The following is a 72,089-nucleotide window of genomic DNA, read 5'->3' as shown; positions in this document are numbered from 1 at the left end:
CGGACAGAAAGATACATTTTTTTATAGAGAAGCTTCGCTGCCAATAAATACACATGAATGATATTAAACTAGCACAAAATAAATAAAGTAAAGAAAAAAAAAGTTTTGAGATTAAATGCAAAACAAATCTTTGAAAAAAAACTAAGTTTTGCAATTTCACAGCATTTGCACCCCTTACTTCTTTATCATATACTTTTATCTTAGTTTGTAGTAGCGTAGCTACTTTTAAATTTGTGTATTTTTCTCTGTCTGTACGTCCAAGTACGTTAGCTAAAACGATTTATTAGATAAAGGAAAATTAAATATAGAATGAATATAATTAAATTTAACATTGAATGAACTAACAGGTAAAGAGAGTAATTTATCCTTATATAAAAGTAACAAATAGTAGTTTCTCTATCTGTATCAAAGGATCTCACTAACTGCTGAATCAATATGGTTCTCCTTTAGAGTGAAGCTTGGTATATGTCCTGGGAAGGTTTATAACTGTTTTGGGGGGAAGGTACAACCATCCACCCAACAACATCACCCATAGAAAGAATTGAACCCCACCCCATAAGTTTTTTTTTAACTTTTTCTTTTTAGAAATAAGATGAAAAGTGTTGGTTCGACTACCTCTCCACTCCCGCTAAAGGTCTCTACGGACGTAGCCGCCGGTTGACTATATTCAACATTTTGACCGTTTCGAATGCAGAGCTCTAGAAACTAAGGGACAAAGCAGCAAATCTATAGGCATTCCATTTGAGCTGTAATGTTTTAGATGTTGTTATTCTTGTTTATATTATAATAAATGCAACTGTAATTTTGTATCTTGTTTAGAGTGGAAAAGATATTCTATAAATAATATCCTTCAGTTGGTTAATAATAGGCTTTAACATGTAAAAAAGTAAGGCTTTTGTCTGATGCTTAAAATTTCAATAACTACTGAGCTTATTGAGCTCTCCTTTTTTAAGGTAAGCTTCATATGGTTCTCGGGATTGTTTTCAGTCACTGTCTTACCCCAATAAATACACCCTTAGGTGTTAGTGTTGCATCCGCTATTCAGAAACTAAGTATGAACATGAAAGAAAAGTCAGATAATAAAAATCAATTTTCATTTTGAGTGGATATAAAAATATTTATTTACGCACAATTCTTAGAATATGTAACATTATTGCTGCGCTGCTATGCACATTATTGTCATTTATCGTGCGCTATTGTTGCACATAGTAAAATTTACTAATACCTAATGCAAATTAAAGTACAGGTAATAATTTGCACTAGCAATAAAATATTTATTTCTTATCATAATTTTGTACTTTCATTCTTACCAATAAAGAAACAAGAACAGTAAACTGTTACACATAAATAAAATTACAAAAATAATTATACTTTATATGTATAAAGGACAATGTATGACTGTGATTAGAGAGCGATGTACTTTGTTACCTTCAGTATGTACAGCACTAACATAGTTCCAACCATTTTTTAATATCAGGTCCACTATAACACGGGCCTACAAAAAATAATAAATCTGACAAAAAAGCTAGGGAAAAAAAACACTAGCAGGTAAATAAATCCACATAGGTAAAGGGGTGTTTACCCTACTCCAAAACAAATGTATGAGTGCCGCAATAACCCCACTAATTATTAGAAACATATTAGATTTTATACGTCTTTCCTACCATAAAAGTATTACCCCAATTTTATTTTTGTTTTCTTTGACAAAATTATCTTTTAACAAAAATTAAAATCAAGATTTGTATACAGTTTGACTTAAACATGGCATTTGAAATTTCTATACTTTAAAGGTCAACATGTTTTTAAAATTTAATCACCCAAGAAAACGATTTTTTACTCGTTTACTTTAAAACTAAAATAAAAAAATGGGGCTGGGGTCGAATTCAACCTCCCCCCCCCCCCCTCCCAACTTCAAGTACCCCTAAAGGCCTACGGTTGTTGGCTTGTGACGTCTACGTAAATATTATTTTCTCATTCTTGTTTAGTGATGATTTTAAACTAAAATTTACCTGAAAATTATCACTTGGAACAACTCGAAAAAAATATCCATACCGTGACTTATCACTGAAAAAAAGAATTTGGGTTATATTAGGTTAGGAACCCCACAGGGAAAGATCTCCTTGGATAGATTATCAAAATTTATATATATAAAAAAGGTTGCTAATTAATTTCTGATGGATTAGAACCGGCTTTCAGTCATACTGAATAATCATAGCATCAAATTACAGACAATTTCTCCACGAATATTTGAATAAAAATCATGAAATTAATACCAGTTTTATTAAACCGGGACTTCAGCCCCTTAGGGTTTCGAACTTTTCATTTTAAATTCGCGGAAAGCTGTCTATAATACGATGCAATAAATAATTATTCTTAAACCAGTTATGTAATAAAATAGGTCTTAATAAAAAAAGAGTAGTACAATTTTAGAGTTGCTATACATCTGAAAGCTCCAAATTTCCAGCCAAATGGTAACGTGATATTTGACGACATTAGTTTTATAATTGTGTATGCATTTTATAATTTAATTAAGTCTAGGCCACCTTATAATTATACGTGGAATTGAAATTGTTAATAATTTTATTGAAAGTTATAATTACTTCTCATATGTACATCTGGGCACTAGAACTTTGGAGTTCTTCCAACCCTTATCTAAGTATTTGATAAATGAAAATAATATTTTCTTACCCAGGTAAGGATGGGGCCATGAGCTGTTAATTATATTGCCCAAAGTTTATTTTTAAACTAATTTCACAAGTAAAAGCTTCAATGGCCGATATATTGATGTGCATCCTCAATGATGGTACACAAAATTACCCATTCTGTAGATTACAATTAGATTACTTTCTACTTATTGAACCAACCAATCAAAGTCCCCAAAGTTGTTAAGCCAACGCAAAAGAAACCGTCATTATAAAACTTTGGGGACTAGTGAATGAACAGGTCAATGTCCCCACCCTCCCCGAGTCCTACCTAAGATCTTTTGAAGTGGCACTGTAACCAATTTGTGGGATATCAAACAGTTGTAACAAATTCTGAACCTACAAACAAATTAGAAAATAAATTATATTTCAACTTAATTTTAGTATCATTCTGTGTATATCGATATAAAATATTCTATAATAAAGACGATATCAATAAAGAAATCTAGTCTAATATAACAATTTACAGATAGATAGAAATATTTTAGGCTATTCTATTTTTAGATTTAAGTCTTAGGATGGTTTTAGGCTATTTTTTTCCTTTCCTACCAATTAGAATACAGAGCCCAAGGAGAGCAGCCTCTCATATAGAAACTGGTGTTTAAAAAGCCAAAATTCAATAAAAACAATTTTAACATGCATAAATCAACGATACGTTCGGACGTATGGACGGACAACCCTAGATATAGATAAGCTTAGCTTTTAACAAGGATATAAATATACACAGTACCTGAATAGTTACATCACTGGAGCCTGGTCCCACAACTCCAATTGTGGTTCCAATTTTAGATGTGTTTGTATCTCGACTTAACCCCTTCAAACAAACATAAATTTATTAAAATTTTTGTGTTTTCTTAAAGGTAATAACAGTTTTTAAATGTTTATTATAAATGTAAAATGTCTTGTTTTTTTATAAAGTTCTTATTTTCCATAAATTACAAAATCATTTATTTTCTGTGCTATTTGAGATTTTACCCTCATTTTGTTTTTTATTTCTTAATTTAGGGGTAAGAGACGTCCAATCTTTTTAATTTTGGGGTAGTATAATGAGGGGTTTTAAATGTTTGTGAGATTATCTAATAATGTACTTACAAAAACTTTTGGCGTTGCACCCATAAATTGTAATTTGAAAGGGGGTTATCAATTTCCTTCCTTGAGTAAAAATGTAGGTAGCATTTAGGGATTTTCTCTGTTGCTATCAAATATAGATAACTTACCGGTAGAAATTGTAAAGTTTCTCTGAGTGCTACTGGCGCATGCCAACATGAATCCCTGAAAAATATAAAATTAGTAATGTAATTGTTGATCATCCATATGCATATAAAAGTAACACGATGTCTGTCTGTCTGTCTGTACCGAAGGATCTTGCTAAACGCTGAACTGATTTGGTTCATTCTTCTTTAAAGATTAGCTTCTTATATATCTTATAAATAACCCCTAAAATAATTTACTTTATCTTTTTAAAACTATAATTAAAAATGGGGGGTCGACTGTTTAAACCTGTTTTTAAGTATTGTTATTATACATATAACTGAAGCTTAATGACAATTTAATCAATAAATGTTAATCTGAATGAGGCAAATTTTTGTGTTTTAATTGCGACATTTAAAAGACTGAAAATCCAACTAAATGCATCTAAATACTGATATACTTTTCTAAATACTGGATATTATTTGACTAATATAAAAATTGTCTCTTGCACATATTTGTTAAAAGTAAACAGACATTTAATATTCTATATAGGCGACACAAAACAAAGATTTATTTCCTCCATATACACTGGAGGCGTGCAGAAGGGGGAGTTTTCTATACGTCTGGCAAAATTAAGGAGGGTGGATACACCTTCCTAAAAGTCCACACCTTTATACCCTCCTTAACACGGGTATACACACCCCTGAAACAGACAAGGGGGATGTAAGGGTAAAAAGTTTTAACTGTAAATTTAAGGAGGGAGTGAGAACAAAAAACGTGCGCTTCTTGCACCAGTTTTCCAGTCAAAGGACGCTTTTAAGACTTTTGATAATGTTGATTAAATGCTTGCAACCCCCACCACACTACACCCCCTTGAATTTTTGTTTAAAGGGGTGTCAAAATTCTAGGGAGCGCTTCGCGCACCTTCTTGGCACAACCCTGTGCACGCCACTGAAATTGTATATACTATAATATAGGAATTTAGAAAACCAATATATTTTACACATTCATGATATCTACACTTTTTAGTAGTGCTGCCACTCTATAGTTCGTCCATTTCACGTTCTTTAGAAATATTTTTTGTTAGTCAAATTATAAGTTGAAGTAAATTGTAAAAAAAAATTGTTTTACATAATACAAAGATATAGTAAACTTTTCAATCTACATTATAAATGAAATTTCTCATTTTTATCCTGAATAAATTTTTTTCTTGTTATTAATTTCAATTAAATTAATAAATAGGATAACACTGCGCTATTTATTGACATAGAACTCCTTGTTTCCCTTTAAAAGATATATATTTTGTCAACACAAATTTAAAAATAGTCATATTTTATTATGTTGGGTTTTCCTTCAAAAAAAGTAAAAGGTTGGGGTTCAAGGGACACCTCTTAAACCCAATCTGGTTTTAAACCCTTTTTTTCAAATCAGATGATAGAAAATATTAACCCATGAAAGGGTAAACTTCAGAGGGTACTGAATTTCTCGCCCCTTCCCTCTCACCTTTTCAGATTTTAACTACCATCTATCTACCCCCCCCCCCGCCCCCAACAAAAAAAGATTGAACGTTATTTAGACCATAGAAAAAGATGAATCAAAGAGATTTCTTGGATTTTTATAAAGCCAAGAAGACACGTACAGCACTGTAGATAATTCATGGATCTAAAGGGATAAGACATAAGGTCAATAAATTGATGTATTTAGCCGATGCTAGTCTCAAAAGTTGTTAACCCAACGAATTAGAAAACGTCATAATAAAACTTTGGGGACTTGTGTAATAAATAGCCCAATGTCCCCCTCGCTCCCTGAGATAATTAGTCTTGTATACTTCTAATAAGGTGTGCATTCACTTACGCATTTCATCAAATATTAACATACTTTTTATATAGCACAAAATGTTACTTGGCCGATTAGTTGATTTTCAAAGACCCAATTGAAAGTCGGCACAAGTTCCTCGGGGTGAAGACATACACTTATTTAACTCCTCCCCCTCCACCCATCCTATTGTTTTACTCTAATTTTATGCTGGCCGGATGTTTTCTATGCGGAAATGAATGAACACCTGGTAATAAGACTAATAAATAAGGTTATTTCTGTATGAAGAAAATAATTCTATTATAATTAATACAAACATATTTGTGTTATCAAAAGCGTCTAGGGGGAAAAATACATTATGACATTTTTTTCCAGTATGGCACCGAAACCGAATATAAATTGCTGGATTAGAACCAGTTCACAGCCAAACGGAAAAATCATGTATCGTAGTATAGACAATTTTCTACAAAAATTAAAATAAAAATCTTCAGATTATTACCTTCGGACTCTGGGGGCTAATAAAACAGGTTTTAATCTTTCATTTTTTTTAATATTCGCGGAAAGCTGTCTATAATACGATGCGATGAATAACTATTCTTTTAATAATGGATAAAAAAATTTTGAACTAAATCAAGTTTGTTTTTACAAAAAGTCTTTTAGATTTTCTCTGATAGACATTTAAGATTTACATTCATATAAATAATTAATTTTGATTGTTCTTCTTATTTCCTACTTTTACCTAAATTGTTTTTACAAAAATCTTCTATAATCACGTTTAGTTAAATATGACAATGAACGATAAGTTAAATGTTATCTAAATTTTTAAAGGCTAACTTTTATCTGGAGTGGATTGAAAATATGAAGTGACAGGATAAATTGTAGATTCATTTATTAAATGATTAAATATTTATTAATAATTAAAAATATGTCTTGAACGATTCCTAAACAAAGGAAATATGTCATAAATTTTTGGCGCTTCACGCCTTATTTCAAAGATTTTAACTTATAATAAAAAAAACTGTGGGTATCTTTCTTATGGTGGTAGGGAAAATTACACCCCCTATGCAAATCTTACCCTTAAGATTAAAACTTTTAAGGGGATAAAAAATAATTTCAGTGCGCTTTGCGCGCAATTTTACACATTGAATTACACCCTGTAACCCCTATTGATAGTTTACCCCACATAATTCAATTATGTAATGTTAAGACGAACAGTTGATAGTCAAGGAGAAGTTACGCTACAATAAATAACATTTATACCTGATATAAATACCAAGTTTAATGTTTGGTAACAGGTTTTTATTTGCATTTATGGCGTTAATGGTTTGTATAGCTGCTTCAACTCGCTGAATACCATATTGTTCCCTAAATAAAACAGAATAAAATATAAAAATAAAGACAAGTATAAATATGAGACTGATATTTATCGAATATCTTAGGATAAATGATAAACAAATTAATTTTTGTAGATTAGATTTATAGTTTAAAGGTTGGACCCTACTAGTTTTCAACTAACCACTAAAGTTTCAATATAAGTACTTAGAGAGTTTATGAGCCAACGAATAAGATAACGTGGTCATAAATTATTGGGTATCATTATATTTTACAGTCTAATGTCCCTTCCCTCCGATCATTACCTGATATCACCACACTGCTCTTGATTACTACCCTCCATCTGAGAATTTACTGGCTGGAAAATAAAACTATTGTCAGTAAATCATAAAGGAAATTTGTCAAATCTTATTCTCTTTACTTTGTACTAGCGGCTACGCCCCTAGAGGCCTCTAGTGGCACTTGAGGAGAGGAGAGTCGAATTTGATAACCCAATTTCTTATTTTAGATTTTAAAAGAAAAAGTAAAAAAATTTTTTTTTTTTTGGGGGGGGAAGGATTTTTTATTTTTGGGGGGGGTTAGGGGTGTCCCACCCCCCCAAGAAAATAGTTATAAACCTTCCCGTGACCTATGAGAAGCTACCCTGTCAAGGAGAACCCGATCGGTTCAGCGGTTAGCGAGATCCTTCGGTACAAAAAAAACACACAGACACACAAACATCCTGTTACTTTAGTATAAGGATGTGTAATACTATGTTAATAAAGGGGTACTAGGACAAACAAAATAAGTGACAAACGTCGGAGTGGACCTAACCTAACCTATTTTAAACCATCGTATAGTTTTTTGAATAGCTAACCTCTGCGGGGGGGCTTATTTGTATATTCATATCTTAACCTAACCTAACCTTCTTATAAATACGTAATTAACTTAATATTTTAGACTTTAGAGACTTCTGCTTTTGTCCACTTTTGTCATTCATACGATAGTCCTGGAACCAATGAAGGGACAGTGTATTAATATTGAAAAGTTAACCAATAGACAAAAAACATACGGACTAACAATTATAGAGTAGATTTGCTACTTAAATACATTATTTGTACTTTTAAAACACTGTTACATAAAGTACATACAAACTTTCAGTGGTTTTAAACTATCTACAGAAAATTCTAGTCAGCCTTTTTAACTAAAACTGCTTAATTTTTTCAAATCTAAAAACAGTTTTTGAAAAGTATATACGAAAGCGAATGTTTTCTTTGAATCGTATCAAGGTTTTTTTGTTTCTTAGAGAAAGTACCAAATTTATAAATTATTCAAATATATTTACATTTTCTAAAAGGTGTACTAAAGGGATTTTGGATCCAGATATGTGAAAGGGGGTGTATCAACCCCTCTGGGAAAACTAAGGGAGTAAATGACTTTTGAGAATGTTGAATATGTAGAGGGAGGATACCTAGATGGATCTATCCACCCTCCTCACTCTAAATACCCTTACCCCCCCCCCCCCTCCCTCACTTGTTAAAATCCTGTGCTCGCCACTGCTTGGATCTGTGTTTCTCAAATATATACCTGGTCATGTATAGAAAACAGAGCTCCAATATAAAGATCTCCAGGCATCCAACCATATTTTCTAAATTAACAAGAATAATAATGATCATGTAAAGAAAACAGAGCTCCAATATAAAGATCTCCAGGCATCCAACCATATTTTCTAAATTAACAAGAACAATTATGTTCATTATAAGTGCAACAATAACAAGAAATAGTTTAAATTATAAAGATAAAATAGAGAAAATATTTAAAATCTAACTGGATATAGATAAACAGATAAAAAAAAAGAAAGGTGTTAAGTAAAACCCACTAAACGGCTAAATTTATTTATCTAAAAAAGATACTTATTTCAGTTTGAAGAAATATCAATTTAATTTACCATAAGTGGTGAACTCCCCTACCCCTACACACACACCCTCCACCCCTTTTTCGTTTCTTGGTACTTTTCCTCACCCTTATTGGATAATAAGGGTGAGGAAAACCATTGTAGGTTATTTTCGCAGCGGTTCTAGAAATTAACATAGTTTTAAATAGGATGAGGTATTTAGTATGGAAGCATTTACTATTATGATTAATAAGTTAGTGTAAAGGTTATTAAAGTTATTGGCGATGCTTCTTATAAGTCCTATAATAGAAAGTAGTAAGCTTTTTTTAGTCTGAAGCGAAGGATCCCGCTGCTGAACTGATATGGTTCTTCTTTACATTGATGCTTCTTGTAGTTACTGAGATGGTTTTAAGCTATTTCATTTTATAAATAAGTTTGTTATGATTTTATTCTTTTTTTCTGCCCTTCTATATTCCTCAATGCTAAGAGCGCATCCGCCAGTAAAAATTGAAGTAAAAAGTTATTAGATGTATAAAAGCAACTAAATGATTAATGTTGACAAATGTGGTCTTAGCTTTATATGAATAATGGATATATTATTACTTGGATCTTAAACCAGATTTTCATGTTCTCTTATAGAGTGAAACTTGTAGCCTACTAATATAAAGATCCCCCCTTTCGACCAAGCTTACCCAATCCCCTCCACTCATACTGGATGAACAAACTGACCAATGAATGAGTTCTATGTTATCAAGCTAAATTGGCGACTATTTCCCATGTCATGATATCCACGTATATTCTATCCATTATGTGAATAAATATTACAAAAAAGTGTTGTGACAAAACAAAAAACCTTCAGGTATCAGACAATGGGCGATAAACTAGTGTAAATCTCCATCAAAACACTGCGTATAAAGCATAAAACTAATTGGAGCAAAGTTTGGACAATCTTATTTTTACATTCTAATCAAGCCATTTTAAGCCTGCAAATGGTAGAACCGTTTCTGAAACTCGACCTTTGTTAGTTTGTAACTGTTTTGGGGGGACGAAAGAGACGGATTAATCTAACTATCACTATCCTCTTCCTTGCTTCATTATTGCTATAAAAAAATCTGCTAAAACACATAAACACAATCTCCCTATTCAAAGCAATGTGATGTAAATGGAAGATGCTTAATTTAATTATAACATATATAAAGGGCGGATGGGGATATTGGACTGTAAATTATACTGGTACCCAAAGTTTTTAACCATATTAACTTCTTCCTCGACCTAAAAACTTTTGATACTTTTTGAATGGTTCGATACAGAAACGTAGTGTCAAAACTTAATTTACAAAAGTGTTATTTTTGTGTATCATAATTTTGGTTGATTATCAATTTATTGTCCATTGTCTTATCCCTTAAGATCCCTGAATACACAGGATAATTATGCATTTGTCTGTCTCAATTATTGCGTAACATTGCATAGAAGCAATATATAAAACAAGGATGACGCCATTCTTTTGTAGCAAAGCACAAAGAATTTTTATTAGGATGGTGGACCTACTTTCCCCAAAACAGTTAAAAACCTACCCTGAACTTATAAGAAGCTTCGCCATAAAGGAGATCCATAACGGTTCAGCGGTTATCTTGTTTAAAATATATAATGCCCAAAAATATATGTTTTATGTTTAGATCCTTCGCTACAAACAAAAAAGCTTACTACTTTATATAATAGGATAAAATATTGTTAACTTATTATTACTGAGGTACTTAAGTAATTACATATATTACATACATGATATTTAAATGCAAGTTATTTTAATATTTTTCTTTCTTGAACGCAAATTTTGATATTCTTTTTAAAATATTTTTAAAAGCGAAGCTTTTCGGTCCATACGCCCTTTCGTCCGTACGTCCTAGACGATTAAGAAAGCGTAGCAACTCTATAATCATTACCAAAATGTTCGTACGTCCATTTTAAACATGTTGATTTTTCTACTTTTTTACCATAAAATTTTTATGTGAACTAATTATCCGATTGATCTGATTTTTGGTATATTGATTCCTGGGACAACAAAATATAATATTTTAAGCTAAGCAACTCTATAATCAATTCCTAAAAATGTAAGTATGTCCATAAACATTATCCTGTATCAAGCAGGTTTTCAACAAATTTACTTACAATTTTGCTTTGACTCTTATTCATTTATATTCTGATTATTCGCTTCGCTTTTATAGATTTTGTTATTCTTGTTTTGTCATGAAATGCTTTGAATAATTTATGTATTTAAAAATGTATTATTTGATGTCCAAAACCACGCAAATGAAATTACATAATTATATTTAAACAAAAAAGCTATATTTTAAACACTAAAAAAGACAAAAAAAATCTTTTGTTATGAATTGAGGACAGACAAAAAGCCTATCCCATTTTGATTACAAACAATTCAAATTTATAAGCGTTTTCTTTAAAACTGCCTGTTGAGCACTTACCCACACCCCCCCCCCCCCCCCCGTCAAAATTTGTAAAATATATTGAAATTAGGTAAGGAGGTAATTTTTATTCATTGCCTACCCAACGATGGGGGTCCTAACCCTGCAGTACCAGTACCGTAACCTTGCACAATATACCTCAACATAGGAAAATCAAACAAACAAAAAACTAGCCCACCTTATTTTCAAATAATTTTAAAAGATGGGGGTTGGTTATGTGCTCAATAAGGCACTTTAAGGGAAATTACCTATTCATCTGTTGTGATAGATATGTATTTTCTATTCAATACATGAAACAATTGTTTCAATTAATCTACAATGAACATGTTTATGAATTAATATTCTATTCCAAATATATTTCGGAGTGCTGTCTAAACTTGAACTTAGCAAATCAATTTTAGATATTTAAACATTTCAAGAAATCTATTTTAAATCCTTTTGAACCTTCCATTCGATGTTAAGGTTGGATTAATTTAGATAGATAGATAGATAGATAGATAGATAGATAGATAGATAGATAGATAGATAGATAGATAGATAGATAGATAGATAGATAGATAGATAGATAGATAGATAGATAGATAGATAGATAGATAGATAGATAGATAGATAGATAGATAGATAGATAGATAGATAGATAGATAGATAGATAGATAGATAGATAGATAGATAGATAGATAGATAGATAGATAGATAGATAGATAGATAGATAGATACCTGTCTTGTTGTGCCCCAGACACGAATATATTTGTTTGGTAAGAACTGTGAATAGTTTTATTGTTGATATTATGATGCATTCTTTTTATTTTTAGATTTCATTTTCTACTCTTACAACATTTATTCATTTAAAGTAGCGAAAAAAACGTAATCTAGTACGCATTTCCTTATATCAAATTTTATAGGGCTAATTGAGGAAAAATTCATATTCATGGATTTAAAAAAAAACATTCTCAAAAATTTGTTTAAGATTTTGTATGAACGTTCTTTTGTCTTTATTTTATTAATAACAGCTACGCCCCTAGAGGCATTTTTTTATTTTAGATTTTTCAAAAAAAGTAAAACATGGAGGGGGGGGTGGGGGATTTTTTAGGACTATGATAAGCTACCCTTTAAAGGAAAACCATATCCGTTCAGAGGTTAGTGAGATCCTTCGTTACAAACAGGCAGAGACAAAAAGAATGTTACGCTTTTATAAGGATTACTCTCGGCTTCGCCCTAAGCCTCGAAGTGAACACACATTGATCGATTCGTTTCAGAGACTCTTTGCTTCAGGCATATATGTAGATTTTATCCTTATATGAAAGTAAAAGGATATCTGTCTATACCGAAGAATTTCTTTTTTCCAATTAATCGAAAGGATTCTCCATTACAATACAGCTTTTCATAATTCCTGAGAAGGTCTATAACTTTTTGGGGAGGAGGAACCAACTCCCTCCTGAGAGAAATCGCCCCAAGAATAAAATTACCCAACCTAGCCTCCGAAATAAAAATTTATTGTTCGCCTATCTTATTAGAATTATATGAATTTGTGGGCTTATAAATTTCTTGTTTAGTTATCATAATATTATTCCTGAAATAAATTATGTATAGTTTGATTATTGATAGTTCTGCACTTAAAAAACATTTTGTCTCAAACATTTTATTTAATAATTTAGAATCTGAAATGTTAGAAATGTGTTATTTACAGTTTTCCGCGGATAGTAAAATGGATAATTAATTTTATGATTTTTTTATTGTTCCCAGAGATTCTCTATAATAACCTACAATACGTGATTTTTTAGTATGACTAAGAACCAGTTTTAATTCAGCGGAAATGAATTAGATGCAAAACCAAACAAGTTTTAAACAATTCAGCAAAAAGAATTCAAGGTTTTATGTAAAAAGGTTTTTTTTGTCGGGATAAAATCCATTTCAGAACTGATAGCATTTTTTTTATAAAATCTTCTCTCGTGATCTCTCATTCGATAGTCAAATACTTTTTTATCTCCAGAATTTTTATTTTTTTTATCCTGATTAGGAATATGAACCTTTTTATCGCCCATTTTCCTGTTCTTGAAGATCCCTGAGGTTATATCGACCATATGGCTTAGATATAAAGTGGATAAGACTAACATATTTTCCTAGAAACAATATCTGATGACAATTCTATATGGAAATGTAAAATTTATCAGAAATGTATTATTTGTTTAAAGGTGTTTTTTTATCGTTTTAATCTTAAGACAAGTTTAAGACACGCAGAATGTTCTTTCAACTTTAGGTTTCCAAAATTTTCCCGTATGACTTATTATAACCGATTAATATCCGCTGGATTAGAATCGGTTCTAATCCATACTGAAAAATCATGTATAGCTTCGTATTATTGACAATATTCCACGAATAATAAAATTAATAATAATACGAACAAAAAAAAGTTTTTAATCTTTTAATTTCTCATTTTAAAGCTGTCTATAATACGATGCGATAGATATTCTGGTTTTATGTGACTCATCTTGGGGAGGATATAGGTTCGTTTGCTGTTATATCAGATGCGAAATTATTAATAATTAGAGTATGGGGAATACCTTGGCCCAACACAGACGTAATTTCTCTTGGCAGGCCAGGGTGGTGGTACCCTCTCTCAAAAAACTTTCCTAGGACCTGTGAGAATCTTCACTGTTAAGGAGAACCATATCGGTTCAGCGGTAATCAAGATCTTTAGGTACACACAGACTGGATATGGATATGGAGTTTTTAAAAATATTTCAATACGTGTCATGTAAATTATGTTCAGGGACATTGGACTGTAAATCATAATGGTACCCAAAGTTTTTACAAGTTTTTAAAAACTTTTCTTATTAGTTGACCTATAAATTTGGGTACTATAATATCTTGGTTGGTATTTATAATTCATTGTCTTATCCCTTAAAATCCCTGATTATATCCGTCTATGGTTGCTTCTTTAAATCTGATAATGTAAAGAAGTAAAATCTGAAATGCCTGGGGCACAATATCTCGGAAATGGCTGGTCCGATAAAATTATGTTTCTTCATGTAGGTCATATAAAATGGCATTTCTTTGAACTTAAAAAAATAAGCTAAAGGGGCCGAGAAAATCATGTTTCCCTGAAAACGTTTCAGTCAGACAGACAGACGGGACATTTCGAATTATAGAGTAAATAAACTAAAAATAAAATTCAAATATAGCAAAAATTAAAAAAAAAATTTAGAATAAAAGCGTTTGTAACTTTTTTCAATTATAATAATAATTTCAAATAAATAGCTGTTTTTTAAGTTTTCGTGTTTCGTAAAAACGTAAAAGCGGATTTTTCCGGCCCGGCGTAACACCTTATCTGATTTCAAGAGCAGCTTGAGTTAAATACAATATCCAATTATTTTTTAATGGGACAACAAAACACCCACCCATTTCAAAAGCGAAGCTTTTCTATAATTAGGGTCGTTCGGTCCGTCAGTAAGTCCGTAACGGATAGCTCTTTTCATCAATCCTAACAGAAACACATAGGTTATTATATTATATGGATTTAAGCAATTTTAAAGAAAAAAAATATGTACACAAAATAGGTTTATACTTACAAATTAATATTCGGCTTACTAAGTTCTGACACTCTACAAGAGTTCTTTTTTCCCTTTAGAGCTTGCTTTAATAAATGTTGTCATCCTTGTTCATATGCATTTGTTATTTTGTAGATGTTGCAAACCCTGTTCATTTTTAAATGAACCAATACAAATTATGTAGGGATTTAAAAATACCCTTTTAAACAAAATTTGATACTTCGAATACAGAAAACTTTCACAAACGACTAATTGGCATTTTAAGGCCTATTCTTAATTAAAGAAGGGTGTAGGTTTTTATTAGAAGCACAGCTATTATATACTCAGGGTCCTTCGGTACATCAGAGCGAGTATGTTATAAAAGTTGCTTTTTACAGCAGCTAACATAAATAAGAAGTATAATTATAAAAAAGATTGACACCTTGACTGCTTACTGCTTAGCCGCTTCTATATCCTAATAGCAGCTGACCCCCTTTCATCTAGAGAAGACAGTAAAATAGTCTAAAACCACTAGTACCCATTAGCAGTTACCCAAAAATTAAATACTAAATCGGTTAAGGGGTTAGCGAGATCTTAACAAACAAACAAATACAATAGTTCTTTATTGGATCTATTTTTTTACATAGATTACAGAGTTCTCATAGTTGCTCAAAAAGATTTTATTTTTGAGCAACTAAGTACTGCCCTACTCATGGACAGAATAGTCTTTGTTTATATGATTGAAGTTTAATAATCAAAATCAGATATAAAATTCAAGTTTTTAGTACTATTGGACGGCTGTACGTCTGTTTATTCGGCTTGGCAGGTAATCGTTTCCGTATGCGTAAATGGATAGGACAATTAATGATAAATTGTAACTATCGTTTACCAATTTAAAATTGTATTAAAGGTAATTTATAATCTGTTTGGATTTTAAATTCATAGTGCAAAGAAACTTTATAAACACGATGTGCGACATAAATCTAAAGACCGTCTTTATCATAATTAATTATAAAAAGCGAAGCTTTTCTATAATTACGGTCGGTCCGTACGTCCGTCCGTTACAGTTAGCTCTTTTCGTTAATTTAAACGGGTTATAATTGTCATATCGATTTTAAACTTTGCATGATGATTCCTATAACAGTAAGGTACGACTTAGAAAGCACAGCAAATCTATAATCGTCACCAGAAAGTCCGTACGTCCATTTAAAACAAGCTGATTTTTTACTTTTTTGACAACAAATTTTTGAATGTTTAAATTATCCTGTTGATCTGATTTTTTAATACTGATTCCAATTACAACAAGGTATAGTGTTATAAGCGAAGCATCTCTATCATCAAGTCCTAAATGCGTCAGTATGTCCTTTATTAGTAACATGTATTTAATCAGTTTTGCATCAAATTACCTGATAATTTTGTATAGACATATGCATTAATATTCAGTTTACTCAACAAGTGTTAATGTTCGTTTGTCCTTCCATTTCAGAGCTTTTCTTTTATGGATGCTGTCATCCTTGTTGTTAGTAGCAAAGTTACCCTTTATTTAAGTGCTTATATATTTTTTTATGTCCTTCTGTCTGTCTGTCTGTCTGTCTGTCTGTCAGTAATGTTAGATAATCCGTCGGTTTAGCCGTTTACAAGATCTTAGCCAAGATCATTGCCAAGAGTACCAAACGAACATTAATAAATATAAGTAACAATGCATTAATGGATATAGAATACGCGAATGTTAGAAATTTTTGTTGTCAATTTAGGTTGCTAATAGAGTTCTCAGATATTGGTCAATGCGTTTCTCCAATGTCAGGGGAGGGGAAGAGGTTAAGTCATAAGTGGGGGGATGTAGTTTTTACAGAGTTGCTACGCTTTTTTAACTAACTGGTACAGGAATCGTCATTTGAGATCAATGGGATAATAATTCTCATAATCTAAGGGCTATCCGTTTTGAGGGGACAGATCGACCCAAATTAAAGAAAAGATTCGCCTTTAAATGTTGTATTTTTCCATGCCCAAAACACTGTACAACTTTGTCATGGAGGAAGAAAATAATTATATGTGAGAAAACGTGTTTCTAAATTATATAATACAAACAATACTGTACTTAAAAAATTCAAATTGTCAAAAAAACTGGTCTTTTTACTCTATAGTACTTTTATGTAATGACAATTTAGTGACTTCGCCCTTAGACACATGGGTCATTGAACTTTCGATTACAAACAAAAATAAGATTTTTAACCCCCTCCTTATACTTTCAATTTAACTTAAAACACTATTTAGAGCCGTTTAAGAGATTCGTAAAAACAAATACTTTTGTCTACTTCGGTAAAAAAAAATAACTTTAACTTCATAAGATGGCATATTCCTAAAATAGTTTTATTTTACTTTTATTTCACATTTTCAATATTACTTAGAGCCGTGTTAGAGCTTCTAAGTAACATACACATAACTTTAGTAATTTATCACTTAAAAACTTCAAAAATAATAACATTTTATTCACTAAAAATCACTTATTTGAATTAGGATTTTGACCACAAACTTTTTCCATGCAACTCACGCACTTTTTGTATTTCTTAACACAATGAACTAAAGAAACTAAGCTAAAAGTAAGCCTTACTAAAGTCAAATGTTAACCCGAAAAACAACAGATTTTTAAACTTGTAAATTTAGCAAAAATTAAATTTTTTATGACAAAATTATGACAATGCAGAAAAAAAGATAATAGTTATTTATCGCATCGTTTTACAGACAAACAATTTTTTTTTGGGAGGGGGGGGGGGGTAAATACCCCGCCCAAAATAGAAAAAATCTCTAACAAAAAAACAATTTTTGCTCACTTCGCGCGCATTTTTAATACTAAATATTATAAGTTGGAGAAGTAAAATAATTTAATGGCGGGATTTAAGTAAATAACACCACAATAAAAATAGAACCCCTTTAATTCTAAAGAATTAAAAAATTAATCAATTTTCGACTTTATATTTACAAATAACACGAAAAAAAAGTAATTTTTTTTCCTCTAAAAAATATTCCTGTTTTATTTATGGTTAGCTAACTTTCCTTGATAAAATGTACTGTATTTTGTGAACATAATTTCCACCACTACTAGGTCCAAGGAGAAAATTGCCTGGGGCCATAATAAATGGTTCAGTTTATATACATATAAATGGCTACTTAAATTACATAGAATGGTTAGATATGGGGTGCTGGGTTCGAAATATCAACTTATCAAAAGATTGGTGCATTTAATAAAGAGGGTCCGTCACGTAGCTTCAAGTAAAATAACAAGACTAACTATGACGTCTAGTTAATGGATGAATATTGAAATATAAAATACTGGCGGCTGTGTCTCTAGCATCTAGGGGCTCTATATAATCGAGGGGATATGTAAGTAAATAAAAATAGCCTAAAACCTAAAGCTTACTACTTTATATAATAGGATTATGAAATTTTTAATTAGATTTGTCATTTATTATGACTTGCGCGTTTATTAATTGAGTGTAAAAAAAACATAAAAATTTAATCTATTTTTACCAATCGTTTAATTATTCCCCACCCCTTTCTATAAGATAAGTTGGTGTCCTCTACTTTAAAGAAAAAAGAAAAAATAATATAAGACATACTTAGGGTAATGGGGATAAAACCCTGCAGAGTATTAAAAAGCCCTGAAAATTATAGAATTTACCCCATTTTCTCGTTATTTTAAAAGAAATAAAAGTGGATAATCCACAAGGGGCTGTTGAGCACTCTAATTTAAAATATTCTTATTACATTATAATAGGTTGTTACGCTGTTGCAAGTATTACTAGACCAACTATAAACAGGATTTACATTTACACATTTCACAAAGCAAGGATAATTATTACTATAAACAAGAACAAATACTGTTAGCTGATAACATTACATAATAAATATTATTATGTACAATAAGATTCAAAGTAAAAAATAGATTGAGTTCCCCTCACACAACAAAGGAAGGAACTTGTTTAAAAAGAGACATATATATACTTAAAAGAAGATGACGTCATACTATACGAATGACCAATGATAAGCCAATGCACAGACTAAATTACCAGTGTACATTTTAGTTGACCAATGGGAGGCCAGTATGACGTCATTCTTAAAGATACTAAAATAGCTTTTACATACCAAACACTAGTGCTCTGTAGAGCAGTTTTGCTACTTCAAAAAATGTGCATGATATGTCTATAACTATTTGTCTTATAGTGTTGTTACTATGTATGTAATCAGATTCTTAGTAAAATCAGGGAGGGAAGGGATATTGGGCTGTTTATTACACTATTACAACTTTGGAGACTTTTATTGAATTTTGATTGGTTAGTCCATTGAGTGTTCAAACATTTCAACGAATAATTGTAATCAACAGAAGGTTAATTTTGTGTAAAATCCTTGGGGATGTACATCAATTTATCAGCCATTGTCTTATCCGTTTAGATCCCTGCAGTAAAATACTTTGCGTATTATTGCTTGTTGCTTTGTTTGGAGCGCAACTAAACTAATCAGTTAATCTTGATTAAAATTTGATTGATTGGTTTCAACAAGCAGTATCTAAACTTTTCAACCAATTGTTTTAATGTACAGATGGGGCAATTTTTGTATTTTTAACATATTCTCACCCTATATTTAGAAGAAAAAAATTGATATCTAAAACTTGTTGAAATGTTTTGATAATTGCAAATTTGTTTATATACAAAAATAATAATTAAGTCTCTAAAATGCAAGAAAGAATTTGAAGACGAAGAAAGTCCCCCAATGACGTCATAAAAATTGAGGGATGAGGAGAGGAGGAGTAAGAAAGAAAATCCCTTAAAAGAGATGGATAATCCCTCGTTTTTATGACGTATCATGCTTTTTTTAAGGGTCTTTCTTCGCCTTCAAGAATTTTCAATTAATATCCTTTTGTAAATAAACATTTGATGTTATTACAAAACAACTGAAATTTTTAAAATTCTATATTTATCTTTTATAATTGGAGGCTACCTACCTCCCCTTACCTGTAAGCTTTTTATCCTAAGAGCAGAATAAACAGACTATCCGATTATTTTTACTTGTGGAATAAAATTACTTTAAATTCAACATTTTTTCTCTATTTTTCTTTCATTGAAGCACTAGAAACATGTTCCATTAAAATTAAAATAAGTCACGATATTATTCTATGGACGCAATCATACTTTACTACATTATTACCTATTATTACCTCGAGAAGGTAAGGTACTTTTGGGCTAACGCGATCATTGAAGGGTCTTAGATCATTATTCATTGAAATTACCCTCGGATAATAGGTTTTGTAATACCCAACAGACTATTAGTGTCAAGCGCCGGATATATCAGCAGATTCACCATTTTAACGTCTCTAATTGGTTTAAACTTAAAAAAAAAACTATCCAATATAATTGCACGACCTTTGCAAGCACATATCTGTAAATTGTTATTGTGATGGCCTATTATGCGTAAGGAATATTAAAGACTTATAAACAAGGACAAAATATGCCCAAAGGTCATGAAAAACATGCTCTACTAACATGCCTTAACAACTGAATATCACTTTAATATAATTCTTGTAAAAATAACAAAGCTACTCTACAACTAGTGTATGTTCTTCTGTTGCAATGTCAGAAAACTAGTTTAGATTAAATTCGATGATATTATTTTCATAACTTTTGAAATTTTATAAACCTAATGTGTTCTAAAAGAAACGAGGGGTGTAGTCCCTTTCGTGACAACGCCTCTTAAGGGGCGTTTCATCGTATTTTCACTTTAGCTTTTAATAGCTTATTTTAGGTTAGGTGTATGCCCCGCAGAGGCTAAAAATAGGGGGAAAGCTACTGTGAAAACAAGACGAAACGCAAGGGACTGTACCCGAAACGAGCTATCTGTTAGTAATGTCATTTTTTGTTATTTACTGACAAAATAAATATAATCAAAATATGCCTTAATATTTTTTCTGTTATAAACTGGACCGACAAACTTTATACATGAAAGATCAGCAGCGCTGTTACACAAAAACGGTACAGAATGTTGGTTTTGGTAACAACTAATTTCATTTAATGACTTTTTTTATTATTATATATGTACAATACAACCCCCGTATTATATAACAAACATAAAAAAAACATGAAAATAAAATGAGAATACAGGGACAATTATGTTTATAAGTAGCACAGTGTTGTAAGTCTAATATATTCAATGGACAATGGACTATTAATTACTCTGATACCCAAAGTTTTAATCAAATTATCTTGACCAATTGCTAAATCCATTAGGTATTTTTTTAAAATGGTTCAAAAAGTATCTAAACTGTTCAACCAATAATATAATCTGCACATGATTCATAGAACTACAAGGTACAACATGTTAATCAAAGTATCCCTATAAACAAGTACTATAAATGTAAGTATGTTCACATAAACAGAATCCTGTATTTACGCAATATTGCATCAAATTAATATATTGTTTATATACATTTAGATTAATATTTAGCTTATTAAGTTTTGACACATTACAAGTGTTTTTTTGTGATACCGTTTGTTTCAGAGCTTTGCTTTTATGAATTTTGTCATCCATGTTTAAAAAAACGTGAAAAGTTTTTTAGTTAATTTTTCCCTAATACCACTGAAAACCTGAATAACATATCTCCACAAAAATCAAATTAAAATGAAATTTTGAATGTAATTATTGTATAAATGGTTATCTTGATCTTTAGTAATTCGTATCTTTACTTGTTTCCAAGCAGGAATGGAGGGAGTATTGTATAGAAAATATAATGATCTGCAAGTAAAGGTTTTAAACCCGTTCTCTCATTTGTTAGGTTAAATTATTTGGGGGGACTTGGTTGATTTCTGATTGTTTGATACAAAGCAACAGTGTCCAAACTGTAAAAAATCTATTTATATGGTTTATTATAAATAGAAGGTATACTGTTTAATTTTTTATTGTCTCATCCCTTAGATCCCTGGTTTCCAGAACATTTAAGGGTCAGCTGAATTTTAGTTTCTCACCACAGTTATGGAATCTCGACGACAAAGATTTTTTTATCCAATCTTGACAAGTGAGGTATTTTTGGAAAGAGGATTATATATAGAAAACGCCTATGAAAATTAGAAAATCCGCAGAAATCATATTTGCAAGTTATTTGCAAAAATCTGCAATATTAGTTTGCAAAATTAATTTCATGCCTTAAATGACTCATTTAAAAAGAAATCTTTTTATGAAATGTGTTTATCTATAAGTTTAGAACATACTTAAGGCAAAAAAAATTTCTTTAGTGTTACTTTTTTCACCTTATATATGAAAAAAGCAGTTTCTCACATTTTATGATAAAAAAAAGGTACAGGAACAAAAAATATGTTTTTTCTTGATGTAAACACAATAATTGGCATAAAATCTATCATCCTAAATGTAAGAATCAGATATAGAATCCTTTTTAGAGCTAATATAGTGCAAAAAGTAACCAAGACATTTTTGCAAAGTATGAAAATCTGAAGAAAATAGTTCTTTTTGATTTTGATATACATATCAGATAAATGTATATAAAATTAGTGATCAAAAACTATAAAACAAGTTATAACTTTTTCAACCCTATCATTAATTAAAATGCACTTTTAGGTTTACTTATTACCAAAGTAGCACATAAAAACTCTTTTTATTAAGTTATTAAACAAAATAAATTCAAATCAACAATTAGGTGTTTTTTTATAATGCAGTAGACCATTTTGTAGTTGGTTTTTTGGCATTTATTTTGTTTAATTACATCATTAAAAGAGTTTTTATGCACTACTTCAGTAATTCTTAAACCTAAAAGTGCAATTTAATCAATGACAGTGTTGAAAAAACTTATAACATGTTTTATAGTTTTTAATCACTAATTTTATATACATTTATCTGATATGTATATCAAAAGCAAAAAGAACTATTTTCTTCAGATTTTCATACTTTGCAAAAATGTCTTGGTTACTTTTTGCACTATATTAGCTCTAAAAAGGATTCTATATCTGATTTTTACATTTAGGATGATAGATTTTATGCCAATTATTGTGTTTACATCAAGAAAAATCTTATTTTTTGTTTCTGTACCTTTTTTTATCATAAAATGTGAGAAACTGCTTTTTTCATATATAAGGTGAAAAAAGTAACACTAAAGATATTTTTTTTGCCCTAAGTATGTTCTAAACTTATAAATAAACACATTTCATAAAAAGATTTTTTCTAAATAAGTCATTTAAGGCATGAAATTAATTTTGCAAATTAGCATTGCAGATTTTTGCAAATAACTTGCAAATATGATTTCTGCGGATTTTCTAATTTTCATAGGCGTTTTCTATATATATTCCTCTTTCCAAAAATACCTCACTTGTCAAGATTGGATAAAAAAATCATTGTCGTTGAGATTCTATAACTGTGTCACCCTATCTCTGTTTACTACTAGCTAACAAAGCTTCAAACTTTCAAAAAAATCAAAATTTGAAAAATTAAAATGTATAATGTATAAATTGTTTATGCATTATATCGCTTTTCTTTTTGACCGGAGTAGCTGAAAATAGCTTTTGCAATAGTTAGGTTATCTGTCGTACAACTTCGAAAATTAGGGATAAAATGGGTAATCAATTTTCAATTGATTCATTTAAGAATAGAGGTGTGCACATTGTATAAGATGACAACATTTATAAAAACGAAGCTCAACAAATCAGACAAACAGACTAATATTAACAGACAATATATATCGCTTCGCTTATTGCCTAACGCCTCTATGGTGCCTAGTTGACCTAGGAATCACTATTTCCTAAATCATTGTTATCAGACAAATAACCACATTAAAACGTATTTCATTAAATAAATGATTACATATCATTAAGAAAAAAAGATATATTTTCTGTCAATAATATATTTTGTCCCCAAAAACTGATTTATTAGCAAAGATAACAGTTGGGTGGATGAATATAAAAATTCTTCCCTTCAAAATTGAATCTACAATACAAGTGGCGAAGCTTCACTCTTTTGTGCGTCGTATATTTCGTACAAAAAAAAACAGTAACACTTTAATTGGCAATTGAAGAAATCTTAATAACTGTCCAAGGTACGCCCGAGCTTTTTATTTTGAGGGGTGTAAAAAGAGGTGTTTCAAAGGTTTGAGGGGGGGAAGACACCGTTATAACCCTATCCTTGGACGTCTTTTTCTACATTATAATTTTTGCATACTTTGGACATTACAGACATTGGACTGTAAAATATACTGGTAGCCAAAAAAATTTAAACATGTTGGATCAAAAACCTTGGGTAGTTTTATCAAATCTTTCCATTTTCTAAAAATTTTAAGAGAAAAAAAGTTATCAACTTTTCAACGGAATATGTCATAATGATTCTTATAGTGTACATGCAATTCTCCACATGTATCATATTATCAAATAATCAGAATTGCATATTATTGCAACCGTAGAAACCGCCCCTTAATTACCTTGTCTGGGTGGGATTCTCCTTCGATTTAAGTGATCTTTAAGAGAAACCAGAGCATCATCCATTGATATAATATAAGGATTTTAGGTTATCTAACATCCAATAGACAATCAACCCTTTGATTGCACGATCTTTGTATAGAAGTCTTTACTGTGTATATCAATGAGTTGCGCCTGTTTGTGGGCCAAGGCATTCCCCCTAATCACACTAGTAGTGTTAGGTGCCAGACATAGCATTTTTAACTTAAATAGAACCCCCTTACCCTTTGCTGTACTTCAATCATTAAACACCCCCCCTATTTAAATGCTATTTGTTAATATCAAACTCTTTTGCAAATATAAAATTATGCGGAACTTTTTGCACACCAATTCTGTTAAGTTTGCCAATTTATGTACATATCTGGGACTCATTAATTATAAACAAAATAAAAGGAAACATTGCATTGATACAAATAAACCAGGGATTTTAAAGGGATAAGACAATGGCCGAGAAAATGGTCTACATCCCCTATGATGATACTCATAATTACCACTCTGTAGAATACAATGAGTGGTTTTAATATTTGGACAACATACTTGATGAACCAACCAATCAAAACTCAATAAAAAGCCCCTAAAGTTGTAGAGCCAACGAATAAAAAAATATTTTTATAAATTTTTGGGACTGGTGTAATAAACAGCCCAATATCTCCTTCCTCCATGGATACAAACAAAGGGAGAGAGGAGACATTGGACTGGAATTTATACTGGTACCCAAAGTTTTGTAAATACTTTATTTCATTTGGGTAAGACATTGTGTACATTTTATTGAATTTTCATTGGTTGGCTCCAAGCTAACAAGTATAAATGTCCAAACTTTTCAACGAAATAGAAGGGAAAATTTTGTTTATTGTCATTGGGGTTGTGAATAAATTTATCGTCGATTGTCTTATCCCTTAAATCACTGCTATGAACATAGCAAGAATGTATTATTGCAAGGTGACAGATACCCATATTTGCCCACATTCTATCAGTCCATGTAAAGCTTTAATAATTATTTATTGCATTGTATTATAGACATATTTCCACGGATACTGAAATTAAAAACTATAAGATTAAATCATATTAAGATTGGGGAAGTTTTATTTTCTCAGTTGATATTCTTTATAGACGGCTGATTGTTGTGTGAATATTCCCTATACCAGATTCATCATCCAGTATGTAATTTGCTTTGTGGATATATGGACAGGAAGAAATTTGTCGTCAATAAGTTTGCTAATATATACATCATTTATTGGTCAGTTCAGTAGGATAGGAGGGGATGGGGTTAAGGGGATTGATGGTGGGCATAGTTATTTTCGCATGATTTTGTAAGAGTATATGAAAATCAGGTGCAACATCCATGTCATAATAATATATCGAAACATATAATCAACTAGCAGCTTCGCCCCTAGCCTCTAGGGGCTTTGCCCCAAGAGGTTTGATCAACTTAATTTTTCGTATTTTAGATTTTAAAAGAAAAAGTAAAAAAATTTTTTTTTATTTTTTTGGGGGGGTATTTTCATTTTTTGGGGGGGTTGGGGGTGTCCCACCCTCCAAGAAAATATCTTAAAACCATCACAGGACCAGTAGGTATATTCCCTGAAGAGTAGAGCCCAATCGGTTCAGTGGTTACTGAGATCTTAAGCTTCAGACGGACAGACAGACGGACAGACGGACAGACGGACAGACAGACGGACAGACATCGTTCTACTTTGTATTATAGATGATAGAATTTGAAAAATTACTTATTAATATTATGTAAGTCATGGTGGAATATCTTGTGGGTGTAATTCCAATGGAACCTCAAAATAACATATTTTTGTGTTATTTTTCAGGGAGGGAGGAGACATTGGGCAGATATGACAGTTGTCCCCAAAGTTTTAAATAATTGGCATTTTCTTAGTCGTTGGTGGAACATCTTTGGGGACTATTATTGAATTTTGACTGGTTGGTTACGAAATATGAGTGTCCCAACGTTTCAACCACTTATATTAATCTAAAGAAGGGGAAATTTTGTGTATCATCATTGGGGATGTACATGAATTTATCGGCCATTGTCTTATCCCTTTAGATCCCTGGATATTTTTGATAACTTATGACTGTGTACATGACATTCAAGGAAAATATATTTTTTGTTGTTGTAAATTGATATTCATTATGGAACCCGGTATTAGTGTCTTAGAAATTATCTTAGTGACGTAACTAAAAACGAGGGATTAGAGGGGAGGTGGGAAAGGTAACCCCTAAAAAAGAGATGGATAATAGAGGTGATTGATAATTGATAATTGATAAAGAAAATGTAGGAAATAATTAATACTCTTTGTACTTTCTACCATAGATTAATAAATTTGTATTTTCTAGACAAGGATGACAACATCCATAAAAACGAAGCACAAAAATCAGAAGGTAGAACAAACGCACAATAGCTAGAGTGTCAGAACTTAATAAGCAGAATATTAATTTTGAAGTCTAAATGAAATTGCACATAAATTTGTTGCAAAATTGCGTAAATATAGCATACAGTAAAAGGACATACTTCCGTGCAAAATTTGAAATCAATAGTATAATTCTAATATGTCTAATAAATGTTGTCAAAAAAAGGTTGAAAAAAGTCCGCATATTTGATTAAATTTTTCTTAAAATCCGCATATTATGTTGATAAAAACTATAATATATTATCACTAGCAGTAACATCACTAGAAGCTTTTAGGGTGGTAAGGGGGAAAGTTCATTCTTCCAATTTTCAATTTAAGTTTTAAAACAAAGAAGTAAAATTGCAGAGATGGTACTTTTTTTCTAAGTGTTATTTTTTTTGAGAGTGGAGAGCCCTCTTCCTAAATAGTTATAAACTTCTCTATACCTATAATAAGCTTCACTGTAAAGAAGAACCCTTTAGGTTCAGCGGTTAACAAGATCCGTTGCTACAGTCAAAAAAAGCTTAGCTTACTAATTTATATAATAGGATATAATAAAGTAACAGGATGTCTGCTTGTCTGTCTCTTTGTTTGTTTGTTTGTCTTTTTCTTTAAAAATCTAGAAAAATAAATTGGTTTATTAAATTGGACTCTCTCCTCCTCAAGTGCCCCAAGAGGCCTCTAAGGCGTAGCCGCTAGTAATAGGATACAGTAACAAAATGCTAATCCTTATATCAAAGTAAAAGAATGTTTGTGTGTGTGTGTCTATTTATATGGAAGGATCTTCCTAACTAATATGCTTCTCCTTTGCAGGGACATAGGTCATAGGTCATGGGAAGGTTTATAACTATTTTAGGATAGGGTACCGGCACCCTCACGCGCTTAGAAAAAAAACCACCAACATTTTTTAAATTTTTTTCTTTTAAAACTAAATTGTCCTTTTAAGTATATCTGTCAGACAGACAGACAATAAATATATGGAGCAGATCTGTATAAATATAAGGTATCTTGACTAAAACTTACAGCTGGCTATCTAAAAAAGCAGTCGTGAAAATAACATTTCTCCAACAATAAGGTTTTTTAAGCATGACCGACAGTCAGACAGACAAAATAATGTATAGAGTAGATGCAGGGGGGGGGGGGAGGGGTGATTACTTGAGGGCACCCTCAAATTTTGGAAGTCGTTAAGTAGATGCACATATATCTTGGGTATAGTCCCTTTCATGACAATGCCTCTTAAGGGACGTTTCTTGGTATTTTCACAGTAGATTTTATCCTATTTCTAGCCACTGCGGGGGGGGGGGGCTCTATCCATGCGGGGCCATTTTCCTAACCCTGCAGGGCAATCACCTAACCTAACCTAAAATAATCCATCAAAAGCTACCGAAAAAAAAATACATTAAAACACCCCTTAAAAGACATTTTCACTAAAAATTTCAGTTGTCTTTCTTCAATAGCAGCCAAAAAAACACACAAAGCATGTTTTAAATGGACGTACTGACTTTCTGTTAACAATGATAGAGTTGCTTTCTAAATTATACCTAACTGTCATAGGAATCATCATGAAGAGTTTGAAATTGATAGGATAATTCTAACATGTCTTGTTTAATAATCTAAAATCAATTAATAATTTTATCTAATTTCAATTTCAATTTATCTATGAAATAAATGTAAAGCTGTACAGGTTAAGGCTACTATCTGACTCAATACATTTCTTTTTCTCCTCTTTTTAGCAACCGAATGAAAGTAATTCTTTTCAATTCCAGATAATTATAAGAATTGGTAACATTTGCTTAGATATTTATTTTATAAAAACATAGCAAAAAAAAATAATAACCGTATTATAATACAGGTATTAAATATTTATATACAAACAATAAAATTGAATATGAATAAAAATTAAGGATAGATCAATCAAATAATAATTATGTACAGTGTCAAAGGACTAAACAATCTTGTGAGAGGTAATATAACTTATGCATTTTAAAAAGATATTTGTTAAATAGACTGATTATTTAAAGACATATTTGTTAAATATGTTGCTCTACTGGATATCATTACCCTTGTTAGAATGTACCATTCATAAAGAAGGTTATTTTTTAATGGCAAAACTGTTTAAGCTAGCTTTTATAACAATTACGTTCAAATTCCGTTAAATTTATTGATATAAATAATCTAATAATTGATTGTTTTGTTTTTATTCGTAATTGTCTTTTTTATATATACATTATTATGCTTAATTAAAAATTTCTGATAAACATCTCATTATATTTAAAGAAAAATTAGCTGTCTCTAAATTTAATATAGAAATAAAATTATTATGGAAAATCAATTGATTTTTCATGGTTACAGGTATAAGTTAGAAAATACAGACGAATTTATAGATGTAATCTTGAAAAGATAGCTTTAATTTAAAATGATAAATATGCGTTATTTTTACCAAAAACTAGACAAAACCCTTTTTTGTTGTTGTTGATAGCAATATCTTATTTCTTTACTCTCGTTTATATATAGTTTTAACCTAATATCTTTTGATTTAATTGTTATTGGTTTGAAATTTTGACTAAAAAGCTGGCTTAAAAAATAGCTCATATGTGATAAAATATATAGCATTTTGCGCTAACTTATGAGGCGTTTATACAATAAGTATAATTATAAAAGCAAATATTTGAAAATTATTTAAAATCATTCAATGTTTAATGTAAGATTAAGCCAATTATTAATCACGAAATTACATATAGGTTTTTTATTATTTTGCTAAATAATCTATAAAATATTTACACATTGTAAGTCAACTCTTTAGTTATGTAAGAAGTACAATATCAGCTGATAGATCTTATTTCAATTTTGAAAGATAATTTTATAAAAAAAAAATAAAAAAAAGTTGATTTTGTTTTTTAAAAGTGAGCAAAAATAATGTAGAATTTTTAGAAATATTTTTAATATTTTTAAAAGCACAAAAAATCTTGATTTCAGGCCTTTATTAACTATTCTTTAAAATCCTAGTAGTATCGACACATCCTATTTTTTTACGTCACTAAGATAATTTCTAAGACACTAATACCGGGTTCTTCATTATGTTTATGATATTACATACATTATAAAGTTAGGGGAATGGGGGGGGGGGAATGGACTGGCACTCAAAGTTTTATAACCTCATATTATTTGCTTACGTAAAAATTTAAAAGCTGATTGGTTGGTTCCAAAATAGAAGTTTACAAACTTTTCAACATATAATTTTGTATATAGTAGGGGTATTTTCTTAATCATCATTGTAAGATCCCTGTATAATATATTAAATATTATGCCACCCTCAAACTATCATTTTTATAAGAATAAAAAAAGCAAAATTGTTTTTTCACTGATCTCGGTATTTGAGAATAGACGATAAATTGATTTCATCCCCAATAATTATTGCCCTTAATCACATTTAAATTATTGCTTGAATTATTTGAACACTTCAAGTCTGAAACCAACCAATGAATTAGGAGTACCCAAAGTTTTTGAGCTAACGTTTAAAATAAAACTTTGGGTACTAGTTTTATTAAAAACTCATTGACCCTTCCTTCTCTGACTATAAAAAAGTATAAGAGAGGCATTTGTCTGAATGCAGCTCACTTTTAAATACAAATTTAAAACGTTTCTAAGATTTTTATAGATAGATGTTACTAAAAATCCATAAAGCTTCTAATGAATATGCATACTAAATGGTTTATCTGAGAAACCAACATTTAAATTTGATTTTTAATTAGAAATTAAGATCTACATAGATAAGTGTCATATCTCAAGCACTCTTAGTTAACATTTTATAGTGTAAATTTTCAGATTAAAGTTTATTGCATTAGTATCACTATAATCATAAACAGAAAGATCATATGTCTAATTCAAGCATAAGGATTTTTGAGGTTTTTTGAAAACAAATCTTAATTAAAAATAGTTTTCATATTCAATTGATTAGTAGAAATTTGATTCCTCGTAAGATTAGACACTATGTTTTATGTTAAACATCAAGTATCCAGTATTTGATAAATTTTAGAATAGATTTATACTTTACTTTATAATAGTTAATGTTCCTTTGTCGATCTTCTCTTTTTTGGATGTTTTCAACCAAGATCTCTATGGGCGGAAGGTGAAAGGGATGATTACCCCCCTCCCAACAAAACCCCCATAATAAATTTATTACGACCTTCTGCTGTTTTAGAAAGATTAACTGAACTTTTTTCACATTTAATCCTATTATTACAAATATGTCATTCTATTGTAAGTTGCATCAATTATAAAAAAGTAAAATAACAAAAATAAATAAACCCGTATACATTAAAATAAAAAACACATCAGATTGCACGGAAGTTGTCTGAAATATCCAAATTCTCAACGGAAACCTCAGTTATAATGGAGGGATTTAAAGGGATTAGAAATGGCCGATAAATTGTTGTACATCTCTAATGATGATACACAAAACTACCCCTTATGAAGATTGCAAAAAGTTGTTGAAACGTTTAGACACTCAACCAACCAATTAAAATTCAATAAAAGTCACCAAAGTTATTAAGACAACGAAAAAAATTTTATTATAAAACTTTGGAGACTAGTGTAATAAACAGCCAATTGTCCCTTAATTATGTCTTTTGACGTTATGACGTGGTTAGGAGGGCAGTGTTGATTAATGAATGGCACACTATAAACTGATATTTATATTTGTGGTGGTCCACAGGTCGCTGCATACCTTAAATACACAGATATATCATTCGAGAGAGAGAGACAGACAGAGAGACAGACAGAGAGAGAGAGAGATAGAGAGAGAGAGACAGAGAGCCAGAGAGAGAGAGACAGAGATAGAGAGAGAGAGAGAATTCTTGGTTCTCTCGGAGCCAAATAAGTGTTCTTGCATTGAAACGAAAGTTTTGAGATATCTCAGAAAATAATTTTTTTTTGGTTATTTGGAGTGCTGTTTTATAATCTATGGATTAAATAAAAGAAGGTTTCATATGTGAATATAAAAAAATATAACGACAAAAACTTCCTCCTTACAAGTAAAAGTTCTCAGTAACATACAATTAACATTCTAGTGGCTTAGCCCAAAAATAAAAAAAAAATATGTTCATTAGACTAATAATAAGGTAAATATTACTAAAGGCCTCTGTTTTAAGGAATTTGAGGTTTGAGGGGGGGGGGGGTCGAAAGGGGATTGTAGCTGGCCCCCTCCAAATTTTCAATTTAAGTTTTAAAAATAACATACAAAAGAGAAAAAATGGGCCCTTTTTATAACGAGGTTTATGGTACTATCTCAATAAATAGTCATAAACCTTTCCATAACCTATGAGTAATTAAATTTTAAAGAAGAACCATATCGGTATAGTAGTTAGCATTTCCTATTTTTCTATGCATAGCCTCTTTGGTTAAATTGTCCTCGAAGGTTTTAGTCGAAAACTCTATTTTATGATAAGAAAAACTTGTTTGTTTAATAGACCTCCCTCCCTTCACTTCTCTGTATTCTTTCTTCTATTTTTCTCCGGTTTCCCTCTAGCTCTGTCCATTTTCTCGATGTTTAGCTCACGAAACCAATAGGAAGTCTCATAATACGGACGCCTTGAAATGTAACTAATTTTGGCGCATAATAACTAATCTAAGAACGGAGAAAAAATTTAAAGTATCTACCTATTTATAGTATCTATTTGTTTTTGTTCATAAACAAACTTATACAAAAAAATTTAAATTTAAAAAAATCACTTATAAAAATTATACTATGGCTAAGCATATCATCATTTGTAGACAAAAAAAAACATACTTGGTGTTCGATCTAGTGCGACAAACGTTTTCAGGTAAAATAAAGAGGAGCTTCGCTACATTAAAGGTTATTCTATTCATTCATACACGTACTAATTATTGAATCATTACACAAAATACAAAAAAAATAATACCACATATAATTGTTTACGTAGAGGATCTACACTATAACTCTAATATGCCGGGCTGTCCATCAGTCTGTCTGGTCCGTAACGCAATGGAGAAGATTCGATTTACTGAACAATTCTACACTTTTTTTTGTATTAAATCAACAATTCTACAGTCGAGCTGAACCAAAAATAGCGAGGATATTTTTTTGTAATTAGATAATGTTGAAACGAAAAATTGTTAATCTAACCTTCTAATTTCATATGAACCTTTACAAAAATCAAAAAAGATTTTTTTGTATTTTTTATTAGTAGCAAAGCTACTCTGTAATTTACCTTTTCTGTCAGTCAGTCAAAAATGTGATTTTCTCGGCTGCTACGAAAGATGACAGTGATATTTTTAGTAAAGATTTCTATGAAATATGGACATCTAGTATATACATTTTTTACCCGTCTGTCTATCTGTCACATTTCAAAAGACATAATTTTTTACGGGTTTTTAATTTCTTTTTGTGTTTTAACACATTCTTTCTCTCTCTTTTTCTTTGTGATGACAAATGAACTTTTGATCTATAACGTACTTTGTCCGTTTGTTCATTCCATTATTTTTTGAGCATCACTACTTTTTGATGTTGTCATCCTTGTTTGTTCTTTAGAATACTTGTCCTGTGTAGCGAGAGACTTTCAGCTTTCAGCTACCTAATAACTATTTCGATGGAAGCTTATATATATTGTGAACTAAGGTTAGGGTTGTGCTCATATTTATTATTTTCAGTAACTTGCCATCCTAGATTTTAGTAGCGAAGCTACTCTATAATTTGAAATGTCCGTCTGTATGTATGTCTGAAACGTTTTATGGGAAACATGATTTACTCGGCTCCTATTCAAGATAGACAGCTGAAATTTTTAGTGAAGAAGCCTTTGACATAGGGCTATCTAATCTGTACATTGTTTTGCACATCTGTATGTTACTTGGGGGTGCTTAATCGATTTCTAGATTTTCAAGTTTTTGTGATTTTCTCAATTCCTATTCAAGATACAAGGCTGAAACTTTCAGAGATTAATTTATTTTACAAGTTTTATTAAGATTTGTTTATAAATTGGGGTGCAAGATCGATTACTAGATTTTTAGGTTTTCGTGATTTTCTCTATTCCTATTCAGTATTGACGGCTGAATTATCAGGGATTGAATGTGCATTAATTTTACATATTTTCATTAAGTTTCATTCAGATACGATTCATGATTTTTAAGTTTGCCTTAGAACCGGTTCTAATCCATTGGATATTAATCGGTTTCGAAACCATACAGGAAAATACTTTCAGATTTACAGTTAAGACAAAAAAGGCCATTTTAGAAATAATTCACCTCCCCCTCCCCCCCCTAAAATAGTTTGGATTTAATAAAATTGATAAAACCCTAATATAACAATATAATAAATTTACTGCTAAGTTTTGGATTCAGTGTAATACAATCAATTTCCAAAGGTTTCAAACTTTTAATTGAAACATTTCACACTATTTCACCATTTACAAGTTACAACTTTATATAGTAAAGTTCCATAGCGACTATAAAACTGTAATAGAGTTTGCGGGCCTCTAGGGGAAATTTTAATTATAACGGAAAAATAAAGAATAATTTTTTAGCATGATGTAGGTATTTTTCAAGGGACCTCTTTTTGTCAAAGTATGGAGAGGTATCCTTTTTAATCCTATTACAATCTTTACTGTAGAGGAAAACCATATCAGTTCAGCGGTTAGCGAGATCGTTTGTTACAGAAAGTTTGACAGTCTGTTTTATGTACTTTTATGTATGTAATAAGTCTCCAGAGCCAACGTATGAGAGGTTGTGTTGCTAGCTACTGTTTATATTACAATTTAAACTGTTAACTGTTCTCTATTTCTTAATTATTAGTTTGTTACATTGTTGCTACGCTACTTTAGTACTTATAAATATAATTGGTCTTGTTTTATAAAGTTTTTTTGGAAAAAATAAACGAAGACGTTTCATAATAACTATTACTGTTTCAGATGCATTTAGTGGTAATTTAAGTTTTCTAAAGATTTTGTTTTAATTTGGCCACGAAAATAAAACGTAGATTCACTTTATACTTTTGGAAATAACACTAGAAATAACTAGATCTCCCCATCGCATTAACCTTGTGCAACCTTTCTATTGGGTCATTGAAAATCAACCAATGGTGACTCTTATATTAACACAGCCAAGTGGCAGAAAATAATCTAGAAGCAGACGACAAAGGTAATTAAAAGAGGTAGGGAGATAGTTGTCTGTATATTCATCTATACTATAGATCTGTTGCAATAACCCCTAGTTATGCTCCTAGTCTCTATAGGCTTTGATTAAGTATAAGTAGAATAGCTAAAAACCCATCCAAGATATAAATAAGCACAAGTCCTCCAAAGTGTATAATTGATACTATTTTTAGGTAATTTAAGTTTGTACTCCGTTCCCACATGATTAGAGCTCCCTCAAATTCGCTTGACCCTTTAACCCCCCCACCCCTAATATAACTAAGCCAACTAAAAGGATTGGGTTTAAAATATTGCCACGGTCGTAGCGGTCATGCGTCTTGCGTCATATTGGCAGGGTGACGCAAATTTCAGATCTCGTTTTTCGCTGATTTTTCTTCATAAGATAAAATCGATGCTTGCAAGATTATTTAATTCGCTATAATATAAAGATAATTTTTATTCAAATCGCAAAATCTGGGATCTGAAATTTGCGTCACCCTTCTAACCTGAAAGTGGGGAAGAGAATAAGGGAGGGGGTAGAACCGGTTATAATAATGTTTTGTTTTCTTGACTTTAGATTAAACTTCACCACTAAAATAAGAAAGATTGGGCACCGGAATAATTTACAGTCCAATGTCCTCTCCTTTCAGAAAGAGAGACAAGGGACAATGGGCTGTTTATTACAATTGTCCCCAAAGTTTTCTAATAACGTTTTCTTATGCCTTGGGTTAACACTTTGGGGACCTGAGAGTATTTTGATTAATTTGTTAATTAAGTTTGAGTGTTCAAACATTTCAATCAACCACTAATTTTAATCTACAGAAGGGGTAATTTTATGTATCATCATTTGGGCATATTCATCAATTTATCGGCCATTGTCTTATCTCTTTATCTCCCCGGCTCCTTTCCTGATTTGTTTTAACTTTAAGCTGTATCACATACTACAATAAACTAAATAAATTGTACTAGAAATTGACATAATTTTGTATAAATCAATCTAATTTAGTTTTTGACAGACGGACAATTGAGTAAAAAAAGGATGACAACATCCATAAAGGCAAAGCTCTGAAACTCAAGAAAAACGAACACTCACTTGTAGAGTGTCAGAATTAAATAATCAAAATATAAATGTATAAAATTCGAAACAAAATTGTAAGTATATTTGTTGATAAAGTGCTAAAATGCAGGATAAAGATTTAACAACATACTTACATTTTTAGGACTTGATTATTGAGATGCTTTGCTTATAACATTGTACTTTGTTGTCCTAGGAATAAGTATTCCAAAAATCAGACCAATCGGATAATTGTATAGCTTAAAAATTTGTTGTTAAAAAAGTTACAAATCAACATGTTTAAAATAGACGATAACGTAACGATTATAGAGTTGCTACGCTTTCTAAATCGTACATATTTACTACAGGAATCATCAAGCAAAGTTTGAAATCGATAGGACAATTCTAACATGCATAAATTAATTACCCTCTTTATAGAAAAGCTTAGCTTTATAATAAGTTATAAAGCTACCGAATATATGATAAATACATAGCACTGCATAATTTAGAGGCTTGAAAATAACCTAACATGTAAATTACATGGAAGTATTAAAAACTGGGGAACCTATTAGTGTTAAAGACGGATATGCTAGAATATTTATAGAGTAGCTTTGCTACTAAAAATATATCTAAAATGTTGTCATATTTTTCTCTTTATTTTGTATGAAACCATGGAGGTAGGGGACATTGGGCTGTTTATTTCTCTAGTCCCCAAAGTTTTCTTACCGTTTTCTTATTCATTAAATTGATAACGTTGCAGACATTTAATGAATTTTGATTGGGTGGTTCATGTAGTTGAGGGTCCTAACATTTCAACCACTAATTGTAATCTACAGAAGAGGTAATTTAGTTGGAGATGTACATCAATTTATCGGCCATTGTATTATCCCTTTAGATCCCTGACATTGAACATATAGATAATATATATTCGAGTAAATCACATAATACAACTGCACAAAAAGGCAGAGCGCTAGTTGTGCATATAAAATAACTAATATACAAGGATGACAACATCCACAAGCAATTAAGCTTATAAAAGATGCTTATTGTCTATCGATCATAAAAAAAACATTATAAAGGTAGCAAGATTATTATTAAACATAATCACAACAAGGATGACAACATCCATAAGTAGCGAAGCTCAAAAATGATGGATGAACATTCAGAATGAACTACATAGCCTTTTAATACAAAATAAAAATTTTAATAAAATCACGAAACCTTTCCTGATTTATAATGTGAAAAGAAACATTGTGGAAATATGTAAAATGTAAACTTATTCAATCCCTGAAAATTTTAGCCGTCTATCAGGACTAGGAGTTCAAAAAACCTTGAACACTTTATAAAATAGGAATCGATCTAGCACCCCAACCAATAAGCCAATATCACAGAAACTTTATAGAAGTGTGCAGAATTTGAATTTATTTATTTATTTTTCTTTTTAAATCTAAAATAAAAAAAATAGGTTATTGAATTAAAATCCGCCTTCTCAAGTGCCCCCTAGATGCCTCTAGAGGCGTAGCCGTTTGTTTATTAATACAGTAACACATACATTATCGTTTTAAACATGATAAACTTTTATTACAACAAGGTATAATGTTATAAGCAAACATCTCTATTAATAAGTCCTAAGAATGTAAGTATGTCCTGAAATAGTATTATGTATTTATGCAGTTTTGCAATGAATTAATTTACTTACAATTTTGTTAATACTTAAGCAATAATAATCTACTTATTCAGTTCTTGCACTCTACAAGTGTTAATGTTCGATTTTCCTTTAATTTCAGAATTTAGCTTTTATGGATGTTGACATCCATGTTTTATTGTGTACTTTATTCACTTAATTTTGACAAAATTTAGTTTATATAAATCCAAACCTAGCTCTCAATTGGTAAAATCTGAGCTTCGCAAAGTCAGTCACTTCTTTGACACACATTACCCAGTATATAGGCATTACTAGTAATGCACAATCACTTACTATCGAGAAAATATATGACTTTATATGTGCGGGGCCTTCCCTTAACAAAGTTCCTAAGCTCAACATTGCTATGAGTAGAACTAGAACACCAAGAGGGCCAGCCAGTTTATCACTGAGAGAACCTAGGGCTTGATTTGTTTTTCTTGATTGTGTTGGGATTTCATGAAAACCAGCAACGCCACTTGGGCGCACATTTAAGGTGAAAATAGGGGTTTGATGTGATGGAGATACTAACACTATTTCTATATCTTCTATGTCTTCAGCAATGGGTTTCACTTCAGTTAATGCTGGGAGTCTTTTTTGTTCCGTGTTGTAAGCCTGGTCAGATTTGTTTATGTCTTCTTGATGTCGAATATCAGAATCTGTATCTATTTCACACATTTGGCGGCTGGGACCTGCAATGTATTTCTGATGGTTAAATCCATGAGACAATTCAGGGTCCGTGGTTTGACCTTTGTTAGATGGAGATGCTGTAGTCATTTGGCTATTATTTGAAATAGTTTGTCTATTATTATTATTACGGGCCATTAACTTTCTCCGATTGTTAATCTTCCTGAAGAGCCAGAAAATGAATCTAATGGCAACACTGAGAATGAATATTAGAAACAAAGGAGAACCTGAGCCTTGTCTTGTCGAGAACGATACATTGCTTCCAATGCTGACACCAATCTTGTAGTGCAACATTTCTAGGGGTTCCTTTCTGCACAGAGTCCCTTGTGTAACATAGTGATAAATCTGAAGAGATGCAGCAATGATGGGCACTGAGGAAGCCACAGGCAAAGATAATCTTTCATGGTTGAGAGCCAGAAATCTGTAGGGGTAGATCAGAAAGAAGGTTCTAAACAGTATGAACTCAACCGCTGCAATGTCAGGATATAAAGTTACCATGGAACCAATAGGATTAAGATAGCAGGTGATATTTCCATAAGTCTCTAGGCTGTATTTCAAGTCATCCAAAAATATGGACCCGACTATGAGATATCCATATAGAAGCAGAGAAAAGGCCATGAAGTAGGCAATGAATGATTTTGAGGCTGAGGTTAGGAGGGTGTATTGGGTCCCAGTCTGGCTGGCCAGGTAGGCATAGGTCAGTCCTGTAATTTTATATTGTTAAAGCAGAAGTTTCAAGTGTTATAATAACCAGATTGATAACCTCTTTAAGAAGTTAAGTAAATACAAATCATCTAATAGACAAACTGACAAAGTAAGTTATTAGGTTCAGCTGTCATAACAAAGAAATGATAAGAGAAACAAAACTTAAGAAAATCATGAATTTATGTCTTATACAGCATGACCAAAAGACAGATAGACAATACAGTGATTAGAATAGTTGAGCATATGTCATAGGAAACTTAAATGAAAATTTTAGCTGTCCATCTTAAATAGCAACCAAGAAAATTACATTTCTCCATTGCTTTATAAAAAGACAAACAGACAAAGTGAATTATAGATAATTTGATTACAATATCATTATTGTGGATAAAATTGTATATTGTAGTTTGATACTAAAAAATTCAAGAATGTGGATATTTTGTGGTACTCAACTAGGCGTAAAACTTGTTGTGTGCTATAACTAAAGAGAAGTGATTATGAAGTGGGAAAATAATGATGTGGGTGTTGTGGTGAAATTTTCACTGAGATATGTTTGTCAGAATCACTGTCTCTTGTTCCTGCATCTTACAAGGCTTTATTTCAAACGGTCAACAGATCGACTGGCTCTAACCTAGACATGCTTCAGACAAATAAAGTTTACCTGAAGCAGTTAAAGTAGGTACTATGGCCGCTGAGTATAAGACTACCCTGACTTGGTGTGGTACTGAGGGCATATTCACCAAGCCTATCACCACACATAATACTACAACTAAAGAAAATCTAGTTTAAAAAGGGCTGAATTTGTTGTAGAATTTTAAGAAGATTTTTGATCAGCAGCTGTGCCCCTAAAGGCTGCTAGGCCTCTTGAAGGGGGGGGGGGGGAGTTGACACCAACCGCATTTTCAATTTTATTTGAAATATTTTTGGAGGATTAATTTTTACCTAGGAGCAAATTCTCTTGAGGGGGTTGTGGTACCTTCCCGCAAAATAGTTAACCCTTCCCAGGACCCATGAAAAGCTACTCTTTATAGGGGAACCATATTGGTTCAAAGGTTAACTAGTTCCTATGGGAAAGACAGACATACTCTGACATCATGTCACTTTTATATAATTATAAGGAAAGCTATCAATAAAATAATTCAAATAGTTAACTATTACTACATATTTCATAATTACATCTAATTTTGAACTATATTTTCTTTGCCTGTAAAAATGTGCTTAATTTTCATCATATCCACTAATAGATGCTCTCTTTTGACTAAAATAATTTTTTTTATTCTCTTTAAATTTCGTACTAAGATAATTATCTAATGTTTATACATTTCATCTCAAATTTATCAAAATAAGGGAAATATTGGTATTTTTGTAAATCATTTTGAATTTTATTATTTTATATTTTCAAAGTATAGGAATAACATTATGAAAGTACTTTTTTCGGTTTAGGTGGGAGGGAGGAGACTTGTTAAGCCCCCATAGCTATCTCGGAAACTATTAGAGATATTGAATGGGATGCCACCCTAAAACATTCAAAAAGGGACCTGAATTTATATGAATCCTATCGCCCCCAGAACAGATCTATAGTATAGATGTATATACAGACAACTACCTCCCTTCCTTTTTCAAAGACCTCTTTCGTCTTTGATTGGTTGATTTTCAATGACCCAATAGAAAGGTTGCACAATGCGGTTACTTTAATGCCCCAAGGATGGATAAATCCAATTTTTTTCACAAAAAGTTGAAAAGTCAAAAATTTTTGTTTCTAACTAGATTCAAAAAAATATTGGAAGGGGTACAATTCCCCCCCCCCCCCGCCCTTCGCCTCTTTCACCCTCCGAAAAGGGTCAAAATATTTCTATCAGAGCTCTGAATCCGATTCAATACCACTGGTTACCTCCTGATATCCATGCTATACTATATTCCCTATTACTATATCCCTGGTGGCTATACAGGAATATTTTAGTATAGATAGATAGATATGTATTTCAACATAAGCATACAAAATAATAATAATAAGATTATTACACATATACCTGTTATCATCATACCAAATCTTTTTTGTGTTATTTGATAAGAACAACAATTTAAAATTAAAACAAGATCACACACACACATATAATGAGAATATAAAATATATAAAAACCCAGCTAAACAAAGTCATGGTCCATGAGAAAAAATAAAGTGATGATGGTGCTAATTTTTTCTTTAACAAATGTACAATGTCTGGCTGAACTATCCCAATGACGTCATATTTAAGGGTAAGCATTACATAAGGACAGGCAGACAGATATTAAAAGCTACAGACCATGTTTGATGCTAAACACTAGTGATAAGGTCAGTCATTAAGCACTGGTTGTCTTTTTTAATTCTTCATAATTTTGGGAAAAAATACTTCATGTTTTCTTCTATTAGGCAATTACCATGTATTGGCATGTTAAAAATATTAAAAAACGAAATCTGGACTGCTTTATCCTGGAAGAAAATGCTTGAAAATATAATTTGATTTACATTCGAAAAAAAACCAAATTATATTTTACTGCAGTTTCTCCCAAGAAGGAACAGCCTGGATTTCGTTTATTACATTTCTGGCTTGCCTATACATGGTACTTGACAAATCCAAAAGAAAACCTGAAGAAAAAAATCTTTATTGAACAGTGTTAGGCAAGCAAAGCTTTATATATCACACATGGTATAATAATTGGTTGGTGGAACATTCTTACGGTTAGCTGAATTTGAGTTTCCGATTGTGAATTTTTGTTACCTCATCCTATCTCAATATTTACGTTATATCGCTTTTCCCTTTGACCAAAGTAGCCGGAAATAGGTTTTGCAATATTTGGGTAATCTGCTGTACAACTTCGGAAATTATGGAAGAATTAGACAATAAACGCTGGCATAAACGCTGCTAACGCACAAGAACTTCAGTGAAAACAAGAATTAATATGTCCATGTACAGTTTTAATCATACACTACAGGCAATTTACACTTTTCTGATTTTCGTTACCTTATTATTTCATACAGAAGGATGCGCGATTGGGAACGGGTTAAAGGTGAGAAATAAGAGTATTTTTTATAAAAGAAATTTTTAGTGAAGAATACCATGACATATGCGCATTTAATCTATACATTGTTTTGTCCATCTGTATGTTAATTAGGGTGCTAGATCGATTCCTAGATTTTTTTGTTTTCGTAATTTTCTCGACTTATTTTCAAGACAGACGACTGCAATTTTCAGGGATTAAATAAATTTGCATCCTGCATATTTTTACTAAGTTTTATTAAGATTTGTATATTAATTGGGGTGCTAGATCGATTCCTAGTTTTTTTAAGTTTTCATGATTTTTTCGACTCCTGTTCAAGATAAACATCAGGAATTTTTAGGGATTAATTAATTCAACATTATACATATTTTCACCAAGTTTATTAAGGACTTGCTATTGGCGGGGGTGCTAGATCGATTCCTATATTTTACGTTTTTCTTCTTAGCTTAATGCTTTAAAAGATATTATACATTTATCGTGTTTTATTTCATTTATGTCCTTTTAACATACTCAAAAGATTATTTTTTCCTGATGTCCATCAATAGATTTTAAGCTTCGCTACTTATGGATGTTGTCATCCTTGTTTCTATTATATTTCCCCTGACCCTATTCTAACTCTTAAATACTAACAGGATGTCTGTCGTTGTGTGCCAAATAGTTTGCTAACCAATATGGTTCTCTTTTGCAGTGAAGCTCTTTTAGGGGAGGGTATCTCTATTCTCCAAGAAAATTACCCCTAGAATTAAATAAGCCCCATCCCATTTTTTAAATTTTTCTCTGAACATAAAGTGGAGGTTCCTTCAACCCCCCCCCCCTCTTATTTTCTTCAAATATCCTCCTGTGGGGCCTCAAGGGAGGTATCCGCTCGTAAAAGAAAAAAAACTAAAAAGCTTAAATTATAGAAAATCGTTGCTTTCGATGGACGTAATTCAATTTTGGTAAAACAATTATATTTGTTGTCTAAAACTATTTAGATTTTTATTGATCAATTATAAACAATTAGTAATCAATAATTTAAAAAAAACCTTTAAACTAAAAATTCATACTTTAAGTTTTTAAAGTTTTTGAGATATTAAGTACAGCAATGTTCATAGGTAGCTAGGGATGGAAAGGTAACTAGACTGTAAAATACCCTGGTACCCAAAGTTTGTAACCACTTAATCTTAATCACTGACTTAAAAACCTTGGGTACTTCTAATACTTGGTTCCAAACTAATAGTGTCCAAACATTTTTTTAAAAAATATTATTTATCTACTATAGGGAATATTTTGTTTATCATCATGAGTAATGTATATTAATTTATCGTCCATTGTCATATCCCTGAAGATCTCTGATAAGTAGCGCAGCAGGAACTTACTTCAGTTAGATAAAGACAAACGCACAGACCATAGTTTTATGGAAGCTACTTATTTAAAGCGAAGCTTATCTATAATTAGGGTCGGTCCGTCCTGTCGATTTCAAACTTTGCATGGCGGAACGCTATTTTAGGCATTTTAGAAATGTCCTATCTACTTTGCATGGTGATTCCTTTTGTAGTTAGGTAAGATTTAAGAGCGTAGCAACTCTATAATCATGACCGTACGTCCATTTCAAATATGTTGATTTTTTACTTTTTTACCAATATGTTTTTATGTGAGTTTTGAATATTGATTCCTGGGACATCAAATTACAAAATTATAAACGAAGCAACTTTATTATCAAGTCCTAAAAATGTAAGTATGTCCATAAACATTATCCTGTATCAAGCAGTTTTTCAACAAATTTACTCACAATTTTGCTTCGACTCTTATACATTTATATTCTGATTATTTAGTTCTGACACTATACAAGTGTTAATGTCCGTTTGTCTTACCGTTTCATTGCTTCGTTTTTTATGGATGTTGTCATCCTAGTTAAATTGTTAATATATGTCCGTAAGGGCAAATTCGGTAAAACGGAGAAATCAAAAACAAACAAGGATGACAACATCCATAAGTAGTGAAGCTCAAAAACTATGATTGTATATCATGAAAAAGTTCCTATAAAGCAGTGTCATAGAATAAATATTAATATTGGTAAAATAGGGAAATCATCACACCTTTAAAATCACGCAACCTTATAATCATGAAAACTTAAAAATCTAGTAATCGATCTAGCACCGCAATTAATAGACAAATCTTAATGAGACTTGATGGAAATATGTAGAACATGAGCATACTCAATCCCTTATAATTTCAACCGTCAATCCTGAATAGGAATTGAGAAAACCATTAAGAATTAAAAAATCGATCTAGCACCCCAATTAATAAAAAGATATTTATAAAACTTGGTGAAAATATGTAGAATATAAAATTAATTAATCCCTGAAAATTTCAGCCCTTTATCTTGAAAAGGAGTTGAGAAAATCACGAAAACGTAAAAATCTAGCAATCGATTTAGCACCCCAAATAACAAACAGACGGACAAAACAATGTATATATTAGATGGGCATATATAGTGGGAATCTTCACTAAAAATTTCAGCTGTCTAACTTGAATAGGAGCCGAGAAAATCACGTTTCCCCCAATTCATTAATTACGGACAGATGAACGGACGGACGGACGGACGGGCGGACGAACATTGTGAATTATAGAGTAGCTTCGCTACTAAAAATGCTATATATCTATTATCAGAGATAGACATAAAAAAATTTGTTACTTGCTGAATCCTAAAACTTAAAATGTTGTTCCATGTTTTGCTACCTAATTCACAATGTCCGTCCGGCCGTCTGTCCGTCTGTCCGTCCGTCCGTCCGTCCTTAATTAATGAATTGGGGGAAACGTGATTTTCTCGGCTCCTATAAAAGATAGAGAGCTGAAATTTTTGACAACATTCCCTTTATCAAGGAGCACAATTAACTATGAAACATCAATGGCGGTCGGACGGCTTTTTAGCAGGTTTTAGGCTATTTTTTATATTTTCCAAATTTTGCAGACTGCCCTTTTGCAGGTTTTGGCTATTTTTATATTTTTCACATTTTTACCCATATCTTTGGTGTTTATGGTCCAATTTTCAAAACTTTTTTGCATTAACAGTTTCAAAATATTTTTTCCCATTGTTATGTGCATCTAGTATGTAATTTACTTTAACCGTCTTCAATCTTCATCATACAAAATAAAACAAGGTTTAGTGTTTATTTTCTCCAATAAATTTATTCTTCGCTACTTATGGATGTTGTCATCCTTGTTAAAATTTTATTTGAAGTAAAACTAAATACATCTATTTTGCTCAATGTGTATAAGAAAAGCGTGTAAATTTTATACAAAAAGATTGAAAGTTGTTAGGCCATACTGTAATTTAGCAATATTTTTATTATGCTAAGACAATATTCAAGCATTGCACGATTTTTGTCTCGAAGTTCTAACTTAAAGGCCACTAACCTTTATTTTTCTTCTTTTAACTGTTAATATCATTACTTGTATCAATTATTATTGTCTTTAGACGCAATTCGGCCCAATGCTCCAACCCATTTCACCCCCCCCCCCCCCCCCGACCCCGACATTTAACTAGTAGGGCCTTTCTTCATTGTGCGTAATAAGTTTAGAATTCAGGAGAACTGTATTTTGGTTGTTTTGTCCAAACAACTCGAATAAAATAGGAAAAAATGCTTTCTTCTTGAGTTGCTTATGTTGGTGTGAATACACTTCCGTATAAAGTCACAATTGCGTTATAGCCACAACAAGGATGCCAATATCGATAGAAGAGAAACTCTAAAACGGGAGGACAAACGAACATTAACACTTGTAGAGTTTCAGAACTGTATAAGCAAAATATAATTGTAAAAGTCTATACAATATTTTAAGTAAATTTGTTACAAAATTGCTTAAATACAGGACTCTGTTTAAGGACATACTTACATTTGATAATAAATAATGAAAGTGAGGTTTGGTTGGAACAGTTTGTGCTGTTGTAATATTATGCGCTTTTAATGATTTTATAATATATTGTGGAAATGAATGCTCACCATTATATGCTGTCACTGACACCCCCGTACAAATAAAGCGCATACACAACAACAATTAAATATTTAAAGAAAATGATGGAGCCGTGAGTCCAGCCGTTTTGTTTTTTAAGTTACAAATAAGCATGGAAATTATTTATGCTATTGTTCAAATTAAGATTATTGAATAGGATAGCGTTACTTAAGTTAATCCTTTTATAATAATGTATTATAGAAAAAAGGATGGCTGGCTATGTGTACCGAGGGATTTTACTATGATAATTCCGTAGATAATGCGTCGTCAGACCTAATGTCGACTTTAATCAATTATAAAATATAAAAATTTGTCAATTTGTGGCTTCTATATTTCATTGTTTAATGGGTCCTATTTAAAAAAAAATATGAGCTTACAACTGTGTGTATTATAATTATAGAGAAGCTGCGCTATTAGAGAATTCTCAAATTTGCTAACCCAACGCCTCAGCAGCACCCTACGGACGTGTAACGGCTTCGCTTCCTACTCAAACATAAGCCTCGCAGTCAACCTTGGATGTTCGCCAATAATACTGTGCTTGCTACTACTGCAAAAGCAGTACTCAAGGAAAAAAGACATTTATTCTGATATTTTTACTAAAGTGATATTAGGAATACATAAATTAATATACTAGCTTTTTGTAAAAAAAAAACTGATTTTCTAAAACCCAATACAAAATCTGAACAGGATCCTTGCCTTGTAGGGAAAATTATATAGCTATTGCACCCTCTTTTCTTTACTTTAATATTATTATTGAAAATATGATGCACAAAATAGAACATGACTTAAATATTGATATATCCTAACCTGACCCTGAATTTCCCCCTTTATTTAGAAAATACGCACCTACAAAAATGTTAAAATGAAAAGTGAACCTAAAATTCAGTTATGTGAATATCTAAAGTTATTTTTAAATGTACTAAAATTCCAATTTTTGTTCAGCCCTCTAGCAATAATAGGAGCTGGAATAACAGAGTAAAGGGGGCGTTCAACTATTTACTAATAATGTACTTGTAAGAAATTAAAATCTTTGCTAGTTAGAAATATTCTTTTTTTTCAGCAACACTGAAGCTACATAACTACATATTTTCTCCATACCTATGTATGCATGACAAAAATTGCACATCAGTAATTATTCTATAGTGAAAGTGACACATAAACAAACTCTTCCACCAATAAGAAATTAGTTATGAAATTTAGAAGAAGACATTGACCTAGAAAAGTTATAATAAAAAGTATTGAAAATAATGTTAAAAATGTATTTGTTGTTCTTTTGTTGTTTTTGTACGGTGAAAATTGTTTATTCAGATGAAATAATACATTCGGGAGGTAAAACCTTTTTTATCATACATATAAAGCAAAGCATTTCTACTTTTAGGATGAGTCAGTCAATCCTAAACTAAGTATTATATTAAACTAAAATTATAATAATAATATTAAACTAAGTTATCAGATTAACATAGTTTATTAGCCCCGAGGGGCCAAATTCCCGAGCTATAAAAACAGGTATGAATTTTAGGATTTTTATTTTAATATGCGTGGAAAGTTGTTAGTAATACTTTGCTGAGTATGATTTTTCAGTATGGCTGAGAACCAGTCCTTATCCTGAGGATATTAATCGGTTTCGAAGCCTTAATGCAATGTTACTTAGAATCTCTGAAACCTATTCTTGGGTGGTTGTAGACAAATGTATCTGCAAGCGTCCTTTTCCTTAAAGATATAAAAGTAAGAAGATAAGAATAACTACAAAAATGAAAAATCATTTTGTATTGTAAATTGAGGAATCCATCCAAAAACAACCCTACGGGCCTACCCCTGCCCTAAAACAGTAAATTTCAAAAATTGACTATTAAGACCAGAAATCTGCGAAACATACTTGAATTCAACATGACTAAAAAAATTACTAATTCGATTTTCAAAATCCAAATAAAACAAATAAAATACTTCAGGGGGATGGGGGAATTGATGTGCCCTAGTTTTATGTTAAGGGATTGTGTATACTATCGCATATATCTGAATCTGATAAACATTTTTAACATTTCCTATTCAATATCAACCTTAACACAACAAATAGAACATATAACAAGGATGACAACTTCCATAAGTAGCGAAGCTCAAAGTTATGGATGGACATCCTGAAAATATAACTATAGATCAGATTCATAAAAAAAAATAACTTAAAACTTGAAAAATATATCATGAACCCTTTTAAAATTTATAGCGTGAAAAGCTAGGAATCGATTAACCCAACCAATAAGCAAATTTTGATGAAACTTGATGGAAGTATGAAGAATGCTAACTTATTTAATCCATGAAAATTTCAGTCGTCTAATCTTGAAACGTAACTGAGAAAATCACGTTTCTCCCAAAACGTTTCACAGACTTACGGACGGACAGACGGACATTTTAAATTATAGAGTAGCTTCGCTAGTAAAAATAGTCTTCTATAAGCAAAGGAATGTTTATGTGTTTATGTTTGACTTTGTGTTCTGAAAGATCTCGCAAACTGCTGCTGGACCGATTGAGTTTACATACAGAAAACTAATGGCTAATTAAGACTATAGGCCAGTAAAACATATCTCTTTTTAAATACCTGTCCACGAAAAAATGCCTTTAATTAATTATTTCTAATAGAGCACTTAATTTTCTATAGCAAAGCTAGTTTAATTTATAGTTTATTTTTAAGAATAATGCCCCTTTCTAAATCTTGTAATTGAAATGGCAAGTTAGTTTTATGAGTTCAAGTAAGGTCGCCGAAGCTTTTTGTTACCCCCACCCCTTGGACGTCCTTGAGTTCAAATCAAAGAAGCCATATAACCTGTTAAAAAAAACGGATAAAAAAATAGCTTTAGCATCTGTTAAAAAGAAAATAATAAAACTTAATTGTTGATACAAATTTTCTTATTTTTTTTGTTACATGGTAATAAATGTACGTAGTTTTCTAAGAAAGATAATAATAAGTGACAGAATAAATAACTGACTGATGTACATACATACAAAAGTAAAGTATATAGCAGCTTTGCCTATACAAATAATTAATCTTGATTAAAAGAAAGAAAAAAGTCACTAAAATAATTTATCAGGACGAGGTAATTTAAAGTTTTCAGCAGATTCTTGTATTTCAACAAAATTTATTGACTCACAATTAAAATGTCTATTATGATAAGATTCAAAGAGTATGCTTTTCTGTAACTAGATCGAATAATCCTTCGTCACTTAGTCAGACTCTCTGCTTTTATTTTATGTTGAATTAGATATATATTTCTTAAAATCAAAATGATATAATTAATTTTCTCGTATTCATTCGAATCTGTTGGATAAGAACTGGTTATCATCCCTACGAAAAAATATGTCTAGCATCGTATTATATCCAGCTTTCTACGAATATAAAAATGTACAATCATAAGATTAAAACCAGTTTTTTTAGCCCGTGCCTTCGGCATCTCGGGGCTGAAAAAAAACTGATTTTAATCTCATAATTGTACATTCTATATCCGCGGAAAGCTGTTTATAATATGATGCGAGAAATAACTAAATACATTTTTTAACATTAAAATAAAATTATTAGTTCTGTGATCATTATGAACATAATCGTCCTTCTTTAAAGTTTTTCATTAATTCTAGTATAGATGGCCATGAAGGGTACACAGTTAATGATTTTTATTTTATCATTCCTGAAAAAAAACTATTTATAATACGATATGATTTCTCAGTATGGCTCGGAATAAATATTCACGTACACGCACATACCCTTACTTTAGCGTATGAGATGTATAAAATTAATTTTCAAAACAAGGATGACACTTCCACAAAAGCTAAGCTCTACTTACAAGAAACGGACAAATGAAAATAAAAAAATCTATTAACATTGAAGAAAAGAAATTTTATCAAGAAAGATGGACAATAAACATATATTCTTTGTAAATGTTACCAAAAAATTGTTCAGATACAAGATGCTGTATTTGGATTGAGTTACATTTAAAATTTGCAGGGCTCGGCAGCCGTTACTAAGCCTCAAATTGAAACACGTTTGTATGCTTTGCAATTTTTTTAAAAATAGGGATTTTCTTTTATAAGTCAGGTTTAGACTTTCTGTTGATTTCCCTGAGGCTGACAGGCGGGTGATGCGCGGCTGCCGAACCCTGATTTGGATCTATTTTCTTTTATACCAATTGTCACTGAAATTTTGAAAATTATTAAGAGAATCAAGATTTCAAATTTATCTTAAAACTTCCATTGTATCACTTTTTGTCAAAATAGCTTTAAATTGAATATTCTTATATTAATTTTCAGGCGTATGGACAGACCAACAGACCAGAAATTTTAAAAAGCCAAGCTTTGAAAATAAAATTTAAATATATTTGATACATACATCCATTTGAATATTGTTTACCACTTTTGAACATAATTTGACAGATATATTTTCACAAAATAAAAATTCATACATTTTTTATAGCAAAGATATTTTACATTCTCTTAGTTTGCCTGCCTATAATTATTATGTACTATATTACAGAGGAGATGGTGGGAGAAGGATGGCACTGGTCTAATTATACTTGCCATTGTATTACAGATAATTTTCTTCGTATAAAATAAATTCCAGCTTTTCTTTGACTGGGATTTTGGAAACACGGGGCCAACGGAAAGCTGTCTATAATACGATGCGATAAATAACTATTATCAAATCTTGATTGGGTGTCACAAACTAGCAATGGATATCATTACAGGGATTAAAATTGTTGTTAATTTAGGTTTCTGACATGAACATCACTTATTGGTCTGTTTGTTCGTCCACTAGGAGAGGCGGGGATGTTTCCCTTTATAGGAGTACATGATAATCTGGTGTAATATCCATGTAATAATTGACCTATTATTTTTCCCTTATGTTTTGAACAAAAATAGTTTATTTTAGATAAAACTAAATACTTAAATACCTCTTTACACACGCATGTACATTTTAACTTTTTTTAATTCCAATTTTGGAGAATAGCTACACTTCATGCCATTGTTTACACTGAAAAGAAAAATGATATTTATTTCGATGAATTTTCATGTTTTAACAAAGAATATATAATGAACAAAGAATTTCAAGCTTCCCAGTCAAATGCGCTTATTAGGTCAAACTGATCTTAGTTATAACCAAACGCATACTATGAACCCAACTTTTACGGAATTTATGCGAAATTTCAACCTTTTTATCAATTACAAGATATTCTAAAACCCTTTAATGAACATAGTGAGTTCAATTTTGTGTAAGGGATATGCTATTATATAAGGGAATAAGGTTTTATTTGTATGAATCTTAAGATTTCGGTAACTACTGAACTGATAAGGATCTTCCTTTACATATGTCTAAGGATGGTTTTAGGTTTTTTATTTTAGGATTTTGGCATCAGGCTACTTCCCTTCGAATGCACAGTTTCTGGATGCTATGGGCACAGCCGCTAGTAAGATAGATAGCATAGCATATATTTATCCTTGTTTCTTGTTAAAAAGAAAACTTTAAGAAGGTGAAATTGCTTGTTATCTATTGATATCCTGCAAAAGCGTTCCTTCAGAAACTGATAAAATTCTACTAATATGAAATAGCAATTTGTGTGTATGATTATTCAAAAATCATAAACGGCTGGATCGATGATTCTACAATATTTAGGATTTCTATTGTTGGTCGAATGCAGGTTTTAGGCTATTCATAGGGAAGGTTTGTGCCACTTTGAAATATGGTCCTATGAAAAACATTGCCAACTATCCCTTGAGAGCCCCTCATTATTAACTCACCGTCGTTAGGTATGGCAGGTGTCCCAAATTAAGTCACAATAATGAATAACGCTCACCACAGAGGACCTTGGGAAAAGGGTAGTACTAGTGTCATGTACATGACTATTGAGGAAAAGTATAAATAATCTCCCAACTAACACAACCAGGGGAAAATTGCGTGATTTTATTGCGAATGAGAAATTCGATTCTATACATGTAGATTTGAATTGGAACTCCTATCACCGTCATGTGTGCTAAGATAAGCTTTGGTTTCAGAATAAGCGCTAATAAATTATAATTAAGGATGTACTGTTTAAACTCTCAAAATTGCATTTTCAAGAATGTTGGTGTGCTAGTGTACCTTATACACACAAATTTGCTGACGTACACAAATTTTATTGCACTATTAAAACATCTGATTTACTTTGACTGCAAATTGTATTTCACATATTTGTATAGTTTGTCAAATGTACCTTAGCAGATTAAAGAAGTTTGTATAAGGCAGAAACAAACAACCCAAAAAAAGTCTTAATATGTTATTAGAAATATTTTAGATAGAGCAGAGACCTACTGAATCAAAAATAATAACAAGGAATAAGGTGTCTTATAAAGTAGATTACCAAAAAATGGTATTCATTCTGTACACAACTTAAAAATTGTTCTTGCATATTTATGGATTTACAATGTGCTGAATTTTAAATTCCAAATGTGTACGAAGTTTCCGCGGTGTTTCCTTATCCTTTCTCAATATTTACAACTAGCTTAAAAAGCTTCAAACTTCCAAACTTTCAAAATTTTGAACGTATAAACGATTTATAAATTCAAAACTTTAATTTTCAAAATCAAAATTTTTTTTGGAAGTTTTAAGACTTTTTAGCCAGTAGTAAATATTGAGATAGGATGAGGAAACACTGCGAAAATTGCGTACACATTTGGAAATTAAAATTCAGCATATCGGATTTACTCTTAAATAGTTGAAGACATAAATAACAACGCCCTTGAAAATAAAACAAGCAAGAACGACTGTGTTAGATTCTAGCATACTTTTAGGGAAAGCAATATGATCTATACCACCTTAATGGATATAGAATTCGTGGTTATATTGATGGGGGAAAATTTGTCGTCAATTTAGATTGCTAATATGGACCTCATGTATAGGTCAGTTCGTTCATCCAGTAGGAGGGGTGGGGTATTGGGTATAGGGGATGGATGGGGCATATCTTTATTTTAGCCAGATGCATGTAACACTTTCTTAGAGTACATTAAAATCTGGTGCAAGAAATCAGATATTGATTCTTTAATTAAAGTTCAATCCCAATTCCGTTTTTTTTTTAGCCCCCCTGGTGAGAATAATATTTTCGTGGGGCGATATGAATAAAGAACTTTTTCCTAATAGCTCTTTTCAACTTGCAAAATTTACTGTTTAAACTGTAAATTTATTTGTCACATAAAAAAGTACATTAGAAAAAATATTGTTCAATATTTGTGCTAACATGTTGTTAGAAAACTTTTTCTCATGTTTTGGATTCTTTAATGCAATTTTAATGCATTTTAAGGTTTAATTTTGTGGCAACATGTTTTTAAAATGATTTGAATTTCTCTGAGCATCTTACAAATAAAGTTTACTTTATGTGGGGTGAGATATATTTACAAATAAAAATAAAAAAAAAACTTTGTGCTATGCATGACCGGCCAAAAAGCCATCAAGACCAAGCTTAGATATTAGAATTATTACACATTGGATAATGAAAAAAATTATTTTCAATTATTTATATTTCAGTTAAAGTGTATGATGAATGTGAATTCCTGGAGCCAGAGGAAAAGGAAGCTTGCTTGGAAAGACATGCTCAGGTAGAATTATAATTTTTGTCTTTACATAAATAAAACCCTATAATAATCAATTGTTTGTCATTTATATGTAGTTTTTTTAACAAAAATGCAATATTTATAGCAATATCAAAAAGTCATATAATCTAAAGATATTTGTCAATTTTTCAAAAAAGATGTTTTTAAAACATTGCTGTGTCCAGATATGAAATAAAGTACAAAATTGATTTACAAGCATTTTTATTAAGTTTCCATTGAATACATTACAAAATTTGTCAATTCTGAAATGACACTTTTTAGGTTATTAGCAACTCAGCATATTCTAAATAGCTGTATAAGGAAATTTTACTTACAAAGAAGGATAAGAAAATAAAGAAAACTTATATAGAAAGTCTCATTGAGATTATGACATAAAAAAATACTCTTAACAAAAGATTTCATTAAAATGAGAAAGAACTAAGACAGATAAAACAATAGTTGAAGAAACTTTAATACAAAGTAACTGAATCATTTATAGAATTGGACTCTAGTTCTTAATTTAAAAAATATCTCTAAACACATGCGTTAAAAAATCTTGATTAATAAAAAAAAACTACAATGCTTCCGTCTTGAAATAATTAGTTTTTTTTTTAAATATGTTATTATCTTACAAATCTTAAGTTTCTAAAATTTTAAGGAATATTAGGTAAACAACATTATCAACAAGATTATATGTCAGATGGGTCTGATATATCTAAATCTTCTGTTTCGGGTGTATTAAACTTCTGTTAAGCTCCCTACTCTCAACCTAAACATCTGATTCCAATTATTTTTTATATTAAAATGCAAAATATCTTTTTTGATTTATAAATTCAGCTGCTTATCACAAGCTACACTATTTCAATTTAGATCCCAAACCAAAAATTAATAATTATTCTTTGTTTCAGAGTTTATCAAAGTTACCCTGGTGGGCTTGGTTAATACTTGCCATCATTCTTTTCATCATTCTGTTAGTTGTTATTAGGTAACAATTACATTGGATGCTCGAGTACAATAGTAAAAAACCTTCTCAAGGTCATGGGACAAACGCAGGAGTTACAAACGTCAGAGTAGACACTTAACCTACCTAACCTATTTCAAAACATCTTGTAGGTTTCTAAATGCCTAATTTGTATATTCATACTTTAACGTAACCTAAACTGTATATTAATACTTAATTGTCTTAATATTTTAGAATATTTTTATATAATTTTGTCCACTCCGACGTTTGTCACTCCTGCGTTTGTCCTGGAATCCTTTTCAAACAGATTAAGCAATCAAATTAATGGAAGTGAAACATTGTACAACACAATGTTTCTTGTAAAACACTAGTTCTTCGAAACATTTTTTCATATGCTATGCCAGTTGTCTTACCCCTTAATGACATAGATTAAAACCTCACTTCCCAAGTTGGTTGAGCGTTTGAACTTTATAACTGAAATATGAATGTATCCCAATCTTTTAAATAATTTGAAAAATATTAGTTGAACTTGATTTATTAAACTTGTTAATGTAAATACTAATTTTGATTTTTTAGAATGTTGTATGTGAATATAACAGAAGGAGATAAGGTACAACATTAATTTTCAATAAAAGTTCAATTCACCGCAGCTCATCCTTTCAGAAGGGTACTAATATGGGTATAAAATGAAAGATTAAACCAGTTTTGTTAGAGCCAAAGGCTCAGGTTATCCATTTTATGATTATTATTTTATTATTCGTGGACAATTGTCTGTAATACGATGATATACATGATTTTTCAGTAAGGCTGGTAATCCGGCTGATAATAATCTGTTTCAAACAAATACTGGAATTCAGTGGCGTGCGAAGCACTTTGTCTAGGGGGGGCATTTTGAAGATTTTGTAAAATTTTGCCCCCCCCCCCCTAAATCAAAGTGCCCCGGGGGGGCACTTTGCTTTAGGGGGGGGGCATTTTGATTATATATACTAATTTTAAATAAGGGCGTTTTAAGGGGTGGGATTATTTGATTATGGGCCTTCTAGTCCTTATCCCTTCTTCCCCATCCCTTCCCCCATCCCTATTTCCCATTTATATCCCCCATCTCTTCCCCCCCATCTCTTCTTCCCCATCCCTTCTCCCCACCCTGCAATGACCAAAGGGAAGGGAGCTAGAAAGCATCTTTGAAAAAAAAGTACATATGATAATTTAACCTCCCCCCCCCCCCATTACAAAACATTTTTTTATGGATGGAAGGAGATGTTATAAAATCTCAGCAGGAAGGATGAATAACCCCATTAAAAAAAAATTACATACTGAATGCTCGAAACAGTGAGAAATTTAATTTTTTTAATATTATAATCCACAAAAAAATTTTTCATACCATAAAAACCAAAGATATAAAGAACTATGTAAAAAATATAAAAAATTACTTGTTCTTTCATCTACAGATATAAAAATCTCTTCAAAATATGAAAAACTTTGGGGTATAGTCTCTTTTGTGGCAACGCCTCTTAAGGGGCATTTCATCGTATTTTCATAGACGCTTTTAATAGGTTATTCTAGGTTAAGTTAGGTCAGGTAATTTTCCCGCAGGGTTAGGCAATTGGCCCCGCAGGAGCTATAAATAGGGGAAAAGCTACTGTGAAAATACAACAAAATGCACCTTAAGAGGCAATGTCACAAAAGGGACTATACCCAAAGTTTAAAAGATACAAAAATATCCAAAAACGTCCTAAAAAGCAGTCCGACCTCCATGACTTTTTAATAGTTAATTATACTCCATAATAATGGGAATGTTAACATTAAGTTTTAACCTTCTATCTTTAATTGCAGTTGAGAAAATAACATTTCCCCCATAGCATTACGTACTGACAGCCATAGTGAATTATAGAGAAGCAAAAAAATGATATATCAACAAATCCTACCCTCTTTAAATGGCACTTTAAAACTCTGTTAATTTTTCATTAAGTGGTGTTTCCAAGGATTTATAAGGGCGGTGCGTGAAGCGCACCTAAAAATATTTACTCCCCCTTTGAACTAAAATCAATTAAAGACAACAAGAGTGGCGTATTTTATTAAGTTAGGAATATAGAGTGTAGTTAGTTTTAAGGGTTTTTAATGAAAATTGTCATAAAAAAAACATGTCTTTTTGTAAGAGTATGTACACAATAAAAATGATAAACTTATCCTGAAAATAATATGACATCATATATAGTTATTCATTTAGACAGACATACAGTGTTGAGAAAAAGGCTTAGATAAATATCAACGCTGTTCCTTTTTTATATAAAATAACTTTTTGATTAAATATTTGTTGTTTACAAATGTTTTTATAGAAATAAAAACAAAATATACAATGTGAAAAAAAGCAGAAACCATTTGGAAGTGCGCGAAGCGGAAATTTTTTTCTTCAAATATGCAGGAAGGGAAGGGTTTTTGTGCTATTTATTACACTAGTATCCATTATTTTATATAAAATTTTCTTATTCCTTGGCTCAACAACTTTGGGGACTTTAATGGAATTTTGATTGGTTGGTTAATTAAGTCGAGTTTCCATACATTTCATCCACTAATTGTAATCTATATAAGGGGTAATTTTGTGTATCATCATTGGGGATGTACAAAATTTCTTTGGTAAAAAGTTTATATTATACAAAATAAAATACTTCCTAATACCTGGTTTGTTATGTTCAGTGAAAAAGATTATAACCTAATTTCTACACTAATTAAAAAATTTGGTAAGGTTAAATGAATAGTAACTATCTGTTTGGCGCCAAAATTTTTTTTTTGAGTATTTCTTGATCTTTTTTTTGGAAACTGGGATAGTTTTGCTTTTTGTAGGGTAGGGGGCAAAAAGGGGCATTTTTGTTAACCAGGGGGGGGCAAAATGGGGCATTTTTCAACATTTAGGGGGGGGGCAGGGGGGGGCGTTTTGGTCGCTAGGGGGGGGGCGATTGCCCCAAATGCCCCCTTCAGTTCGCAAGCCACTGACTGGAATATGATTTCTACATGTTGATATTATGAAAGGACTGTACTAAAGATTTATCTTTCAGATAGAGGAGAGAAGGAGAGAGAGAAAAAGAAAGAGAGAGAATACCAAGATAATGCAGGGTTGTGGCTGGACTAAAAGGTACTGTCATTACATTATATGGCGGTATTCCTCTAAATGCCTTGTAGAGCACCGAACCCCCCTGCCCCTACAAGTACAATTACATAATATCTGCCCCCACCTTTTTTTTAATTTTCAAAAGTGGGGAGGGTTCTGTGCTCCCTATGTACTTTGTGGGAACGCACCCATCATTTTTTAAAAGCGAAGCTTTTCCTATAATTATTTTTATTAAATTGAAATTAAAAGAAGCTCTTAATAGTGCCTATAAAAAAATGACGTCATTCAATACATATGACCACTGAAAGGCCAATACATAGATTAAATAACCAACGGCAAGCCAGTATACATTTAATTGATCAATGGTAGGCCTGTTTGACATCATTTTTTATAGGCACTATAAAAAGCTTCAAATTAGAATATAAAACAGAATAGTATTTGTTACTTTAAACGAGACTAAATAATTTAAAACTTTTTCTCGTATTCATTCGAATCCGGTGGATAGGAACCGGTTCTCATCCATACGAAAAAACTATGTCTAGCATCGTATTATAAACGGCTTTTCGCGGATATAGAATGTACAATCACAAGATTAAAACTAGTTTTTTTAGCCGGTGCCTTCGGCACCACGGGGCTAAAAAAACTAGTTTTAATCTTATAATTGTACATTCTATATCCGCGAAAAGCCGTTTATAATACGATACGAGAAATAACTATTCTCGTATTCAATCGATACCAATTAATCATAAGATTAAAACCAGTTTTTTAGCCCGTGCCTTAAGCATCTCAAAGCTTGTTTTAATCTTATAATTGTACATTTTATATCCGCGGAAAGCTGTGTACAATATGATGCTAGCAATAACTATTATTGTTTTTTAAAAAGTATGATTTTTAAATTTGTAAATGTCTAATATTTTGAAAAGATTTGTTATTTGTTTATTTAGTATTTCATACATATTCAATCATAGCAAACATTGTAGATAGATACAAGAAACAAGTAATAGCTTCTTTACAACAAGGATGACAACATCCATAAAAGCGAAGCTCTGAAACGGTAGGACAAACGGACATTAACGCTTGTTTAATGTTAATAATCAGAATGCGAATGTATAAGAGTCAAAGCAAAATTGTAAGTAAATTTGTTGAAAAACTGCTTGATACAGGATAATGATTATGGACATACTTACATTTTTAGGACTTGATTATAGAGTTGCTTCGCTTATAATATTGTACTTTGTTGTCCCAGGAATCAGTATACCAAAAATCAGACCAATCGGATAATTAGGTCACATACAAATTTGTTGTTAAAAACGTAATAAAAATCAACATGTTTAAATGGACGTACGGACATTCTGGTAATGATTATAGAGTTGCTATGCTTTCTAAATCGTACCTAACTACTAAAGGAATCACCATGCAAAATTTGAAATCGATAGGACAATTCTAATATGCCTAAATTAACGAAAAAAGCTATTTAAAAAGTAAAAAAATCAACATGTTTAAAATGGACGTACGGACATTTTGGTAATGATTATAGAGTTGCTACGCTTTCTAAATCGTACCTAACTACTAAAGGAATCACCATGCAAAATTTGAAATCGATAGGACAATTCTAACATGTCTAAATTAACGAAAAAAGCTATCCGTGACGGACGGACGGACTGACGTACGGACGGACGGACCGACCGACCCTAATTATAGAAAAGCTTTGCTTTTAAAAATCATTTTAAAATGTAAATAACAGTAAGATATTGAAATAATTTATGAAAAAGTTATGTGGAGATTAGAAAAGTTTGAAAATATAATCTTTATGACTATGTGACTGCCTCTACTGAAGAATCTTGCTAACCGCTGAAACGGTATGGTTTTCCTTTACAATGGAGCTTCTCAAAAGTCTCAAAATCTTTTTTTTCTTTTATCTGGTGTTCGTAAAGGCTTTCAGGGGCGTAGCTGCAAGTAGTTACATATCTTAATATTAATACCTTTTTATGTTTAGGAAAGAAAGTGATGGAAACCAAGCTTATAGGTAAATTATTTATTACAGCACAGCTTATCTATAATCATGAAGAGAGAGAGAGGACAATGGGCTTTTTATTATGCTAGTATGTATGTTTCAAATTCAATTATTATACATATGACAACGTTTATGTAAGTTTATAGAAGAAAAAACAATTACAATTAATCATAATGCAAAATAGAACTTAAAGTCAGTCATAAGTAAATAATTGCGACTTGACACCTCATTTATGACCATTAGTCAAGTTAGAGGATTTACCCAACCCGCTGTTTGTGTTATCTGATAAGGGAGAAAAAAAAACCTTGGAGATATGATTGCAGTTATTTACACTGCATTAAATTAAATGTGACTTAACTGGTGTTTATTATGTGTTTCTATTGGAATTTGTTTGTATATATAGAAATGTAGTTATAAATGTAGTTACCTTGTAGTTAAATATGTAGTTATAATGAAATTTTGTAAGTAAAACAATTGTAGAAATAATGAATGTCATTTAAGAGTTCTAAAATGTAAAAAATATGCTGATTTGTGTGTTTAGAAGAAAATTATGCTGATTGTATCATAAATAAAATTTTTTTATTGTGATATTTAGAAGGAAGCTACTCTATATTTAGATGTCTAAATTGTTTGAAGCTGTGATTTATTAGAATGGAATGTGGTGGCCGTTTAGGATACGGTAGTTTGGTTTGGAGAAGTTTACATTGCTGACATTTTTGTTAAATCATATTGACATTCCTGAAAGTTTAGGTTAGTATATGTAGTCATAAATAGATAAATGCCCTTGCCCATCATTCAATAAGCATAATCTAAAGACTTTTTTTTGGTAGACCCTTATAATTGAAAATGCAAACCCCACTACTTAGCTAGCAAAATTCTGATACTAGGCCATTGTTGTCATGTTGTTACAGAAATGAATAATGTAAGTATAACTAATGTCTAGCAGATTAAGAATTGAACGTGGTGGCCGATTAGGATACATTATTTTAGGTTTGCAGTTGATATTGGTGACATTTGCTGTTAAATCTACTTAATAAAAAAACACCTCTGAAGTTTAAATTATTATATGTAGTCAATATAGATTCATGCCCCATCTCATTAAGCGTAAATCTAAGGACCAATTTTTTGGAGACCTACATAAAACCTAGAAAAATGCTAACCCCTCCCTTAGCTAGCAGAATTCTGATGCTAGGCCAATTTTGTTATGAATTACAGAAGTGAGTGATGTAAGTATAATTTTACAACTAATGTCTGGCAGATTAAGCTAAATTAGAAGATTTGATGGAAGATTATTTTTTGAAGGCTAAGTTGACTATGAAATATTGCTTATTTTCTTGGGAATAAGTGGCCGATTTAGGTAAAATATTTTAAATTTGAAGAATTTTTTTTTTATAAATGAAGGCGGAGGTGACAAAGTAGCGATTTTAATTTATGAGGATTATGAAATTTTGAAGATGAAGTGTTGATATTGTCTAGGAAATGTGGTTGACATTGAATTGGGTTTGTAGATATTATCACTTAGATCCATTTTGAGTTGTAGTTTCTAGAAGATATGTCTTGGAATAAATATTTTTATAAACTAAAGTTGATATTTATAATTTTTTTGTGTGAAGTTACTCACTTAAGTCACAAGTGAGTTTACTGCAGCTTTCACATTGTGCATGCGACTGTATGCTCTGAGAGCTTGCACTAAACTGTTATGTTATGTTATAGTACTCAAAGTTTTATAAAAAAAAATCTTATTCTTTGGCTTATCAACTTTGGGAACTTTAGTCAAGTTTGACTGATTGGTTCATTTAGTAGAGAGTTTAAACGTTTCAAGTAACTGTACAAAGTGTCTCAAAAATCAGACATGTGACGTCATAAAAATGAGTGAGATGAGATGCGAAGTGGGAAAGAAAACCCCTAAAAACGAGATGGATAATCCCTCATTTTTATGACGTCACATTGCTGAGATACTTTGTAAAGTTACCTTTTAAACCAATAATTTTATTCTACAAAAAGGATAATTTTGGGTATCATTATTTGGGATTTACATCAATTCATCAGGCATTGTTTTATACCCTTAGATCCCTTATAATTATTTCTCCTCATACTTATACTCAAAATAAGTTTAGAACAGTTTGCTTAATTTAATGAGAGATATTTGATAGAAAATGCTTTAAATTTTAAGAACATATCTGAGGCAAAAATATTGACTAAAATCATAGACTTAGGTTTTAAAAAAATAACCATCTTGAGACCAATCCAAATTTCCAAATAGGTGAATTGGTTGGGTAGATCTTAAAATACAAAGAATGATATTAATTCAAAATGTAAAATATAGCTCTTTTTTTATCATCAATGGATGTAAATGTCCTGGATTCTTAAAATACTAAGATTATTCTAAAAACAAAACAAAATGCCTATAATCCTCTTTCTAAAGTCACAAAATATGAGAGAATTCATAAACCCCAAAAATAAGTACATAAACATCTTATATATACAAGAGATATAAATAAAATATCATCCTTATAATAAAGTAAAAGGATCTGTGTGTGTACCAAATGATCTCGCTAACTACTGAACTGATATGATTCTCCCTTACAGGATAGCTTCTTATAGGCCCTGACAAGTATTTTTGAGAGAGAAAAAATAATTTTACTGCATTTGACAAACCTTATCTACTTTTCCGTTTGAGCGTTCTTGTTTTTAAAACTAAGACGTTTTGTTTACTACATTTAATGAACACTATATTTGACATTTGCTAAAGAGTAAGAAAAATATTTGTTCAAAATATAAATTTTACGCCTTGTATATTGTTTACTAATAAACAAGAATCACAAAATCCAAAAGTAGCAAAGTATATATATAAAATAATGCATATATATATAACTTATTTTAGATATAAAGTCAAACGGAACAAACGGGTTACAAGCATGTAATGAAGAAATGAAATAGCGATTCTAGAAACTCTAGCTATCTGTCTTTATTACCAGCCTTGTAATTCCTTTCCCATATGACATTTTCAGATCTAAAGATATTGAATATACTTTAGATCTGAATAGTTATTTCTCGCATCGTATTATAAACGGCTTTCCGCGGATATAGGATGTACAATTTTAAGATTAAAACTAGTTTTTTTAGCCCCGAGGTGACAAATGGACAAATGGACTTTTGTAATTATAGAGATGCCTCTGAAAAATTTTAATCCATGAACTTTTAGTATTTTATAGCAACAATGCAAAATATTATTTGCAGAAGCGAAACTTTAGATTTTCTTTTCCATTCTTCATTTTTGTATCGAGTGTAATTTTTTACATCTTGATATAATGGACTCGCAGATGCGTAGTTGTCATAAGAAAGAAAAGAACGTGAAGGAATATACAAAAAAAATCCAAGAAATTCTCGAATTCTTAAACATATGAGGGTTATATTTTTAAAAGCATAGTCGACAGACACACGTACAACATATATATGTATGTCAACATGACATAGAAATCTAAACTTAAAATTTCAGCTGTTTATATCTTCAATAGCAGACGAGAAAATCAAATGTTCACCTGTAGCGCTACAGAATGGCTGACGGACAGACAAAGTGAATTTCTGTTAAGTACATTTACACTAGAGACTATTTTAGAACTGTGTGTCCGTGTGTTAGAGAGGAGTCTTACAAATCACGCAACATATGCGCGCATTACATATGAACCAACCGACAAATAATTCTTATAGCCGTTTATTTTTCATTTTACACCTGTTAATGTATAAAATCAATCTTACTTCATTTAATAAAATCTAATAATTTTCATTTTTTATTGTTTAGAACAACACGGGAGCAAACACCGAAGCAGCGCACCACCAAATGTACCCATTTACTGCCCAACGGGTGTACCCATACTGAAGTACCGTACGCTCAGAATGGAGGAGTGGTAAGGGATGAGGAGATGCCCTACAAGGGCTCGAACCTGCCACCATATATACCAGCACCAGGTTTATATAATTTTGTTCTATATTCATTTAACTTTAGGCAAGGTTAGGTAATTCAAATGTCATCAAAAAAAGAGGGGGAAAATATTTTTAACAAAAATTAAAACAATTTCTTTCTTAAATTTCCTATAGCCAAATCAAAGTAAAGTATTAATTTGATGATTTTTATTTTATCATGTGTGGAAAAGTGTCTATAATACGATAGAATATTTAATATCTCAGTATGGCTAAGAACTGGTTTTACACAATTGGGGTAATAATCGGTTTCAAAGCCATTCTGGAAATGATCTCAAAGTCATATTATTATAATTACATTTTGATTTGTTAAGGAATAGTCAATGGAGTAGCACACCAAGGCTACCAGATTCCAGAACAAGAACAACAATTTCCTCAAATGCAAAAATATATGTTCAGGTCACTAAAAGTTTTAATTGTAAAAAGATTTACCTCAAAATGACTAGTCGAGCATAACCTATCCCCCTCATGATTATAAAAAACAGGTGGGGTTAGTGTTTTACCTTACATTATGATAGGTTAGGCCAAATTGAGTACAGACCCTACATTCTAAAAAAATTTTAAATAGGGTGTTTCTATGCTCACTAAACGCACTTAGAAACCAAGTAGAACAAAAATAACAAAAATTTAACATACTGTAATAAAGGGACTAACGGACGAAAAATTTTAAATATCTACATTCTACATCTAATAATAGCTCAGAAAAGATCACATTTTCCCGGTATCAAACAAAAAAATTTAAAAAATAAAAGGAGATTTGGAATTTTTTGGGTGTTTTAATAAATTTCTTTAAATGTTTAGGCCTGGGGAAGAACATATAGAAATGTATGATTTAAATCATCACTCTCACCATCAACATGATCCATCTCTACAAAGTCAGCTGGAGCCATCTCTACAGTGTCAGCATGGACATCAACTATATCAAGATCAAAATATTCATAATCAACAGTTTAGCCAAGGAATATTTCAATATTTTAATCTATTTCAAGAAATTTCAATAAAAACATAAAATGTATGAAATAAAAATGTCGTAACTTTGTATGACCCAAAAATGCGCAGTTAATGTCAGTTTGACCTTTGAAGGCATTTGACACTTTTACACTGTTCGAAATAAGCTTGTTACACTTATATTTATGATTTCATTTGTATGGATATAGATATGAATAATCTGATTTTACTGCAGCTTTACCAAAAAGTGCCTATTGAGCAAAAAAAAACCAGCCCCTTATTTTTCAACACATTGAAAATAAATGGGTGTTTATTTTTTTATCCTATGCATAACTCCCATAGAATAAGGAGGAATAGAAATGAAAACCTCAAATATTTTAGGGAATATTGAAGAAAAGTTGCGCTTGCGCAATAAAAACATAATATGAAACTTGAATGGTACACATGTCAAGTTGGGACAAAACTGAAATAATATCTTTTTAATGAAAATACAGGGTGAGTCAGAAAAAACTGAGTTTTCCAATTTTCTGATACAACCAATAGGAATATGGAAAAAAACAATTATAGGTTGTTGTTCTCTATAAAAATATACATTAAACATAGAAAAGGTGTTTTTGAATATCTCTGAAAACAACCGCGCTTTTTAGAGCATAAAGATTTCAAAAAGTGTGTGTGATGACTTTTTCGGCCATTATTTTGTATTTTTTAGGTAGATTTATTTATAATAAAAAATGTCTACCATTCTAAAAAGATAAACAAACATATTTTTTGATTATTAAAATTTTTATTCAACAGATTGTAAATATTTAACATCTTAAAAATACAATTTATTTAAATTAAATTATCACATTATAAATCAAACGTTTTGTTGTAATCAAAGACTATGTTTCAAAGCACTTTCCATCATTATTTAAGCATAGATCTGCACGTTTTCTGATATCTAGAACTGCTCTACGACAAATGTCAGGATCCATCTGCCTAACCTCACGTTGAAAAGCTGCCTGCAGTTCATCCAAATTGTTAGGTTTAGGATAATAAACCCGAGATTTTAAATAACCCCACAGAAAGAAGTCACAGGGATTTAAATCTGGTGATCTTGGTGGCCATTCTCTTTCAGCTCCCTTGCTTATCAGTCGGCCATCAAACTGGCGGTGAAGATAAGCAATGTTTCTTCTTTCTGTGTGGCATGGAGCCTAGATATACCACACTTTTCTGGGATCTTGCTGAGTCAAGTATCAACTGTTGGGAATATCAAAGGATGACTCCATGCAAAATTTGAGCCGGATCCGGCCAAAACCGGCCGTGAATTTTATGAAAAACCGGTTTTTTCCGGTTTTTAAGGGGTATCTGTAAATCGATTCAGCTGGAGCAAAACCGGTTGGAGGTACAAAAAATTTTACTTTACATGAAATTTAGCCAATGCAATTGCCTACAAAAATGTAATTCATCATCAACTTGATTGGACAACTCTTTTCCCTCCTAAATGTCCATTAAAACCTCGGAAACGGCAAAAATCGCCAAAAATCACGCCTTCGGCGGCGAATAACGGCTAAACGGTCAGCCGGAGGCGAATAAAACATAAATAAAGAAATGTCCGCCTCAAAAAGTTGTTCAACATCAAAGAGATGCTTGAAGTCTCTTAAACGACTCCTTCCCCTCCTTTAAGGAGATAAACTGAAAAAACGTGATTTTCAAAAGTATGCCCACTTCGTGGGTGTGGGGGGCACTGAACCCGTCACCCCAGGGTCACCAAATATAAAGTCTAGGCGGCTCACAATGCTGAATTTTCACCAAGTGAAAGTCTTGTGTCATTATCTCTTATGAGAAAAAAGTTATTAATTAATTAAAATTTCAAATTGTGATTTTTTGATGGATTTCTTTGATGAAATGACAGGCTGGTCAATTTTTAGGCCATTTTTTGCGGTTTTTGGGCCGTCACGCCCAAACGGTTTGAGATAATCTCACGGGACTTTTTGCCCGACCTAAGTCTGGTTATTTGTGAGGTCTAAGAAAAAAAAATCCCGGATTGGATGAAGCACACCGTCGCTGTGCGCCGTCAAAAATCGCTGGTTGGCTCATTTTGCCCCCTCAAACCCTCACCTCGTGCCATTTTTCTGTGTAAAGATTATAATTATAATCTTTTGCATAAGTCTGATTTTTTTTCCTAGACCTCACAAATAACCAGACTTAGGTCGGGCAAAAGGTCCCGTGAGATTATATCAAACCGTTTGGACGTGACAGCCCAAAAGTTGATTCGCCTGGGAAGATCTGTATCCAATAGTCTCTGGCGCCTGACAGCCTTGTACGGATGATATTTCAACTCGGCAGATATTCTACGCCAGCTGGTCTGACTAATACCAAGTTTATTTCGTCGGCCTGAGTTGATTGGTGATTGGTCTCGTCCAATACGGCCTAAATTCTTTGCAGAATCTCTATCCATAATCCTTTTAACCCTGCGCTTATTTCTCTCTGTCACAACCGTGCGTGTGCAGCCACTATGAGTGTTGCCTGGAGAATCTTTACTGTTACAATTGTGCATTGTAAACTTTGACAATTGTTTTTTCATAACATTTCTCACTGTGTTCTTTGTAGGCAGACGAGACATAGGAAATGCTTCCATATACCGCTGGTTAAGCTCTGGCCAAAAGTTTTTTTTTAACACACTTAAATTAGAATAGTCAAGCATAAGTTTAGTCCTTTGTTCAGGAGAAAACTGCGCACGAACCATTGTAATGACTTGATAGCTTTAAGGTATAATTAAAACTAAGGTAAATGAAAAACTATTGTTAAGATTTAACCACCCCATGATCGTAAAACCAGCCCATGACCGGAAAACCAGCTCATGACCGGAAAAATTTCATCTTGTTACCTAAATTTCTCCCCCCTCCCCCCAAATTTCCTCTATATTTGGACTATGACCGGATTTAATCTCCAAAATCTCCGCCCCCTTTTGACAAATTATACTTGTGTGTTATAATTCATCATAATAACTTCATTTAAATAGGGTAGGGCTTCTAAAAGGCATTTTTATCTTAAAAATTCAAACCTTTATAACTTTTTTATCTTAAGAGATTTTTTTGTCAAATAAAAAGGTTTTTTTTTTCTTTTTACCATAAGCTACGTTATTATAGAAAATTCTTTTAAACCACATGCATCACAGTCAAGAAATATGAAAAAATGACAAATTGCAGTATTCTAAAAATGCTTTTGTAAGGAGCCAAAAAGCATTTCACCTTTAAAACTCATTAAAGTACTTTTCTTTGACCTTTTTCTAAATAAATATTGAAATTTTAAGATTTTTTTATACAAAATAGATGAGTTATTTCAATTTTTCTTGATCAACATTTTTCACACAAGTCATTTTTTGACACCATACACCTATCATAGAGGCCGCATTTTTAGAGATAATGAAAAACACCTTTTACAAGTTTGATGTGCCTTTGTACAGAGAACAAGGACATATAATTATTTTTTCTGTATTCCTTCTGGTTGTTTCTGAAAATCGGAAAACTCAGTTTTATTTGACTCACTCTGTATATCTAAGAGTATTAGATTTTTCCTCTAACTTTATGTCTCTACTGCATAGAAATTAGATTTATGTTTATCTAATATTGTTTACATTTCACCACTGTCAATGTACTTTATGACGCAACTTGCGTAATCACTCGATTACGAAATGTAAACGTAACTTGCGTATAACTCAACAATTAATAAAATAATTTATGATAATAATTGAAATTAAAATACTTAAAAATATATAATTGGATATAAACATCTTTTACTCTCAGACCTTGAAATAATTAAAAATCAGCTGCTAAGGATTTTTTGTAAACAAATTCATGCGCAACCCTAATACAAATGCTGTGATCATTATTTCTTAACCAAATATTTTTAAAGTCATTTTTTTACTAAATTCATGTTGAAATGAATTTTTGTTTAAAGTTTTGCTAATACTATAAGGTTTTAATCCATTGTGAATAGCACAAATATGGCTGGACGATTGGCTGTATGGCTTTTAGTATACTATTAAAAAAGGCATTTATTTTTCATATCATTTCTCGATAATATCTGAAATCATATGATTTTACTACAAGCCTTGTAGCCATTTAGGGCTTTCAAAAGTTCCAATTTTATTTCAGGCTAGCCAGGCAGAATCTTCTACCTGGATTCTATTCTATACTTTATCTTCTTTGATAACTCCTGAGGGAGACTACCATGCGGGTCCTATAACTGCAATGCCCCAACCCTGTGGGCCTACCCAGCCCCTAAAAATATAACCTAACATCCAAGGACGTCCAAGGGGGGGGAGGGAAGGAAAGGGGTGATTACCCCCCCCCCAAAAAAAAAAATTAAAAAAATCTCTGTAAAAAAAATAAAAATAACTTGCAAGGCCCTGCTATCATCATCTTAAGTAATAAGCAAATAAACGAAAAACGGCCAAACCCCCCCCCCTTCCATCCATTTTTTATTCATTTCAAAATAAGAGGATTTGGTTGTACTCGTCAAGGCACTTTTAGGGAAACCAACTTTAAAAAAACAAGGATGGCAATATCCATAAAAGCGAAGCTCTGAACCGGTAGGACAAACGGACAAGCAAAATTGTAAGTAAATTTGTTGAAAAACTGCTTGATACAGGATAATGTTTATGGACATGCTTACATTTTTAGTACTTAATTATAGAGTTGCTTCGCTTATAATATTGTCCTTTTTGGCCTAGAAATCAGTAATTAGATCACATAAAAAATTGTTTTTAAAAAAAGTAAAAAAAATAAACATGTTTAAAATAGACGTAAGGACATTCTGGTAATGTTTATAACCATGCAAAGTTTGAAATCGATAGGACAATTCTAACATGCCTAAATTAACTAAAAGAGCTATCCGTACCGGACGGACGGACGGACCGACCCTAATTATAGAAAAGCTTCTCTTTTAACAAAAATATTGATTGAATATCAATAACAGGACCTTCCAACGACTCTCCCCATAGCCATCATCACCATAGTACTAATGGAGCCAGTGAGTATGAAGCTGTTCGTGTTGTGTATGGACATCCTGCAGACAATCTTGGTCGCCAACAAAGCCCTACAAAGGTAATTTGAAACCGATTAATTTCCGCTGGATTAGAACCAGTTCTCAGTCATACTGGAATACTATGTATAGCATCTTATTTCAGATAATTTTCCACGAATATTAAAATAAAAATCATAAAAGTTTTCTTGGCCCGAGTCTTCGGCCACCCAGGGCTAGGAAAACTGGTTTTAATCTTATATTTTTTCATTTTGATATCCACGGAAAGCTAACTATAATACGATGCGATAAATAACTATTAGACAGTTAATAACCTGGATAACCTATATAGGACATTATACAATATTGATTTTAAAACCTTAGTCTGGAACTCTTCGCCCTTGCGCCTTTTTTTGAGCCAGGGCAAACACCCTACTCTAAATGTTAATGTCTTACCCCTAACCAAGCAGCCATTGCATTAGAGCAATTTTCAACGTCTTTAGTTATGGCGCGTTGTTGGGCCGAGATTTGAACTTATCACCCAACATACAAATTGCGGATGCGTTACGTTACGTATTATGCCAAAGTCGCGGTTTATAAGACATTCAATGGGGGAGTAGTAATGTCAGGAATCTAAAGGTAAAAGACAATAGCCGAAAAATTTATGTACATACCCAAAGATGATATACAAAATTACCTCTTATTAAGATTGAAATTAGTTGTTGAAACGTTTGATCACGCAACTTAATCAACCAACCAATCAATATTCACCAAAGTCCCCAAAGATGTCAAGCCAACGAATCAGAAAACGTTAATAAAAAACTTTGGAGACTAATGTAATATTCAGCACATTGTCCCATCTCTCTCTCTCTCTCTCTCTCTCTCTCTCTCTCTCTCTCTCTCTCTCTCTCTCTCTCTCTCTCTCTCTCTCTCTCTCTCTCTCTCTCTCTCTCTCTCTCTCTCTCTCTCTCTCTCTCTCTCTCTCTCTCTCTCTCTCTCTCTCTCTCTCTGAGTAATATTCTATACCAATGGTGGCCCACCTGAAAAATGTTTATAGCAATAAAATTTTCTAGGTTATATATGGTCACCCAGCCGACATAGCAGACCATCAACGCATAGAACAAGAGGAAAGTAAAAAGATATCCATGTATAGTCATCCAGCAGACAACCAACAGTATGGACATCCAGCAGACAACCAACACAATGGAAAGGAGGGACAATATGCTCAATTTAGAAAGAAAGAACGCACTTCTGTATATGTCTAATTTTTTGTACATTTTGTAAAAGTATTTTTATTTAGATTATTCTCATTAATTTCATAAATTTTGTAAATTATAAAGCTTTCTACAAATAAATTAAATTAGATAATATGAAAAATGTATGTATGTATTATTTTATATCTCTATGTAAATAAAGTATATATATTCCATTAGCATTTTTTTCAACTTAAAAGTAGTTTAGCCTTTTAGCGTTTTTCGTTGCACTCTACGTGGTAGGGAATATGGGTATCAACTCCCTTTTATTTTGAGATCCTTCAAAGATTTCAAAAAAGCATTTTTTAAGCAAATCTTAATTAAATCTAAAATTTTTATATTTATAAATATGTTTAAAATTTATATTGTGTTTATTATAAAGCATTCTGTCTTATAATACAATAAATGTCGTCTTATTTGATAATGGAACAGAAAGAAAACTTGGCAATTTACCCTAGTTCATTATTAAGGCGGAATTCTCCTTTTATTTTTCTAGAGAACCCAAGGGCATCACCCCCTAGTAATGGGATGCAATACTCTAACGCCCATTAGATGATATTAGGTCGAGTATTAGACCAAGGGCTTTGATTGCACGATCTTTATCTTAACCTTTACAGGTTGTACTTGTTTATTGGACAATGCATTCACCTTCATCTTACTATTAGTGTCTAGTGACAAACATAGCAGAACAAGGTACTATTAGAAACATCTCTAGAATGACGCAGTATTGTCCAGTGACAAACATAGCAGCACTAGGTACTATTAGTAACATCTCTAGAATGACGCAGTATTGTCTAGTGACAAACAGAGCAGCACTAGGTACTATTAGTAACATCTCTAGAATGACGCAGTATTGTCCAATGACAAACATAGCAGCACTAGGTACTATTAGTAACATCTTTAGAATGACGCAGTATTGTTCAATGACAAACATAGCAGCACTAGATACTATTAGTAACATCTCTAGAATGACGCAGTATTGTCCAGTGACAAACAAAGCAGCACTAGATACTATTAGTAACATCTCTAGAATGACGCAGTATTGTCCAGTGACAAACAGAGCAGCACTAGATACTATTAGTAACATCTCTAGAATAACGCA

At 31.5% G+C, this 72,089-nt stretch overlaps 1 protein-coding gene across 1 annotated transcript; it reads left to right on the top strand.

Annotated features, from left to right (window-relative positions):
• The first annotated feature begins 47,173 nt into the window (after positions 1-47,173).
• On the top strand, positions 47,174-71,161 carry LOC145326921 (uncharacterized). Its single transcript, XM_080170369.1, has 11 exons — positions 47,174-47,444; positions 53,653-53,723; positions 54,626-54,702; positions 55,255-55,288; positions 57,732-57,808; positions 59,781-59,810; positions 63,601-63,767; positions 64,094-64,178; positions 64,581-64,740; positions 69,692-69,817; positions 70,808-71,161. The coding sequence occupies exons 1-11, from the start codon at positions 47,363-47,365 to the stop codon at positions 70,997-70,999; spliced, it is 1,101 nt and encodes a 366-aa protein (XP_080026495.1). The 5' UTR covers positions 47,174-47,362; the 3' UTR covers positions 71,000-71,161.
• Positions 71,162-72,089: the final 928 nt, after the last annotated feature.

This window comes from Acartia tonsa, chromosome 8 (genome assembly GCF_053477335.1).
Source record: "Acartia tonsa isolate MP-2025a chromosome 8, ASM5347733v1, whole genome shotgun sequence".
NCBI lineage: Eukaryota > Metazoa > Arthropoda > Copepoda > Calanoida > Acartiidae > Acartia > Acartia tonsa.
Note: the sequence above shows the minus strand (reverse complement) of the source record. Positions and strands in the feature narration are given on the sequence as shown.

What these genes read in the sequence shown, in the direction of transcription:
- LOC145326921 (XM_080170369.1), top strand. Translation starts at nt 47,363, where the DNA reads ATGTTAAAAATGTATTTGTTGTTCTTTTGTTGTTTTTGTACGGTGAAA. An exon ending in GATGGAAACCAAGCTTATAG is followed by an intron (nt 59,811 to 63,600) that starts GTAAATTATTTA and finishes TTTATTGTTTAG; the next exon opens with AACAACACGGGAGCAAACAC. An exon ending in ATGCAAAAATATATGTTCAG is followed by an intron (nt 64,179 to 64,580) that starts GTCACTAAAAGT and finishes TTAAATGTTTAG; the next exon opens with GCCTGGGGAAGAACATATAG.